Source organism: Bubalus kerabau, chromosome 4 (assembly GCF_029407905.1).
Source record: "Bubalus kerabau isolate K-KA32 ecotype Philippines breed swamp buffalo chromosome 4, PCC_UOA_SB_1v2, whole genome shotgun sequence".
Classification (NCBI taxonomy): domain Eukaryota; kingdom Metazoa; phylum Chordata; class Mammalia; order Artiodactyla; family Bovidae; genus Bubalus; species Bubalus kerabau.
The window spans coordinates 161,012,980-161,085,068 of record NC_073627.1 but is presented as its reverse complement, the minus strand read 5'-3'; the positions used below and the strand labels follow the sequence as shown (position 1 = coordinate 161,085,068).

The window sequence follows — 72,089 nt, the reverse complement described above, 5'->3', positions numbered from 1 at the left end:
CTTTTCATATATAATATTGTGAAGAGATATCAAGGCTAGTCAGAGATTTCTCCTTCACCAATGAAATTCTTTATAAATAAAGTACACATGTTTACATATTACCTACATTTAAATTATATATTTGTGTATTACTTATAGTGTTTTACCTAGATGTTTTCCTTTTCATTAAGCATTAAACACTCAGACCTTTTAAGCTCAAGCCTTTTTGTACTTCAGGAAAAGTACAAAGTCCCTTACATCTATATTTTCTGGAAAACTTGTTTGTGATTTCTTTAGGAAGAGTATTAGGTCCCTGGGGGGAGCTGTTATGAGGACCTCCGCCCATGGCAAAGGTCATGAGGAAGGAGGCTCCACATACGCAAAGGCGGGATCGAGCCTCAGGAGTCCCCCTGGAAATCCTTGAGCATCTACCCCCATAACCAGAGCCTGCCTACTTTACTACTTTGTGCTCTCACCTACACCTCTGACTTTACGGGGGGCTGTCCCCCACCACCTCTTTCGGAGAAGGAGTTAACTTAGAGCTCCAGTTAATAAAAACTCCTGGGCGTGACAAGAGTGTTTTAACCTACAACCTCCTCTGAAGGTTCTCTAGCCTGCCTGACAGGCTTGTCTGGCCACATGTGATTGCTCACAGCCTCCCAACCGTGAGAGGCACGAGATACTTTAAACCTTCTAAAAACAGGTTCCTTAGAAAAGTTAGAAAACCATTAGTATAAGTATAGTGGGCTGATTAGAAATTGTATTGGTGAAGGGTTTTTCATTTGTTGAGCCAATGTTTGTTGCTAGGTGTCCACATCCTCTGCCCTTACACACATTAATGAATATATAGAAGAAATAAGTATTAACCTTTGATATTAATCACGTTAGACCTTAGGCTAAGTAAATTATTTCCTTAATTAAAACCCACTACACCCTCACCCTATAGGAATGTAACTTTATCTGGTACCTTTGGAAGGTGGAGTCTCTTTTAAGGATAATCACCCCTGGAGAAATAAGTGTCCTGATTGACTGACTGCTTGTCACAAGGAGAGGGTCATAAATTGTCAGCAGGCCCCCTGGCCAGAAAATGATGCAACACCTCTAAGACCTCTGTATACATTTGTATGAAGCACCTGACTTTGATAAAAGTCAGGACTGCTGACCCCGAGTGACTTTTGCATAACATCTCAGTGTATAAAAGTAGACCATGGAAAATAAAGAATTGGGATCAGTTCCTCAAAATACTGGTCTCCCCATGTCGTTCTCTCTCTCAAACTCTGGCTGAGTTTCCATCTGGAGCATGGAGCCCGCCATGCTTACTAATTATGCCTGGGCTTCTAAGATCCGACTGGGGAGGCCTCAGTGTCTCCTCTCCTTCGGGAGAATGGAAGGACGCCTGTGGCCTACGTAAGTGGTGCAAACTTCTTGTCTTGAAGTTTTATTGGTCTCCCGTGTAAACCAAGCTACTCAGCCTCTTTTCTCCACTGAATTTTCCTACTGAGCTATTCTCATTCTATTATTTTTTACATCTCTAATTAATATCTAATTGAAGCTATTGTATCCTGATCCTCACCGACGCTGTCCCCGCTTCGAACTCCCTGGATCAGCAGGGGCTGGACCTCAGCAGGTCCCTTTGGCTAAACTGTTATTTTAAGTTACTTTTTTCTTTATGCCCTCCAGTAACTAAAAGAGTACACTTATTTTCCATAATATTGATTTGGCTTTTCAGAATAACCTTAACAACTTTTAATGTAAATTTTGTTTTTTAGTATCATTAGATTTTTTAATCTCATAGTTTCTTTTTATTTGTCTGCTCAGTACAATTTTATTCTAGTATATTTTAAAGTATATTTTCTCTACATTGTAAGTACTTTATTTATATTTTATGTTGCAGAGTCATGCTATACACAATATACTGTTAAGTGATTTTGGTGGTGGGGGAGTTAATTTAACTACTAGAAGTGTCTGACAGCTTAGTGCATAGACATATTTTTTCCTAGTCACTCAGTGTGTCTGACTCTTTGTGACCCCTTGGACTGTAGCCCATGAAGCTCCTCAGTCCATGGGATTCTCCAGGCAAGAATACTGGAGTGGGGCTTAGATATATATATATATATATATATATATATGTATTTATTGGACATCCTCAATATACACTTTCACTGCCCTTAGAGTCTTACTCTCATTTGCAGATGGATGGTTAATAAATTTATACAAATGTGTATGATCATCTCAGATCATTTTGTGGCTGATTGTGAAATTGAGTCATGGATAGTTCAAGCAGGGAAATGACATATTATTCACTAGTCGTCTTCTCAGCTGAGTCAATTTTCTTTACATAATTTCCGTTGTGTTCCAGCATTCAGGTCAGATACAAACTATGGTTGTTTCTAGTCTTCTTAACAATGTTATCCTCATTCTTTCTAAAACATGAAATATACTACATAATATATATACCTATCAATAATATGGATGAGTTAATTGAATATAAAAACACTCCTAAATACCACTATCCTCTGTGATTTCATGTTTTGCACAATAGCTTCCAAACCTTTTATGTATCTTTCACAATTTTACATAGTAAGAAAAAAAGTACATATATGTAGTATTCTCCTAGAAGCAATCACAAATAAGGAAAAATGCAAGCTTGTGTTTTGACCAAGAAAGCTTTTCCAAGAAGCTGGGACCTAGAGAGTGTGTTCCTCCCTCATGATATAATTTTCTTTCTTTCTACCCAGAGGGGAGGGAGGCAGGTTAGTGGACCATGGAAAAATTAATTCCGTATTGTCTAAACAGAGTTCAAAGTATAGAGAAGCTATGCCATTTAGTATGCAAAGCAGCAGAAAACTTGAAACAAAACACTGCCTTGAATTCTTTTGTAAAAATAGAGACATACTAATGTTCTATGTTTACAATAAGACTGACATTATTGTAAACAATATAAGGTGATATAATAAGTATATCACCAGTGAGAGAAGAATAAGTGTGAACCAATTAACATTATATCATTCAGTTCTGAGTCTTGTCTTAGAATAAAGTTGATTTGCCTTGTCTACTTGTGAGAAGTCCACTATACAACACAGATAGGGAGATTACAATATTTTATTGAGGATGCAAAAACAAAGCAGAATGTATGGCGGAATTTCTTCTCAAACCAATTAAATGGAAAGGTCACTTTCATATCGTCTAAATAAAAAAGAAACCTGCTCAAATAAAACCTTGAAACTTTATGATACTGACACAAAGGAAAGGGAGTTGCTAATATTATTTAGGAAAGAAAGACTGAAACAGAAGTGGTCTAAAGGCATTATTCTAGAAACAGGAATGTGGGTGGAGAGGCGGAGGGCTAATTTTCTGTTTAATGTTTACATATAAATATAAATGGAGTTCCTACTCCCCTGCACATCCATTTTTATTATAATATAGAATAAATAAAAATAGTTACAATAAGTTTAATGATGTAATTTAAAGTTTGAGGATGAGGGAATATCCAAGTATGGTTCTAGAAGTCCAGCACTACTGTTCAGTTGAGTTCAGTTCAGTTGTGTCCGACCCTGCGAACCCATGAATCGCAGCACGCCAGGCCTCCCTGTCCATCACAAACTCCCTGAGTTCACTGAGACTCACGTCCATCGAGTCAGTGATGCCATCCAGCCATCTCATCCTCTGTCATCCCCTTCTCCTCCTGCCCCCATTCCTTCCCAGCATCAGAGTCTTTTCCAATGAGTCAACTCTTTGCATGAGGTGGCCAAAGTACTGGAGTTTCAGCTTTAGTATCATTCCTTTCAAAGAAATCCCAGGGCTGATCTCCTTCAGAATGGACTGGTTGGATCTCCTTGCAGTACAAGGGACTCTCAAGAGTCTTCTCCAACACCATACTTCAAAAGCATCAATTCTTCGGTGCACAGCTTTCTTCACAGTCCAACTCTCACATCCACACATGACCACTGGAAAAACCATAGCCTTGACTAGGTGGACCTTTGTTGGCAAAGTAATGTCTCTACTTTTGCATATGCTATCTAGGTTAGTCATAACTTTCCTTCCAAGGAGTAAGCATCTTTTAATTTCATGGCTGCAGTCACCATCTGCAGTGATTTGGAGCCCCCAAAAATAAAGTCTGACACTGTTTCCACATCTATTTCCCATGAAGTGATGGGACCGGATGCCATGATCTTCGTTTTCTGAATGTTGAGCTTTAAGCTAACTTTTTCACTCTCCACTTTCACTTTCATCAAGAGGCTTTTGAGTTCCTCTTCACTTTCTGCCATAAGGGTGGTGTCATCTGCATATCTGAGGTTATTGATATTTCTCCCAGCAATCTTGATTCCAGCTTGTGTTTCTTCCAGTCCAGCGTTTTGCAGAATGACAATATACAGCCTTGACGTACTCCTTTTACTGTTTGGAACCAGTCTGTTGTTTCATGTCCAGTTCTAACTGTTGCTTCCTGACCTGCATACAGGTTTCTCAAGAGGCAGGTCAGGTGGTCTAGTATTCCCATCTCTTGAGGATTTTCCACAGTTTATTGTGATCCACACACTCAAAGGCTTTGGCATAGTCAATAAAGCAGAAATAGATGTTTTTCTGGAACTCTCTTGCTTTTTCCATGATCCAGCGGATGTTGGCAATTTGATCTCTGGTTCCTCTGCCTTTTCTAAAACCAGCGTGAACATCAGGAAGTTCACGGTTCACATATTGCTGAAGCCTGGCTTGGAGAATTTTGAGCATTACTTTACTAGCATGTGAGATGAGTGCAATTGTGTGGTAGTTTGAGCATTCTTTGGTATTGCCTTTCTTTGTGGAATGAAAACTGACCTGTTCCAGTCCTGTGGCCACTGCGGAGTTTTCCAAATTTGCTGGCATATTGAGTGCAGCACTTTCACAGCATCATCTTTCAGGATTTGAAAGAGCTCAACTGGAATTCCATCACCTCCACTAGCTTTGTTCGTAGTGATGCTTTCTAAGGCCCACTTGACTTCACATTCCAGGATGTCTGGCTCTAGGTGAGTGATCACACCATCGTGATTATCTGGGTCGTGAAGATCTTTTTTGTTCAGTTCTGTGTATTCTTGCCACCTCTTATTAATATCTTCTGCTTCTGTTAGGTCCATACCATTTCTGTCCTTTATTGAGCCCATCTTTGCATGAAATGTTCCTTTGGTATCTCTAATTTTCTTGACGAGATCTCTAGTCTTTCCCATTCTATTGTTTTCCTCTATTTCTTTGCATTGATCGCTGAAGTAGGTTTCTTATCTCTTCTTGCTATTCTTTGGAACTCTGCATTCAGATGCTTATATCTTTCCTTTTCTCCTTTGCTTTTCGCTTCTCTTCTTTTCACAGCTATTTGTAAGGCCTCCCCAGACAGCCATTTTGCTTTTTTGCATTTCTTTTCCATGGGGATGGTCTTGATCCCTGTCTCCTGTACAATGTCATGAACCTCATTCCATAATTCATCAGGCACTCTATCGATCAGATCTAGTCCCTTAAATCTATTTCTCACTTCCACTGTATAATCATAAGGGATTTGATTTAGGTCATACCTGAATGGTCTAGTGGTTTTCCCTACTTTCTTCAATATCAGTCTGATTTTGGTAATAAGGAGTTCATGATCTGAGCACTACTGTTAGTGCTTTCTAATTCTGTTTCCTATGCATGTACAATGGAAAAGATACAGGTGGTTTGGGGCATTTTTGCTTTCTTAGAAAATGGCAGATAGCAGAAATTGTTGTTTTTCAGTCACTAAGTCTTTGTGATTCTTTGTGACCGATTCTTTGTGACCCCATGGAATGAAGCATGGCAGGCTTCCCTGTCCTTCATTATCTCCTGGAGTTTGCTCAAACTCATGTCCATCGAGTCAGTGATGCCATCCAACCATCTCATCCTCTCAGCCTCATCTCATCCTCAGTATTTCCCAGCATTAGGGTCTTTTCCAGTGAGTCAGTTTTTCACATCAGGTGGCCAAAATATTGGAGCTTCAGCATCAGTCCTTCCAGTGAATATTCCGGGTTCGTTTCTGTTAGGATTGACTGGTTTGATCTCCTTGCTGTCCAAGGGATTCTCAAGAGTCTTCTTTAGCACCACAGTTCGAAAGCATCAATTCTTCGGGGCTCAACCTTCTTTACGGTCTAACTCTCACATCTGTACATGACTATTTGTGAAACCATAGCTTTAACTAGATGGACCTTTTTCAGCAAAGTGATGTCTCTGCTTTTTAATATGCTGTCTAGGTGTGTCATAGCTTTTCTTCCAAGGAGAAAATGTCTTTTAATTTCATGGCTGTTGTCACTGTCTGCAGTGATTTTAGAGCCAAGAAATATAAAACCTGTCATTGTTTCCACTTTTTACCCACCTATTTACCATGAAGTGATGGGACTGGATGCTATGATCTTAGTTTTTTGAATGTTGAATTTTAAGCCAGTTTTTTCACTGTCCTCTTTCACCTTCATCAAGAGACTCTTTAGTTCCTCTTTACTTCCTGCCTTAAGGGTGATGTCATCTGCATATCTGAGGTTATTGATATTTCTTCTGGCTGTCTTGATTCCAGCTTCTGTTTCATCCAATTCAGCATTTTGCATGATGTACTCTACATGTAGAGCCCACCAGGGCTCCCCTGGTGGTTCAGATGGTAAAGAATCTGCCTGCAATGTGAGAGACCTAGGTTGGGAAGATCCCTGGAGGAGGACATGGTAACCCACTCCAGTATTCCTGCCTGGAGAATCGCCATGGACAGAGGAGCCTGGTGGGCTACAGTCCATAGAGTCCCCATGAGTCAGACACGACTGAGTGACTAAGCACAGCACTCTACATATAATTTAAATAACCAGGGTGACAATATATAGCCTTGTTGTACTCCTTTCCCAATTTGGAACCACTGCATTGTTCCATGTCTGGTTCTGTTTACTTCTTGACCAGCATACAGGTTTCTCAGGAAACAGGGGAGTTGGTCTGGTATTTCCATCTCTTGAGGTATTTTCCAGTTTGTTGTGATCCACACAGTCTTAGGCTTTAGAGTAGTCAATAAAGCAGAAGTAGATTTTTTTTTAAATTCCCTTGTTTTTTCTATGATCCAGTGGATAAACATTATATTCAATAGATAACTTCTCCTGCCATATCTTCTAACAAAAGTGATCTATGAACTGATGCGACATTCTCTCCAAATAATTGCTGCTGATTCATTGTTTTCTGAGTCATATCAACCAAAAAGAAGGTGTGGGTTTTAATAAGGTAATTTTGAAACCTTGTAACATTAAATAATACATACTTGCTATAAGAAAATACCAGGTGAAATTGAGTATTTTCAGGTGTAAACAGGAATTTGTATTAAGAATGATAATTTGGGTGAGAAGCTAAAAACTAGAACTGAAAATCTCTGAGCATGTGTTCTCAGGAAAGAAAATGCTAAAAACATGACTGTTAATGACAATTTTAGTGGAATCTGTCACAACCTGCACCAATCCGTTAATTTGTTATCACCCTGAAAGAATCAGTGCTGAGAAATTCTTCCATTGTGGCAGTTGCTACATTTATAAACTTAATGTGCAACAAGCCTTTTTATCTGGATTATTTGATAATTTTCCCTGTGACATGTTGGAGAGCATCAATGATGTAAGGGATTCTGCAATTACTAATTAGTTGGCATTATTCTCAAAAACTTTTGATGTTCTTTTAGAGAGAGAAAGCATGTATGAGTCAATTGCTTGTTTATTTATACTTAAAAATATTTAAAGGTCCAGATTTCCTTCCCAGACAAGCAGATGCAGATGATGCAAAGCTTGATGAAAGGCTTAGTGTGGGCTGTAGTTCTAGACACTGAGACTGAACCTGGGAGGAAAGTGGGAACATGGCTTTGGGGGAAAAAATAGTATTGGGGGAAAAACTGTCCTGTAGAAATTCTGGCAAAGACCTACCTGCAAAAGCATGCCATTAAACACTAAAAGAAGGCCAAGCAAAAATGGAAGAATTCGGTTTGTCAGCAAGACTTGAGCAGGTAGGGACAGGAGGGAAAAAGTGGAGAGTGCCTGATGCAGGGAGAAAATAAAAAGTGACTTGTTGATTTTGATGCTCTGTTACCCAGACTCTAAGGCCTAAGCACCTAATGTAAGCCAAACCTTATTTCTGTCCCAGGTTACTGAGTTAAGCTTGTCATCATGTCTGTGGTTTAGACAGCAGAAGGGACCAAAAGTTACAGTTTGTGCCTGGAGTTAAAAAGGTAGTGAATCGACAGTTTTCACACCATGAATTTGAGTTTAAATTTATCAAACTATAAACTATTTAGCTATAGATGGTGATTTTGTAATAAAAAGCAAATCAGAAAGCCTAGATGGCATTAGGTGTGGTTCCTTTTCCAACAATTTTGCCTAAAATGCAGGAGCATTTTAATTATATCTCTGGTCATTGCTCTTGTTAGAATTGTGCTAAATTTTCTCATTTCTAAATGGAGCCGCAGCACATTTGAATATTTTTTGTCTATTTTCCTTATATATTTTAGCAGGAAGTTTCAGTTTTATTCTCTTGATATCTGATTAGATTTTCTAGCATCAGTTTTCCCTTCAATCCATTCAAATCAATCTGTTGAGGACAGCTGAAAGTCAGACTTTCCTCATTCCAGTCCTAGACCACCTTTCCAGCTTCAGTTTTTTAAAAATGAGGCAAAGCAGTTTCATCTTATACAACATATAACATCAGTTTCAGTTGTACAACATATTTGTACACATTGTAAAATGACCACCACAGTAAGCCTATTATAACATCATCATACAGTTACACAATTTTCTTATGTAATTTTTAAGATCTCTTATCAAATTTCAAATATATCAATATAATATGGTATTAACTATAATCACCATGCTATATATTACATCCCCATGATTTATTTTGTTAACTGAAAGTTTGCGCTTGTCAACCCTCTCCACCCATTTCACTCATCCCCTACCTCTGGAAACCACCAGTTTGTTCTCTTTGAGTGTAGGTTTTCTGTTTTGTTTTAGATTCTACATATAAGTGAGATCATATGGTATTTGTCTCTCTCTGACTTATTTCACTTGGCGTAAGGTCCTCAAAGTCCATCCGTGTTGTTGCAAATGGCAAGATTTCCTTCTTTTTATGGCTGAATAATATTTCAGTGTATGTGTGTATGATAGTTTATTTATCCATTCATCCATCAACAGACACTTAGGTTGTTTCTGTATCTTGTCTCCACATGCTAATGGGAATATAGTTTAACACTTTTTTTTTCTTCTGTACCTTGTATATTTTAAGAAAGGTTAAGTATGTACCATGTTCTAATTTTTCTATCCTAACAGTTTGGTATTATCAATTTCACATTATGAAAAAGGCATAATAAATAGGTTATATTTGACATTTTTATAGGACTTTGAGAAATTAAAAATTAGACCCCAAATAGCAAAGTTATTCTGGCTCACATTCCTTAGTCCCAAAATACTGGGCAGGAAGGGTGTTCTGAAACTGTTACCATTCAGAGTGGAAAAGCTTTATCCTACATGAAGTACAGTGGAACAGAGGTGTGGATAGTAAGAAATGCTACTGTGACAAGATCCTTGCCTTTGTCAAAGAATAATGATTGTCTGTACAAATTATGCAGGTATATCTTCGATATACTAGACTGCAATCTTTTTCAAATTGCAACTGGAAGATCTCTAGGGATACATTCTCAGGTCTGTAATGCTTTCTTGGTTAAATGTTTGTGCTTTTATTTTGGTAAGTTTAAAAATAAGGACATATTTGGGGCTCATCTCAACAACTTACATCTTAAGCATTGCATGGTGATCTCATTTATATTGGATTGCCCAGAAAGTTCATTTGAATTTTTCCTTAACGGGTTTTCCTGTAACACGTTAGGGAAAAACCTGAACAAACTTTTTGTCCAACCCAATACTTCTATAATTCTCTTTAGCATGAACTGGAGGTATTTTAATAAGATATGAAATTAAAGAAGTATTCTTAATATGGACACCTAGTAGGTGATGAGAAAATGACACTATAGCATGCTCTGCTAGGTTTTATAGTGGTGAAGAGTGAGGCAAGTGGTGAGGAAATGATCCATTACAAGATTTATGTTAACATGCTGCTCTTCAGATAACATCAGAGTCTCACCCTAAGCAGTAACTATTTCACCTTTACCTGCATAATTAGATGTTATTGAGCTAAACTTGGTTTTGTGGTTGTTTGTGCTTATTTTGTATTTTTTGTTATTTTACTGTTTTATGAAAATGGAAGGCAAAAGGGGTTCATATCAAAGTTATGTTCATATTTAAGTCTTGTGTGGAAAGGTTTTTCTTTTAAATAATTTTATATTTTAAAATAATATTTTAGAAACAGTTGTGTAGTTGAAAGATCTTGAACCTTGGAAGTAAAGACATTCTCAAATTCTGATTTTGTGGCACCATAATTGAGGTAAGTTAACTTCTCTCTCTGTGCCTGTTTTTATCATCTGAGAATGATCACAGGAACTTTGTTGTTAAAATAGGTAAGAGATGAAACCATGTGCAGTCAATATATGCTTGTTTTCCTCCTCCCTTTTCTCTCTTTATTCTGAATCTACATTTCACCTTCTAACCTTTTCAACAGCAACCCACCAGGAAAGAGCATGGCCCATCGATTGGCAGCACAGTGCATTTTTGGTCCATTTAGCCCTAGTGGAAATTACTTGAGAGAGGGAGTGGAAGATACAGCTAATGCACTGGAATTATTTATAAATTACTCATGCTGTTTCTAGTCCCCAAAAGCACAGGTAATCAGGATGTACTTAACACCTGCCTCCTTAGGCTGAGCTGGAAGCAATCTAAGGATAAAAGTCTCTTTTAGACTTTTTTCTTCAAATTAACATCTGCCTTGAATTTTTAATACTAAGAAATTAGCAATAAAGCAAACTTCTATACCTGTTACTAACAGATTTGAAATTCTTTTTGATTAAAGTTGGTATGAAATAAAAACCTTTCAACTTTGGAATACAATGGTTTAAACAATTTATATACTTTTCACACCTACAGAAACAGAATAGCAAGTAATAGATAATAAAAGGGCTGACACTATCAATTCTTTTCTTTGGAGGAAAAAGCTCTAGCATGAAATTTTCACATATAAAATTTTGCTGTCAGACTTCATTGTTACATGACAAAATCCTGCATGGTTACATGACAAAATCTAACAGTAACTTTTCAGAGTGAATATGAGTTAATCTATCTCATTGTAGTTAGTTTGATAATCCATACAGTGTGGTAATGATTAATACCATGGTCTGGTCCATTTTATGATTCCTTATACTTATTTATTTGAAAGGAAAGTTATGACCAACCTAGATAGCATATTCAAAAACAGAGACCTTACTTTGCCAACAAAGGTCTGTCTCGTCAAGGCTATGGTTTTTCCAATAGTCATGTATGGATATGAGAGTTGGACTGTGAAGAAAGCTGAGCGCTGAATAACTGGTGCTTTTGAACTGTGGTGTTGGAGAAGACTCTTGAGAGTCCCTTGGACTGCAAGGAGATCCAACCAGTCCATTCTAAAGGAGATCAGTCCTGGGTGTTCTTTGGAAGGAATGATGCTAAAGCTGAAACTCCAGTATTTTCGCCACCTCATGCAAAGAGTTGACTCACTGGAAAAGACTCCGATGCTGGGAGGGATTGGGAGCAGGAGGAGAAGGGGACGACAGAGGATGAGATGGCTGGATGGCATCACCGACTCGATGGATGGGAGTTTGAGTGAACTCCAGGAGTTGGTGATGGACAGGAAGGCCTGGCGTGCTGTGATTCATGGGGTCGCAAAGAATTGGAAATGACTGAGCAACTGAACTGACTGATGATATTCATTTATTTAGCAAATAATCTTTGTGATCAATGCATTAATAGGTTATGAGCTCTAAAGAGATGCACTCAGCTCTTCATAATCTACTAGAACTAAGACTTGTGTTCAATTAGTACACTTTTGGATTTTTTTTTGTTTTTTTTTTTTGGATGCCATTTCAGGGGAATGGGAATAGAGAAGAACCCAGAGGTGGTGACTTTTGAGCAGAATCTTGAGAAATGGGTACACTGTTGGTAGAATGGTGTACTGACTATTCCACATAGACGAGCATGAGCAAAACATGAAGAGGGCTGTGTTCAGGAGTGGCAACTGTTGCAGACTGGGTGGAGTAGAGATCCTTCATAAAGGCAGTTAGCTTAAGATAGGCTGTAACTCCTCTAAGTAGGTGATTAGAGAGCTTAGAATGCCAAAATGTTTACATAGGGTAGCAATGTGCACTAGGACCAATATGCAGAATGGAACAAGAGCGAATCTTGAAGTTTAAAAGAACTTTAGATGCTTAATGACCATCAACAAACAGAGCTCATCCTATAACCTGCATAAGAAAAGTTGTAAAGAATTGTGAGTTTTCTCAGGCCACTGAAGAAAACTCTGATCCTTACTTGATTAACAAGAAAAGGGACAGCTTCTGCCTACCATTCTGTCATAGCTTTAGGGACTAGCAACCATAATATTTCACTAGATCCTTAGACCTAATCGGCAGTTTGTTCTCTACAATGGATTAAATACATCACTCCTTGTTCTGACCCATGCATGACAAGTGTAAGAATCTTGCCAATGCAAAATAATATATATTCTCAGCTCCAGGTACAAAGCAGTAAGTATACCCAACTCATAGTTTGTTATATCATAATGGCTAGGAATATGGCTCTTCAACCACACAGTGTGAGTCTCAATTCTGCCTCCACCCCTTTCTAGTTGTATGACTTTGAATAAATTATTCAAGTATCCTGTCTAGAGTTGAGAATAAACACAGAGTTGGGAACGGGAGGAATATTAAATAATGTGGATATTCTTTCTTGATACAAACAACAAAAAGTGACAGCTTCTTAAGGCAGTTGCAATGTGGAATCTGAAACCAAAAGTTCTATCTTGTAATATTAAGATCACTAGTCTTTCCTGTAATTAGAATGGCTATTTTACCCATCCATGATTTTTTAACATAGACATATTGGTCACTGAAAAATACCATTCATTGAGTTACACAAATCTTCAAAATGCTAATACATTTCCTACTACAATATTTTTAAAAATCCCATGTTAACTTTGCCACAAATGTTATCAGAAAAGTCTTTAGTAATTGAACTGATATCAGGCTCACAATGAGGAATACAAGGTTGCCAATATTCTAATTTTCATTTCAAAGCTACAATTATTTGCAACATATATGTTAGGTTCTTGTGACAGGCTCACTTTGTTCATTTTGAGAAATGTCTAACAAATGCCACAGACTTAATAAATAGCTTCTCTTAAGTTATCTTTTCACGTAAAAATGGAATTCCAACCTATTGGGACACTTTAAAAGCTGTCCTAAGGGGAAAGTTCATAGCAATACAGGCATACCTCAAGAAACAAGAAAAAAGTCAAATAAATAACCTAACCCTACACCTAAAGCAACTAGAAAAGGAAGAAATGAAGAACCCCAGGGTTAGTAGAAGGAAAGAAATCTTAAAAATTAGGGCAGAAATAAATGCAAAAGAAACAAGAGACCATAGCAAAAACCAACAAAACCAAAAGCTGGTTCTTTGAAGGGATAAATAAAATTGACAAACCATTAGCCAGACTCATCAAGAAACAAAGGGAGAAAAATCAAATCAATAAAATTAGAAATGAAAATGGAGAGATCACAACAGACAACACAGAAATACAAAGGATCATAAGAGACTACTATCAACAATTATATGCCAAAAAAATGGACAACGTGGAAGAAATGGACAAATTCTTAGAAAAGTACAACTTTCCAAAACTGGAACAGGAAGAAATAGAAAATCTTAACAGACCCATCACAAGCATGGAAATTGAAACTGTAATCAAAAATCTTCCAGCAAACAAAAGCCCAGGTCCAGACGGCTTCACAGCTGAATTCTACCAAAAATTTAGAGAAGAGCTAACGCCTATCCTGCTCAAACTCTTCCAGAAAATTGCAGAGGAAGGTAAACGTCCAAACTCATTCTATGAGGCCACCATCACCCTAATACCAAAACCTGACAAAGATCCCACAAAAAAAGAAAACTACAGGCCAATATCACTGATGAACATAGATGCAAAAATCCTTAACAAAATTCTAGCAATCCGAATCCAACAACACATTAAAAAGATCGTACACCATGACCAAGTGGGCTTTATCCCAGGGATGCAAGGATTCTTCAATATCCGCAAATCAATCAATGTAATACACCACATTAACAAATTGAAAAATAAAAACCATATGATTATCTCAATAGATGCAGAGAAAGCCTTTGACAAAATTCAACATCCATTTATGATAAAAACTCTCCAGAAAGCAGGAATAGAAGGAACATACCTCAACATAATAAAAGCTATATATGACAAACCCACAGCAAACATTATCCTCAATGGTGAAAAATTGAAAGCATTTCCTCTAAAGTCAGGAACAAGACAAGGGTGCCCACTTTCACCATTACTATTCAACATAGTTTTGGAAGTTTTGGCCACAGCAATCAGAGCAGAAAAAGAAATAAAAGGAATCCAAATTGGAAAAGAAGAAGTAAAGCTCTCACTATTTGCAGATGACATGATCCTCTACATAGAAAACCCTAAAGACTCCACCAGAAAATTACTAGAACTAATCAATGACTATAGTAAAGTCGCAGGATATAAAATCAACACACAGAAATCCCTTGCATTCCTATACACTAATAATGAGAAAACAGAAAAAGAAATTAAGGAAACAGTTCCATTCACCATTGCAACGGAAAGAATAAAATACTTAGGAATATATCTACATAAAGAAACTAAAGACCTATATATAGAAAACTATAAAACACTGGTGAAAGAAATCAAAGAGGACACTAACAGATGGAGAAATATACCATGTTCATGGATTGGAAGAATCAATATAGTGAAAATGAGTATACTACCCAAAGCAATTTATAGATTCAATGCAATCCCTATCAAGCTACCAACGGTATTCTTCACAGAGCTGGAACAAATAATTTCACAATTTGTATGGAAATACAAAAAACCTCGAATAGCCAAAGCTATCTTGAGAAAGAAGAATGGAACTGGAGGAATCAACCTACCTGACTTCAGGCTCTATTACAAAGCCACAGTTATCAAGACAGTATGGTACTGGCACAAAGACAGAAATAGAGATCAATGGAACAAAATAGAAAGCCCAGAGATAAATCCAGGCACCTATGGACACCTTATCTTTGACAAAGGAGACAAGAATATACAATGGATTAAAGACAATCTCTTTAACAAGTGGTGCTGGGAAACCTGGTCAACCACTTGTAAAAGAATGAAACTAGAACACTTTCTAACACCATACACAAAAATAAACTCAAAATGGATTAAAGATCTCAACGTAAGACCAGAAACTATAAAACTCCTAGAGGGGAACATAGGCAAAACACTCTCCGACATACATCACAGCAGGCTCCTCTATGACCCACCTCCCAGAATATTGGAAATAAAAGCAAAAATAAACAAATGGGACCTAATTAAACTTAAAAGCTTCTGCACAACAAAGGAAACTATTAGCAAGGTGAAAAGGCAGCCTTCAGAATGGGAGAAAATAATAGCAAATGAAGCAACTGACAAACAACTAACCTCAAGAATATACAAGCCACTCCTACAGCTCAACTCCAGAAAAATAAATGACCCAATCAAAAAATGGGCCAAAGAACTAAATAGACATTTCTCCAAAGACATACAGATGGCTAACAAACACATGAAAAGATGCTCAACATCACTCATTATCAGAGAAATGCAAATCAAAACCACTATGAGGTACCATTTCACGCCAGTCAGAATGGCTGCGATCCAAAAGTCTACAAGCAATAAATGCTGGAGAGGGTGTGGAGAAAAGGGAACCCTCTTACACTGTTGGTGGGAATGCAAACTAGTACAGCCACTATGGAGAACAGTGTGGAGATTCCTTAAAAAACTGGAAATAGAACTGCCTTATGATCCAGCAATCTCACTGCTGGGCATACACACTGAGGAAACCAGAAGGGAAAGAGACACATGTACCCCAATGTTCATCGCAGCACTGTTTATAATAGCCAGGACATGGAAGCAACCTAGATGTCCATCAGCAGATGAATGGATAAGAAAGCTGTGGTACATATACACAATGGAGTATTACTCAGCCATTAAAAAGAATACATTTGAATCAGTTCTAATGAGGTGGATGAAACTGGAGCCTATTATACAGAGTGAAGTAAGCCAGAAAGAAAAACACCAATACAGCGTACTAACGCATATATATGGAATTTAGAAAGATGGTAATAATAACCCTGTGTACGAGACAGCAAAAGAGACACTGATGTATAGATCAGTCTTATGGACTCTGTGGGAGAGGGAGAGGGCGGGGAGATTTGGGAGAATGGCATTGAAACATGTATAATATCATGTATGAAACGAGTCGCCAGTCCAGGTTCGATGCACGATACTGGATGCTTGGGGCTGGTGTACTGGGACAACCCTGAGGGAGGGTATGGGGAGGGAGGAGGGAGGAGGGTTCAGGATGGGGAACACAGGTATACCTGTGGCGGATTTATTTCGATATTTGGAAAAACTAATACAATATAGTAAAGTTTAAAAATAAAATAAAATTTAAAAAAAAATGGAATTCCATGAAAAAAGTTTATTCACCCAACTGAAATAATTGAATTTCTGCAAAATAACCATGTTTTGATATGCAACATAAGTGCTTTATACATAATTCACATTTAATTACTGAGATTATTAGACATGTACTCAGGAAGTTGATATATAAAATAACTCTTACAGCTTCATTAAATACACTCAAAATGCCATTTTAAAAAATTCAAATGCATGGTAGTGAATGCAGTTGGTACTACTTATACCACGTGGCCTTGATTTAAACTATAGTGACAGCAGTTTCACCTACCATTTTGCACCATTCATGCAAATACTGAACATGTGAATAACAAGTTCTTTCTTCATTTTGCATGTGATTCTGTTAACTGTACATTGCAAGGGCTTCCCTGGTAGCTCAGCTGGTAAAGAATCTGCCTGCAATGCAGGAAACACAGGTTTGATCCTTGGGTTGAAAAGATCCCTTGGAGGAGGGCACAGCAACCCATTCCAGTATTCTTGCCTGGAGAATCCGCACGGACAGAGGAGCCTGGCGGGCTACAGTCCACGGGGTTGCAGAGTCGAACACAGTGAGCGACTGAACACAGTACACTGCAAATGATTTCTCTGAATCTGTGGTTTTTGTTTTCCTGTCTTTTGAAGAGATTTTCAATTTAATGTTTCTTTTTTTTAATGGCGTGTTTTTGGTCCTAGGAAATCTTTGCCTAAACTGTGACCACTAAAAGTGTCTTCTAGAAGTGTTGTGACTATTACTTTTAGGTCCATGACTCATTTTTAGTTATTTTTCATGTATGTTGTAAAGGGTGAGTGCTTGTTTTCCATATATTTCAGCTCCATCTGTTGAAAAAATCTGAAAATGACTTATTTTTTATAGATGTTATTGTTTGCTAATATTTTCAGCATTTTTGTTCATGAGGACCATTGTCCTGTAATTCTCGTTTTGTAATGTCTTGGTCGGTCTAGTTCTAATATCAGAACAAGGCTGACCTCATGAAACAAGTTGGAAATATTTCTTCCCCCTCCATTTTCTGAAAAATTTTGTGTAATGATGATGTGTTATTTCTTCCTTGAATAGAAACATTTATAAGAGAAACTACATGGGATTGGAGTTTTCTTTGTGGGAAGATAAATAACTTCAACTGTATTCATAGTATTTGGGGTTATTCAGATTTTGTCTCTTCTTGTGGCAGTTCCAGTGATTTTTATTTTCCTAATTTTCCCATTTTGTCCTAAGTTGTCAAATTTATTGACATAAAAATGGTCATAATTTGTATCCTTAAGATCCATAGTGGCAACTCTTCTTTCATTCCTGGTATCAGTGATTGGTAGTTTCTCTGGTTTATTTGATTGGTCTAATTAGAGATCTACTGATTCTGTTGCTCTTTTGAGAAACAAATGTTGATTTCATCGATTTTTCTCTTATTTTTCTCTTATAAATTGTTGATTTTGTACCCTCTATTTTCTAATTCTGAGAAAAAGGCAAATATGCCAGCTCGCATCACTCTTACATACAATGTGGAGCTGAAAGTTCAAGCCAGTGAGATAAGGCAGGAGAATAAAAAAGGTAACAGATTAAAAAAGAAGCAACTTCCTTAATTTGCAAATGACATGACTGTGGGAGGCTGGCCTGTTAAATTACTCCACCATATATTGTAGAAGAGGGATTCTCTCATCTTTGCTTTGGAATTTGCTGTTAACATACCTGAAAACTCCAATAACAAAAATGCAAGGAATCCTTTCTTCGAATGTTTGAGGTTTTTCTCTAAGTTTCAACATGGTATATATTAGTCATCCAAACATCTTGTAAATTTACTATGTATAACAAATGCAGATGTTCAAGCTATCAGAGAGGTAGTGTATAAATAGGTTCTGGAGACTAACAGTAAGATCTGTATTTTGGCTCTGCTAGTCACTAACTGTATTAACACAGTGGGCAAGTTTCTTAACCTCGTGGCTCAATTGAGTTTCCTCAGTTATATAGTGCTAATGATAACAGTATTTACCTCACTGGACTATTATGAGAATTAAGTGTGAAAACATGAATGAATACAGTGTCTGATGTATAGAAAAAGCTCAAATACTAGTTACTCATATTACTGTGAAACAAATGTTCCCATTCCCCTTAATGTGTTCCCTCTAATTAAAGAATAATGACAACATTACTCACAAAAGTTTAATACATTAGAGGATTTCCATCAAAAAGCAAGATTATATACATAGACAAAAACTGGAAAAGCAAACAAATAGAAAATTTGTTGGCAGAGGAAAGAAAATTAGCACATATGGTAAAATAGTCAATCCTACTAATTACTTACAAAATTATAATTAATATAGAAATTAAATATCATTTTATAACTAGTAAATTAAATTATAATTAACAGCCACTGCTGACCAGTTTGGAGTCAACAGGTATACTATATTAACAGTGTGAATTAATTCTTTTTGGCAAACAATTTGCAATACATTTGGAAAGAAATCTCATGAAATTGATGGGCTACAGTTTGTGGGGTCACAACAGTTGGACACGACTTAGTGACTAAACCATCACCACCACCACACTTATGTCTACTGTATACAATACTGGACCTTCCTGTAACTCAGCATTTATAGCTTTGTCTCCTCCTCCAACAGAGGACAGAACTAATTCCATATTCAATCTTTCCAATGTGCCCCACAGTATCAGTTACCTGGGTGTTACCTGACATCCTCAGCTATGTATGAGGATGAAGGATGAGAAATATTAAACCCAAGGCCAGGAAGTATGAGCATCTACTAGGAAAAGGATACCAAAAAGGAACAAAAACTCAAGTAGTAAGAAGAAATGTGGGGCCAAAATAACATACCTGAGGTCAGGTTAAATCACGTCAGAACTTTCAAGATTTGGAGTTTGGAATACATGGTTCTAGGGATAAACTAAGAGATACTAAGAATCTTATCAATAGTATTCTTATGCTGTTTGTTAGCGCCATCTTTTGAAATCTTAAAAGGAAATTCATGGTTTTGAATTGGAAAACAGAGGACACTAAGAAATAGTCATCAAATTTTAAGTCCTTTTGGTAGAACAGATGACTCTATTTACATATGTATCGGACTAAAAGAAAAAAAGATTAATTTGGTTTAGTCTGCTGGCTCCTATATTCTCACTCACCAACAGACTATTATTGACTGGATTATGAAAAGGCTAACAAAATCTCTGACCGTATTAGGAGACTTCAGATAAACCTGCAGCAGAGAGCAGCATGCAGAGGATACCTTTCTCCCAAGCTCTTATTAAAATACTCATAAAGATTAAAAAAAAAAGACTGCACAGACCAATTACTAAGTATAATATGGTATTCAAACATCATTAAAATAACAGGAATCTTTTTAAGATCTGCTTTCTATTTGAGTCTAAATCAGAGACCTGGCACTGTCCTCAAGGAACTAAACACAAATAGCTCAAGGCATGCCTAACAGCTTTCTTTGTGTTCCCTCTGTTGGTCCAGCTACTTGCTACTTGATTCTTCCTTACCTGAACGACATTATTAGCAACAGAAAACACTAATATTACCTTAGGAATTAGCTATTAAAAGCTGATTATCAGCTATATTTATTCTGTAATTTAATTTCATCTGCTTCTTGGTAATTTTGCTCTTACATACAAAATTTACCACCAACTATGTATCTCAGGCTCCCTAATATAGAAAAGACTTGTGTAATAAAAAACACTTGGTGACATACATGAAATCACACTTACAGTAATTGGACCATAGTTAACACTGATTCAGAAAAGAGGAATTTATACTCAGTTATAAGTGATTATATAAGGAAGAGAAAATGGGTTAGGTAACAATATTAAATTTTTATATATACAACATGAATCCCAAGTTCTTATAAAGTGTATATTTAAAAAAGAGGTCAAGGTGAAGGAGTGAATCTTTATTTCTAACTTCATGTGTGATCATTTGGGTCTTTTTGACTTGGATTCGTTTTCCTTTGGAACTTTTCCGTTTTGACACTGAGTAAATCTGGCTACTGTGGAAACACCATCCACAAACTTGGTTTTGAAAAGGACGTTTGCGTTGTTGAACATACCTTCTTTTAGGGATACCACAATGAACTTAAGGGAAAAAGGAAAACAGAAAAATTTGTAGCATCCTTGAAGTTCGCTCTTTTTATACTGCAGTTAAGAATCATCTGGAAAAAATTTGATCTTGCTATCTCTTTAACTGCTGGGCTCCAAGCAAATGCACATAACAAATAGTTACAATTAGGCACCTAAATGAATTCTTTCCATATGCAGTTTTAGGAGTCTCTTAATTTTACTGTGAGTACTTCATTACCCAAGTTACTATTTCCTGCTGGTTTACTGTTTGTTGCTATCTTCTCCAGTTAGTATCAACTGTCTTATTGGCTATCAACTGGCTAGTTCTAAATGCCACTGTTATCTGCTAAAAACCTGCCATAATAAATACAGAATCTATGATAACTGTAAGAGAAGCCCCCCAGAGTTGTTCAATGCTGTATCTATTTGGTAGCCCTAGTTACTACAGCAACAGTTCAATAAAAAACTGTTTTTAGCTTCAAGGGTTTTTCTCTGCATTTTAGGAGGAATGAAGAGTATCCATCAAGAGACACATGACTTTCTGATATATTTTCCCAGCACATCTTTGAAACAGTCTTGTTTTGACTGTGCATCTTCTCGCAGCTAGCTAGAGAAAATAATTAACCTAAATAATTCCAAGTGACAAAAAAAAAAATAGATTCCTCTTCATGCTATAAACTGCAATTATAATTCCAGGCTCTTTCTTTAATAAGAGATGAAAGCCTCTTTCCTTCTGGAACCATTTGAATAGAATTATATATTTAAAGAGATATACAACACCTTGGTATTCCTCAATCCTAAATTCCTTATATATATTGACCACTACTAAAGAATAGTTTTAGAAAAACAAATCCTAGAACTATTCTGAGGCTCTTTTTGGTTCTTACCTGAGAATGTGTGAAATGAGTACGTAGCATATGTCCAATATTCTGAGTATGAGAAAGATCCAGGGCTGCATCGACCTCATCCAGGATGTAGATTGGGGCAGGTTTGAAAAGGAGCATGGACAGGATTAATGACAGAGCCACTAAAGACCTGAGAAAAGAAGGCCGAAAGAAATACCATCAAAACTTGATTTTACCACTTTTTACCAAAGCGCTGAAGCAAATCTGCTATCCTATTATTATGAATAGTGCTGATTTAGCTGAAGATAGTTATAGAAAAAAGAATCAAGTTTCAAACTTGAAAACTTTTGTTGTATTAAAGTATTTCTTTTAGTTTAGCTTTCCATTCTTCCCTCTCTTCAATGAGCGTTATTTTGAATAGAACAGTTATATGTTCTTCTTGTCAGATAATTAGAATGTTAAATTTAGCATCTAATCTTAAGAAACATCATATTAGTGTTAATAGTTTTTCCTTTCCTTCCCCAAAACTCTTTTTCAGTTCTTTTATATCCCTTTTAATTGTAACGGATTTTGTTCTAATCTGGTATGAAGAAATATAATACATCTCATAATATTTTTTCTTAAGCATTTCATTAAAAATCTTTATTTACTGTAAAACTTATAATTATTTAAAAATAGAATTAAAATTACAGTAACAGCTGTAACACACTTAACTCTGTAACTTCAAATATCTTCTAGCATGCGGCACTAAACAGTCTAATGCTTACTGTATTCCAATAGGGTATTTATTAAGAAACATGTAAGTGGGGGAAAAATGTGTGTAGAAGAAGAGGGGGTCTAGGAAGGTGAAACCAAATTTTCTAGCAAAGGAAAGGAAACAGTAAAATAAAAAGCAAGCTGAACAGGGTAGCTGAGGTCATTAAAGCGACCTAAAACTACTTTTCAATGGCTTTCTCTGGGCCGAATATTTAAGGCATTGAGCTTTCAACTTACTCATTCAGGAAGGAAAAAAAAAAAAAAAAAAAAAAAAGGCTCACCAAGAGTTAAACTACTATGCTAGACTGTGGTATATCTGAAAATAAGTTTATATTGTCTTAATTATGGAAATAACTTTTAGGTTCCAGTAAGAAAATAAGCAAATATTCTCTATTTTCCTCAAAAAGTTTTTCGAGGACTTTGGCAAAAACAATTAAAGATGTTGGGATCTGTACTGTGGAATTCAATTATGATTGACCAGGAAGCAGAAGCTGTCTTTTTTGACTCTTAGAACATTTAGGAATTTTATCAATAGTGAAAAATAAAGAGTGGACTGCTATTCTATTCATAAAAATGACAAAAGATCTCATAAGAGAAATGAACAGATCTTAGTATTTTCTACATCCAAAGGAGAAGAGTTCCATGACAGCAAAGAGCACATGAGAACAATCAAGTAGTATGGACTGTACATCCTGCAGGGGGAAAATACAAAATTAATACACATCTTCAACTATATGAATATTCACAATTTTCTCTCAGGGGTTTTTAATCATTTGGCTCTCTGCCGTGAAGGAGTGAGGCAAAATGATCTTTTAAAGTTTCTCTCAGTATGCTGTCTGAATCACTGTGTAAGGCTGGAGAAACTTTCCTGAAGTCCAGAACATACTATTTCCAGTACTCTTCATTGTCATGTAGACCCAAGTTTCTATTTGGTACTATTTTCCTTTCACAAGAGAACTTCCTTTAACTTATACAGCTCTACTGGAATTAAATGCCCACCTTTTGTTTTTCTGCAAAAATATATTGCCTTCAATATGAAGAATGTTTCTACATAGAGAATTCTAGGTTATCACGTTTTTCTTTTAGCACTTTATAGATATTGTTCCAGATTTCTGGCTTGCATAGTTTTTGACAAGAAGTCTAAAGTCATTCTTATCTTTGTTTCTTGGCATTTAATGTGCCTTTTTACCTCTGGCTGCTTTTAGGATTTTTTTTTCTCCTAATGCTGGTTTTCAGCAACTATGTATGACATGCTTTGCTGTGTTACTGTATGTGTAGGAAGCGAGTGCATACATTTATCCTATGTGTGAAAGCAAAGTGTTAAGTGTTAGTTGCCCAGTGGTATCTGATTCTTTGCCATCCCCATGGACTGCAACCCGCCAGGCTCCTCTGTCCATGGAATTCTCCAAGCAAGAATACTGGAGTGGGTAGCCATTCCTTTTCCAAGGGATTTTCCTGACCCAGTGATCAACCCAGCTCTCCTGCATTACAGGCAGATTCTTTAACATCTGGCCACCCCTTATCCTACCTGGGGTTCACAGAAATCAAGTATGTGGATTTACAGAACTCATCAAATCTGGAAAATCTGGGCTGTTATTTCTTCAAGTATCTTGTTTTACCTCTTCCTCTCTTTGAAATTCCAATAATATGTATGTCAGAGTACTCAATATCACCCCACAGGTCACTGAAGCTCTTTCTAAGTTTAACTTTAATAGTTTATTGCTATGTTTTCAAATTCACCCATGTTCCTTTTAATGCTGAATTTGTTATCAATCTCAGGCAGAGAACTTTTCCTTTCAGGTTTGTTTTTTAAAAAAATCTCTAGAAATTTCACTGGCATCTTCTTTAATAGTTTCCATTTCTCTCACCTTGTAATCTTTGGAAATACTTAATGTAACTCTCTTTAACTTCCTGTCTGCTAGTTTTATCATCTGTCACTTCCGGGTCTGTTTCTCATCTAAGTTATAAATCACATTTTCTTGATTTCTGCCTAGTAGTGTTTATTAGATGCTGAACACTGTGATTATGTTGTTTACAGTCTCAACTTTGTGGTCTGTCTGTAAATAGTGTTGGGCCTGCAATTAACCTTTGCTAAGGTGTGTCTAGAATAGTCTTCACTTTAGGGATGGTGCAAACGCAATGCCATGATGTATTTCCCTGGGACTTCCCCAAATTCTAATGTTTTCTTCATTTAGTAAGACTACTGGGCTTTGTGTGGGTTTCCCTCCCTGCATCTGCAGTCAAGAATTACTCCTAGGGAGAAAGCTAGGGTAAACACTGGACTCAGCATTTTGTTTCTTTTCTCTCAGGATTGTACTCCTGGATCATTCATTTTCCAGAATCTGAAAATAATTGTTTCTCATGGATTTGGTCTAGTTTCCTAGATGCTAATCCTTATTTCTACTTTGTTGCCTATCATTTTAGTCAAGTGTTCTAATCAGAATTCATAGTCTCACAGATTAGGCTCCTTAAATTCCACATGCAAATATAGAAAAGCAAATCTGAAATAAAATTGGGAGGCAAAGAGATGATGGATTATAATAAAATAAGAGGAATTATTTCAAAGGGAACACTCACTCACCTCTGACCACCACTAAGTTCAGTTAGGTTTTCTTTCCAAGTATTTCCTAAGGCAACCTTAAACTCCAGACCATCCAACACAGTCTGCCCTTCTGGTGGTGCAAGCATAGCATTAGCACCAGGCAAAAGAGTAGAAAAAATAGATCCAAAGTCCTTGTTCACCTGGATGAAAAAATGACTTGTATTATAGAAGGTTTTCCAAGAAAAATCAAATGATATGTATATCTGGAAACCAGCAGGTGAATTTTATTATCTGTTACTCTTGTTTTGAGGTTGGCAAATTATGGTCCATATGACAAATCTGGTCATGCCCATTCATTCATTCATGTATTGTCTATAGTTGCTAGAAATAAAACATATTAGAGTCCAGTGGTTGCGACAAGAGTATAAGGCTGTGATATATTTATGTGTCTCTTCACAGATATCATTTACTGAGCTTCCTCAAACTTTGAGGGGAAACTACAGGCTGTACCTCTAACACTAAGATGAAGTTTGATACAACAGGCACCCATGGTTGCAGGAATCCTCAGAGACACACAACTGAATAATATAGGAGATTGAATTTTCAGCTGGAGGAGAAAAAACAAAAACTTTTTTTTTGGTATAATTTGTTTTCTGTTGACTGATATGGTAAGACAGGCCTGTCATTACAGCTAACTTTAAAAAGCTTAAGATCAGAGTGAAGTCTAGGAGAAAAAGAGGCATGAAATCAAAATAGATCTGTTAAAGGTGTTCAACGGTTCTTTTCTATACTTTTCACAGATTGTCAAGGGACAGGAACAAGACTAAGCCCCAAAAGAAAAAAGCTTAAGAAGCTATTTGGCCTATCCGCATAAAGTTGCAGCAGGAGATTACACAGAGATTTAGGACCAATATTCTAGGCTGTAACTGAGTAATTTCTGTGCATACACATTTGAGAATTCAGTCATCTGTCTTCAGACATGACTAATAATCTTAGAGGTTCACCAGACAAACTTGAGTGTATACATGCATGTACACCCCCCCAACAAAGATATATGACAGCCAAGTTCTCTATTCAAGTATAAAATTCAAATGCAAGTACATATTTTATGAATATATTTAGTAATAAGGAAATCTCCTAGACTTACACAGTCTCCTAAATATAAATTTGCTAAGGAACACATATTTTAAGAACAACACACACATGCTAATAGCCTACACAGAGAAAGTAGATTCTAGTTTTATCTAGGATAGACTTCCAGAGCTACACAAGGTTCATTACAGTGGGGAGAGGTCCACTTTTTTTATGGGGGAAAGATGGAAGATAACATAGTGTCTATAAACACTTGAAATTTTTTGACCAGACAGGAGAAAGACAGCTCAAAATTAAAGACAGTGGAATGCTAATAAATCCAAAAGATGACCATGGGATCCCATGTGGATTATTCAAAAGGGAAAAAAGAATCTTATCAGTTAATAGGTAGAGAAGAATACAGCCCTATCATAGACTGGAAATAAGTTGAATATTGAAAATCCAATGAGGTTAAAAAAGAAACAAAAATACAACCAGTTTATAAAATACTCTGATGTTGTGAAGGAAGTACACTTAAAGCCATAAGGAAGTATGGAATGCTTAAATAATACCTATCTCATTAGGTTACTGTTGAGAATTAAATAGGAAAATTAATATAAGAATAGTGTCTGACATATATAATAAGCACTCAGTAAATTTACTTGGTTTGGGAGAACTTTGGAGACTGAAGAAAAATCAATTTAAAATATAAATTTGTACTCGAATTAAATACAGGAATCATGGGGAAACCAAGAGACAGAATCTCAGATCTAGTGTTAAATCCAAATGTTGTATAAGCAGTTTTTAAACGACAGAAATACTACAGGGAAATGGAACACTGAAAGTAAGTTGTAGAGCAGGAAAAATAATCCAAATGAAAAAGATAACTATTCTGCCATTATCAAAAATAAAGTTCCCTCAAAATTAAAAAGAGAAAAAGTGGTAAGGTGTCCAGTTAAATCCTAAAGGCCCAGGCTTGCTAAAGTGCCAAATACCACAGTATCTATGAAAGCTTCTGACTAGTAGTCTTTTGTTATGGCAGGAAAACTTTACAGAAGAAGCTAAGGATTATGCTAATGGAGACAAATCTATGCAGCCAGAGAAGTAGAAATAATAGTAAGGAACCTTGAAATCTGTTGAAGTTGTCATAAAACAAAACCAAAATGGTTAATTGGGATTTTGTTGGATATGAATCCTGGAAATACTGACTTCCCAATTAACCAGTTCTAATTCCTAAAGAGCAACAAAAGGTAATTTTAATTTAAGTTCTAATTTAGGAAAAGAGAATTCCAGTTTTCCTACCTTTTGACTATTACGATCTTAGGCTAATTTCAACTTTCTAAGCTTTAGTTTCTTCATTTATAAAACAGAGATAATAATTATCAAAATTATGGAATTATTTTAAGATAATTCATGTAAAATAAGAGCAAATGGTCTGTTAATAAATTATTATACTTACATAAAAATAACATTTTATAATTATAAATCTACTATAAAAATGATGTGCTAAAAACCTAAGAATGTATAATACTTATGAATTCTGAAACACAATTAATAATTTGTAAGTGGAATACAATCTTACTATAGAAATATTCTTAGCACAAATATTTGACCTCTGCAGGTCATGTCAAGAGAAACTGAAGAGGTTACAACTGAAGGGGTCCTTTGGAGAGGTATTCCAACAATTAGCACTTCTGCAATGTGAAACAAATAATGCTTCCAGTTTTAAGCAGAGGATGAGTAAGGGTATGGCAGATATTTGGAAGAAACCTTAGAATACTGTCCAATATTAGAACCTATGATCTCATGAGAAAGAGGGCAAATACTGTCCCCTTTAAAGGTAACCCAGAATTAGCAAGTGATGGAGAGAAATCTACAAAGTTAACTTCATGTAGCTGAAGAACCAGACAAGCAGACGATGAGACCATAATGGCAGCAGCAGCAGTTAAGTCCAAGAGGACAAAATGCTTTAAAAAGTCTACAAGGTTTTAAGGTATGAGCATGTGCCTCATTCAAACACAAAGCTGTTGCTTCAAATTTATCTTAGAGTACAACGCTATTAACATGATGTCATCTTCCATCTTTGCCTCATACAGAATAGATAATATTTGGGGGTTCAAATACCTTTTGCCAGGCAATATTTATGGCTTGGTTTTTCTTCTGGTCAAGGTCTTCTATAGTTGCCAGGATTTTGGATTTGTCATTTTCTACAATTCTCTTCTTCTTCATCAAGTCATTATACTAGTAAGATAAAAAGCAGACTTAATTGAGAAAACCAAAAAATTTGTATTTTAGGATTCAGTCAAGAATAAAAGAGATTTTACTATTTTTATATGCAATACATACAACTCCTTCTTACCAAAAAGATACACTACATTGAGTTACAAGGCAAGTAAACACACCTATATGTAAAATTCAATTACTATAGCTGAGAATTTATAGCACAAACTCTTAAAACATTTTGACTCCACTTATAGTCACTTATCTACCCAGTAGCCAAGGCAAAAAAAGGAGTATTTGTCATGTAAACTCAAAAGTAGCCTTGCATGCAAGGTTAGTCTTAGCAGTGACATAAAGGTTTAACTTTTTTAACTCTTCACCATGATGTATAAAGTCCTACATAATTTGGCTCCTGTTTATCTCTGAACTTTTGGCAACACACTCCTCCCCAGGCTCCAGCCATATGGTCTCATTTTCAGCTTCCTGAACATAAGCTCACCGTAGCCCTGTGGCCCCTGCACTGTTCTTCCTCTACTTCAGACATTAACTGGTGCCTCAAGTTTCCACTCCAACATCTCATTTTCAGAGTAGCCTTCTCTGGTTAATGAAGAAATTTACTGAAAAAAAAAATTTGAGGGAAACTACAGAGGGATAATCAAATCATGAGGAGCAGCAGCACTTTCTAAAAACCCTTTTAACTTATTTCTCCTCACAGCCTCACATTTCAAGGCGGCTTCATATTCTCCCTGAAAAACTCCAGCCAGTCTTGCTAGTTTCCTTGCTGCCCCTCTCCTTTGTGCAGAAAAGGTTTTAGGAGCTTGGCCACACTTTTATCCTGTTCCTTGCATAATTCCATATATTTTCTTACATGGGGTGACCCAAAATACAATAACAAAAAGACAAAAGGTGAACCACTGATCAACCATATAGGCCCTTCCTCTCTGATATGGACATGGGAGTTGGTAAAATTAAAAAAAAAAAAAACAAAAAACCCAAAAAACAAAAACCTAGCTCAAGTTATTATTATATAATAAAAGCAAACAAGTATAAGGAAACAAATTTCATGATGTTAAGCAGCTCAAATTCAGACAAAATATTTCCCTTCCACGAAGGTGCCATATATTGCAAAGATTTAATGGAGAAATGAAAACCAGCAGGAATATTTAACAGAAAGATTATAGTATGTGCATTATTAATGTTTAGTATCTAACATAATATAGATTCTTTGTAGATACTAATGTTAGTAACAGCTTTAAGAAACCCATTACTAAAAAATTTGTTAAACAAGTGATAGAGCTCATAGGTACTCACTTTTACATCACTCTCATTAACCGTTATGCAAATTCAGTTTTACAGAATTAAAGAAGATACAGGGCAAAATATAAAATTACTCAGATTGCTATTTCCTATGGGGCCATAAAGAATAGGAACTGCTTTCCCCTTTGGGTTTTTCTAGTGACATGCAGACTGTAAAAGGTAAGGGAGATGGATAACACCATCAAGTAACTGAGAGCATTAAAACAGAGAAGATGCTGCTGGATTTACAGATTAGTAAAACAGTGTTAATGTATATAACAATTTTAGTCGTTTACTTATGTAATGGTTCTTGCAATACACTGGAATCAAAGGAAGACACTGGTTAGAACAGACAGGTATTCCCTGTTTTCCAAAGTTCACTTTATATCACTACTTTTACAAGAAAAGATAAAAAGCACAAATAATGTTCAGCATGTGTTCTGCAGTGAGCCATTTCTTACAGAAGCAGCACACATCCTAAGCAGTGAGAGTGGCACCATCAAGTTCCTCATGGGAACTACACTGAGCATCTCAGCATCAAGCCTCCTCCCAGAGCTTTGAACTGTGTCTGTGAGCATCTGTGCTTTATCTCAGTTTGCTCTGTGCATCTGTTAGCAAGATGGGCCCTATGGTAATTGCTTCTTTGCTTTATACCATTTCGGCACAGGAAGGGTTTCAAAGGAATGCCCCACTTTTTGGATAGTGGGGAAAACCTGTAGTCTTCTTCAAAGCCTTTCAAAAAGACAAGTTAAAGAAATGATAAAAATGTGAGGAGTTAACAAGATCGAGTGTTTTTATTTAAACCAAAAATAAGAAAGGGGTTGAACACGTTCACAGCAAAAGGAAAAGCCAGTGGAAAAGTCATTTAAGCACAACAGAACATGTAACTGATGAAACAAAAAGAATGAAATAAGAAAAGAAATAACTGAAAAAGAAGAAAAGGAAAACACAAAACAAATTTTCAAAAGCATAAAGCAAAGATTTTAAATCTAAAATTTAAGTCTAAATTATTAGACTGACTCTAATAATTGTCTCAGGGGTCATATCTGCTGGAGACAGAAATGGCAACCCACTCCAGTATTCTTGCCTGGAGAATCCCAAGGACAGAGGAGCCTAGCAGGCTACAGTCCATGGGCCACAGACTGAGCACACACACACCAGGGGTCATAAAAACCATCGAGGCTACTCATGTTTTAAAGTGGCCATAGTCATAGCAAAGTGACTTACACGCTCTTCAGCTTCAGTCAGTACATTCATGGCTCTCATGTTGACATTTCTTCCTAGTTTCTCCTTCATTTCTTGCAACTTCTGAAGTCTCTCACCAGCTTCTTTTGGATTGTTAGCTTTGAAATCATAGGTGCTATTGGGTTGCCCAAAGAGGTGTTTTTCTACAGTAATCCAGTCATAGTCTTTCAACATTTTGGATACCTAGCCACAAGATGATAATAGAATGATATTGCTCACAAACCTATATTTAAAAATTAGTTTCTTAAATATTTACTAATTTTTATAAACATTTTTGAGAAAAATCCCATGACTCATTTGAAAAAAAAAAGAGACTCATTGTTGATTGTGAACCTATAAGCATGAATATTTTTAGCTAGAGGATAGGCTAGAAACAGAGAAAGATATTACTTAAGCATCAAAATAAATGTGAACTCAGAGAAATAGTTAAGAAGTGTATGTGGGGGGGTGTGTGTGTGTGTAAACATTGCCATTATAATGGGATGAGGCTCCAGATTTTACCAAATTCAATGTATTACTTCAAAAAAACAACTTGTGAAAGTTTAGTCTTATACGAATATTTAAGTCATGGATACTGTAAAATCATAAAAAGCCTAATCGTGATTGGTAGCTAATAATTCTTGAAATTATAATCTAAGTAAAACATTATCTTAAATATTGACTCCATCCCCTTGCTACCCTCTTTGACAAGGCACAAATACTCATATAACCATTAAGGATTTTTAATTATAGTGCTTAAGGAAGACTTTCTTCTACTGTAACTGTTTAAGATTGGTATTGACTGTTGAAAGCTAATCCTTGTCAATCATCCTTATTAATTCCATGAGTACAATCACACCACCAGACTCCAAAGTAATATGGTCATTTCTAGTCTATCTTTTTTTTCCTGCCCATCTGTGAGCTCCATGAACACATTCTGTGGCATGTTGCTCATTCTTGCATCTTTAGTGCCTGGTATAAGTATATGATAAATATTTGATAAACTATGTATTTTAAAGAATACTTGACTTTTTAGCAGTTCTGCCTGCAAGTCGCTCTTTCTACCCTCTTCACTTAACTGTAAATAGAATCCCCTAGCAACCACCGATACTAGTATTTTCAATTGTCTTTAAAAAAAAACACCTATTAACAGTGATATTAGCATTGGTAATAGTTCAGTGAATCCACTAATACTAGGCTACTAGGCAAATGGGAAATCAATACAAATAAAATATTAGGATATTATCATGTGGTCATTAAAAAAAGGCTTTTTAAACAAAGTAATGAACCTGAACAGGCTCTCATGGCTCTTGCAGAAAAGGGTGTTAGACTGTTTTGTATGTTCTCATCTTTTTGAAATTAAATCTCTTGTACTTTTATGATGCTAAAAGATTTAAAAGGCTCCAAACTGTTACAGACCAGTAAGAAAACATGATGAGTGAATTATTAAAACCACATAAATGAAGCCTCCTAACTAAGCAACAAATTCCTGCAAAACTATGTATTTTCTTTAAACTACTTAGGTTTACTGTGATACATGAAAGAAATTTTAATTAAGAGTGACCAAAAAACTGTGGGATAACTTCAAAGACACTGCTTGGCAAAACGTCAGATTTCAAATGAGACTTCGAACACTGACTATACTAATCCTCATAAGGATATCCTAAACCAACTAAGTCCTTACTTCAGAAGTTCCTTGTGTGTATTTCTCTGTGAGTTCCCTAAATTCAATTTGCAATTAGGTAAAGAATATATATTACTACTATTAATACATTAGTAATTAGTTCTATGAACAACTGGGGATTAAAAACAGTCATTTCCATGGGAGGCCACTCAATATTTGGTTAAAAACATCTTGGAGATGGGAATAAAGCCCCTGAAATTAAATTTAAAAATAAAACATTTTTGCCATTTGGTGACTGCTGAGAAGCAGTCATAGATGTATGCCTCAAAATTGTTACACAGTAGTTCTGCCATTTACAGTAAGTTCTTCACTGAGCATTTTACCAGAACATTTCAAAAACCCAGAGGCAAAAATGTGATTAAGAATAAAAATGAACAATACAAACATGCCTTTGCAGCAGCATCTTCAGCTTCCCGTTTATGTTTGCTGATGTTATGGTCCAGTTCCTTAATTTTAAGCTGAGATTCATTGTTTTGCTCCTTGTGTTGTGCTACTTCTGCATATTTAGCTTTAATTATGTTATCTTGGGCTGTTATCACTTCTTTTTGCTTGCTTACCTCTTCTTGAGCTTTATTTACTAACTCCTGAAATGAATAATTACAAGACAACACACAGCAAGGTAAGACGGAGACATTTTTTGGTTTACTGAAAGATCATCCAACAGACTTCTAGACAAGATGGCAATGTGTCATCTAACCTTCTACACTTTATATCTCCATGAACACGACTAACACATTTACAAATAAAACTTGTATTACCACTAGGACAAAAGGGATGAGATGCATTGTTCATGCTGGAAGCAACAAAGTCCCTGTGACACAGTATAATTGGGATCACCTAGGTGGAGGAGGGGTTACTGGGATTTGCCCTCTAAGGTCTCTCAAAAGAGTGGGATTCTGGTGGTGGTTACAAAATAGTATGACAGGCCCCCAAATGCCATTTATTATGAAGGCAAAGAATGGGGGTGGAAGTAAGGTAAGCTGGCATTGGTTCCTTTCCCTTCTATAGAAGTAAGCCATAAGGCCTCTGACAGTGGCAACAAAAGGTCAGGGTGTTTGGTTCTAGCACAGGGGTTAAAACAGAGATATGGAAGAGGAAGAGAAACCTTTTTGAAGAAACAGATCTGTGGCACAAAGAAAAACTTCTCACTCTTACTACCATCGGTTTCCCTCTCAAGTGAAAATTACAGCTGGGATTTAGTCTACCAACTCTCACCTCCTCCCCCGCAAAGTTCTTTGCTAGATCTTAAAGGTCGTTCTGGTAAAGATATGGTCACAAACTCACATAAACATCTGAAAAAAAGAACCTAGCTCAACTCAGATTTAGGTAGGGGAAAACAAAGAGTAGAACAACTTGCTCAAAGACTCTGAGGAAGAATAGGTATCTTGAAGTGATGACCAGCATCAGTAAAAATTTAGGAATTCTTTAAGGCATGCTCATTAGAAAACAAGATAACTCTGAGCAATAAACAATACCTGACATTATGGTTAAGTTATTGAACATGACATAAGTAATTTCTTTATGTTTGTGTCATAAAAGGTCCTTTGCAGGAGGAAGTTAAATCACAGCATTCATCTAAAAAATCCAAAACAAAAACGCATGACAAAAACATGTTTATGAAGAAGATTCTCTCACACCTAAACATTGAAGATGCTGTGTCACAGGTATAATTGTTTCAATCTACAAGGTTAAGAGAAAAACAAGGATATCTATCACTTCAGATTGAGCCAAAGTTTTTAGTTTTGTTTGAACATAATTAATTTGAAGGCAATTTCTCTTCTTAGCTCCCTAAGAGGGCAAACAGAAACAATTTAAAACATAGAGACTAAAAGAACAACGTTTACAAACTTAGAGATACATCTTATAGTTTTCCATAAAGAAAGAGAGATTCTCTTTATCGAAATATGTATATGCTTTGATTTTATCATTATTTAGATCAAGGAAGAAGGGGCTTATTTTACTTCCACATTTCTCTTTAAAAATATGACATCTATTTTTTTTTTTTAATTCCACAAGATGATGTCCATGAAAGATGGTAAAAGATATGGAGGGATGATAAGGCAAGTAAGAAGGCAAAAAAGAAACTGTAGAAAAGGTAATCAGCAACACAAAACACAAAGCTGAAAAGCACTTTGAACCCTGATCTTCAAAAATATAGTTAAAAAATTGTTCTGCTATTTATTTGATAATGTGTTAAAAATTAAAAAAAAACTCTTGAGTTTAACCACAAATAGAATGAAGAGAAAAGAACTACTTTCTAAAACAATGCACACTACAACAATTAAAACAATCATCTCAAGGAAAAAATGTAACAGGAAATGTAAAAGTAGAGGACAAAAGGCAAAAACACACTTTACTATATTGTAGGTAAATGGATGGAACTCCCCTCCCTGTTAGAAGCTGCTACATTTTAGTTAACATGACCTACAAAAAGTACATACAGAACAGAAAACTTACAAAAAAAAAAAAAGTTGTATCAAAAACCAAAGGTGGGTTACACTTTGTAGGGCATGGTGACAGTAGTTAATAATAAATACTACTGTATATTTCAAAGTTGCTAAGACAGCACATCTTAAAAAGTTCTCTTCACACAAAAAAAATCTATAATCATATATGGTTACCAGACTTATTGGGGTGATCATTTCACAATATATTAAAATGTGAACCATTATATTGTACACCTGAAACTAATATAAATGTTATGCCAATTATATCTGAATTTTAAAAAGCAGGAGTAGAAATAATCAAACAGAATTCAAGGTCAAAATCAAAAAATGGGTCAAGAGGGTATCCAATATTCATGAGGGAGCATTTTTAATATTTGTAGGAAATAGAAATATCTTCACAACATGAAACCCTTGCACTCCAAATCCACCCTTTACTGCCTGCTTCTGAGATGGGAACAACTCTCCCTTGCCGAGTTTAACAGTATGAAGCCTCATCAGTCAAGGATGCTGTAGGGACACTGGAGAAGGAAGGGGCTTTACTTCTTGCTTCTGATGTGCTTTTCTCAAAGGCAAGGTTGTCACTTACATGACATACCCAGCAGCAGTCTTTGCAGCCTGTCCAGAGGCTGGGCACCTCCCTGTGGCCAGTCCCCCTGGCATCCCCGAAAGCTGTTTTCCCAGCAGATGTCCTGTGCAGCACTTTCCTCAGCATGGTTTCCCTACTACACCAAACCCCACCACCAGAGGGCCACAATCATGTGTTCTCCAACTACATGTAGTTCTCAGCCTTGCAGGTAGAATGGGGCTCTTTTCCAGATTTATTCCTTCTGGGGGTGCACTGCTTCAGCTTATAGGTAATGACTACTCCTGTATCTGCTGTTCATATATTCTTTAGAGTTTTCTCTAGGCCTTAGCAATCAATTGTACATCATCCCAAATTCCTGTTATAGTTAATAATTTTTATTTAAACTCTGCCTGGTCAAATTACTGGGTATTTTCATTTTCTAGTAGACCTAGTGGACTAAAACAATTAGTGATATTATTTCAGGACTCTTTCTGATCGGTAATCATCATTTTCCCTCTCATCATGACAAGGGTGAAGAGACTGAGACCTTTGAAGTCAAACATCTTTAAGCTACCATTTCAGAAGCAGACTGACATTTGTGTTTCTCTAATGTGGTTAAATCACTCTTACCTCATTTTTAGCCACCTCAGAGGCCATCACTGCAATCTGACCCTCGTAGGATATGATAGCTTCCTTTACAGCTTCAAGCTGTTGTTCATAGGATGCATGCTCTCTTCTGAGCTCCTCCAGCTCCAGGGTGATAGCTTCAACTTCCTATAAAAAACACAGCATCTGGGCATTCAACATACCAACTACTGTGGCTCAGACAGTAAAGCGTCTGCCTACAATACAGGAGACCCGGGTTCAATCCCTGGGTCGGGAAGTTCCCCTGAAGAAGGAAATGGCAATCCACTCCAGTATTCTTGCCTGGAAAATCCCATGGATGGAGGAGCCTGGTAGGCTACAGTCCATGGAGTCGCAAAGAGTCGGACACAACTGAGCAACTTCACTTCAGCAAGTAAGGACCATAGCTTACTCAACTACTGAAAACATGTAAGCTGCTTCCAAAGAAGAAAGGGGAGAAGAAATTTATTTTTCTATATTAAAAAATGTACATACAATTTTTATGGGTTCAAAGAACTTTGCATAAACTATTTCATCCTTTTATTCCTATAGGGAAAAACAATACAGAATTCTATATAGCAGATAAATTAGGAGGTAAAAACCTTTTTTTAAACAATTATTTAATGACAAAAAAAATTAGTTTCTCTGCTTTCCCATTATAGCCTTTAGTTCTTTACAAAATGCTTTGTGTAAAGCTAAATATTTAATAGTAGAATCATAAGGTGGGTTTAAAAAGAACTGTGAAGGAAAGCTAGATTTAAGTGAAATTGTATTCAATAGTGAAATTGTATGGAATAGAGACTGGGCATGTAGCCTTCTTTGTAAACAGTAAAACAGGTTCAAATTCCAGCCTTGAAACTATCCATGATAGTCTACAATTGAATAACACTGCAAATTTAACATGCTTTGTCATCATTATTCTTTCACAGTGTCTGTTCAAACAGATGATCACCAAACAGAAACGTCAACAGTGAGTCTCTGATATGACACAGCTTGGCTTACATGATACAAGCTTTGGTCCACTCCTGAATGAAACATTATCAAAATCATGCCTTTATCAAGCAACCTTGTCTCTCACTTTTCGACTTACGACAAATATCGATGAAGAAGGACAAATCAACCAATGGTGCTCTACCACCCTTCAGTTCTATGCTGATGTTAAAAGATTAATTCTATTAAAAAAAATTACCTGTTGTTTTTCTTTCATTTTTTTGCTAGAAGCATCTGCTTTAGTTTTGGCACAATCTAGTTTTTTCTGTGCATCCTTCAGTTCTCTCTCTCTTTCAGCTTCAGCATTTTTCATTTTATTCTCCAACACCTCATATTTTTCTTCGGCTTTTTTCTGAATTTCTTTGGTGTTTTTTAAGGTCTCCTCACTTTCCTCTGCATCATAAAGCAGGCAAATACAACTAAATGAGATCTTCCAACTAGTAACAGTTATAGATAAGGGCTTACAAATTCAACTTTTAAGAGAAGAAAAGGTATAGAAAGTTGGAGGCAAGAGTTAAAAAAAAAAAATTAACTGTTCTAACCTTATTCTATAAATAGTATGTTGAAAACACAGGTCATACCTTAGAGCCATACTTGAATTATCTAAATTCTGTAAAGAAATTATTTCCAATCACATGAAATTGATTAACATAAACTTTACCTACAATTTAACTTATAAAAAGATCACAGACCATGTTATATACCATATGCTTCCAAAACCAGAACTGAGCACAGAACTATGGTACTTTTATTTTAGTTATAAGAATACTTTTAATTAACCCCATAAAAAAGCTTGACTTAGTGTTCCTTGCTCACTTATTTTTATTCAAGGAAACTCTTATTAGAGAAATATTGTGAGAATATACATAGAACAAAGCATAGGAAACATATTACCTCTGAATTTATAAATTAAAAAATAAAGTAAGATAGAATGAGCATGTTATGGTCACAATCAACATACACTGTTAAGTGTTAGGACTAGGTACAAACATAACCTTGAAAGCCATGATTATGCAATTTCCTATACTAGTTTTCATTGTAGAATATCATTCTAGAAATCAAAAGAGAAATTTTAAAAAAAATACCCAACACAAAGATAAACAGAAATACAACAAACCAAATGTACATTAGATGTAGCAAAATCAGTTCTAGGAGTGAAGTTCATAGCAACAAATGCCTACCTAAAGAAACAAGAAAAATCTCAAACAACTTTACACCAAAAATCTGTTGTGTTTCTACATACTAACAGTCCCATTTAGAACTGCATCAAAAAGAAGGAAAAACAAAACCCAAAGTTAGTAGAAGGAAGAAAATAATAAAGATCAGTGTGGAAATAAATGAAATTGAGGCCAAAAAGAAATAGAAAAAAAAAAAAAATCCATGAAATTAAAAGCGGTTCTTTAAAACCAACAACCTTCCAGCTAGACCTAAGGGGAAAAAAAGACTCAAAATCAGAAATAAAAGATACTACAACTGATACCACAGAAATATAAGGAATCATAAAAGATAACTATGAAAAATTTCACACCAACAAATCAGACAACCCATAAGAAATAAATCCCTAGAAAAAGACAACCTATCAAGATTAAATCATGATTAGTAATTAGTAATATGGAAACTTGATAAGGAATCAAAAACCTCCCAACAAACAAAATCCAGTTGAATTAAATCAAACATTTAAAGAATTAATACCAATCTTTCCTTTTCAAATTCTTCCAAAAAGCAGACAAAAAGAAAATTCTTCCAAATACATTTTGTGAAGCCATCATCATCCTGATATTAAAATCAGACAAGGACACCACAAGCAAAAAACATCACAGGCTATCATCCCTGATGAACATAAATGCAAAAATCCTCAACAAAACATCAGCAAACCGAATTCAACAATACACCATGACTAGGTGGGATTTACTCCAGGGATACAATGATGGTTTAACATCTGCCAATTAGTGAATATGATACACTGTATTAACAAATTCAGGATAAAAGTCATGGTCATCTAAACAGCAGAAAAAGCACTTGAGAAAATCCAACATTTATGATAAGAACACAGTAAAGTGAGTATAGAAAGATTAAGGCTATACACATGACAAGCTCACAGCTAACATCATGCTGCTGCTGCGGCTGCTAAGTTGCTTCAGTCGTGTCTGACTCTGCAACCCCACAGATGGCAGCCCACCAGGTTCCCCCGTCCCTGGGATTCTCCAGGCAAGAACACTGGAGTGGGTTGCCATTTCCTTCTCCAATGCATGAAAGTGAAAAAGTAAAAGTGAAGTTGCTCAGTCGGGTCCAACTCTTCGCAACCCCATGGACTGCAGCCTACCAGGCTCCTCTGTCCATGGGATTTTCCAGGCAAGAGTACTGGAGTGGGTTGCCATTGCCTCCTCCAGCTAACATCATACTCAACGGTAAAAAGCTGAAAGCATTTCCTCTAAGACCAAAAAAAGATAAGGATGCCCGCGCCACTTTTATTCAACACAGTGTTGGAAGTGCTACAGCAACAGGGCAAGGAAAAGAAGGGCATCCAAACAGGAAAGAAAGAAGTAAAACTCTCACTATATGTAGATGGCATAAACAGAAAACCCTATCATAAACAGAAAACTGTAAAGACTCTATCAAAAAACTGTTAGAAATAATAAGCAAAGTCAACAAAGCTGCAGAATACAAAATCAATTACAAAAATCGGTTGTTTCTATACAGAAAACAATCCCATTTACAATTGTTATCAAAAAGAAAATACCTAAGAATAAATTTAACCAAGGAGGTGAAAGATATGTACACTGAAAACTATGAAACACTGATGAAATAAACTGAAGACAGAAACAAATGGAAAAATATTCTCTGTTCACAGATTGGAAAGATAGTTAAAATGTCCATATTACCCAATGCAAGCTACCGATTCAAGTCAGATCCTATCAAAATTTCAATGTCATATTTCATAGGAATAGAATGAACAATCTGAAAATTTGTATGGAACCATGAAAGACCCTGAACAGCCAAGGTAATCTTGAAAAAGAACAACAAAACTGGAGGCACCATACTCCCTGATTTCAAACTACATTACAAAGCTAGAGTAATTCAAGCAGTAGAGTAGTGGCATAAAAACAGACACAAGGATCAATGGAACTACTGAATAAAAGAACCCCAAAACAAAGCCCACGCATACATGATCAATTAATTTATGACAAAGGAGTCAAGAATGTATTATGGGGAAAAGACAGTCTCTTCAGTAAATGTTGCAAGGAAGCTGGACAGTCACTTACAAAAGAATGAAACCGGACCACTTTCTAACACCATATACAAAAATTAAGTCAAAATGGATTAAAGACTTGAAGGTAAAACCTGAAATCATGAAACTCCTAGAAAAAAACAGGTGGTAAGCTCCATAACATAGGTTTTGATTTTTTGAATTTGACACCAAAAGCAAAGGTAACAAAAGCAAAAATGAACAAGGGGGACTGCATTAAACCAAAAAGCTTCTGCACAGCAAAACAAATCATCAACAAACTAAAAGGCAACCTAGTGAATAGGAGAAAACATTTGTAAATCATCTATCTGATAAGGGGTTAATATCTAAACCATATTAAGAACTCATATGATTCCACAGGAAAGAAAACCAATCAAATCAAAAAATAGAGGACCTGAATACACATTTTCCACAAAAGATGTACAAACGGCCGAGAGGTAAATGAAAAGATACTCAACATTAATCATAAGGGAAATTCAAATCAAAACCACAAACAGCGATCACCTCAACTGTTATACTGGCTATCAAAAGACAGGTGGTGTTCACTGCTTCATTATTTACAACACCCAAGACATGGAAACAACCTGAGTCCACTAAGGGATGAATAGGTAAAGAAACTGTGGCATAAACACACCACGGCATACTATTCAACCATAAAAAAAGAAGGAAATCCGACCATTTGCAATAACATGGATGGACCTTGAGGGTATTACATGAAGTGAAATAAGTCAAAAAATACCATATGATCTCACTTATAAGTGGAATCTTAAATATCTTAGGTCACAGATACAAAGAAAAGATTGGTGGTTGCTAGAGGCAGGGGGTGGGGAAAGTGAATGAAATGAATACATTTCAAATTTTATAAAAGAAGAGAAAAAAAGAATAAAAATATTAGTGGGGGAAAAACAGGTCTGTGAATAGTCCTAAGGAATAAGAGAAATTTAAAACTACCACATACAATTAAATTCTGATTAAAGGTGTTAAGATAGGTTCTTAAAATTAGGGACAGAGATAGTTATACACATATAACAAAAATACTATAAACATAAAACCAAAAGACAAGCATGTAACAAAAAAGGTATTTATAATGTGGTACATGAGAACAATAAGCAACCCAATAAAGCATAAATTAACAGAAAATTATTATATATAATTAAAATATACAATAAACATGAGAGCTTCAAATACCTAAAGTATGGTTATCAGTTGAAACAGATTAGAACAAAATCTTACCAATGATTTTTTTAAGAGCATCTAATTCTTCCTGTTGCTTGTGATACGAGCTTTGCTGAAGCTTGGTTTGTAATAAATCTACCTCCTCAGCTTTCATCTCCCACTGCTGTTTCAGGTGGCGATACCTTAAGGAAGAGAAGTTTATAATAAATGACAATTTTTCTGATGTTTGAGACATGCATTTAAACAAGCTCTTACCTAAAACAAACTCATACAACATAATGTAAGATGCCACTGGTTACAAGACTCATTTTGATGACTTTCACACTTATGAAGCATCAATGTAAACTCAAGTTTGACTTGGATACTGAAGGTAAATACTCTAAATGACCAAGACCAATAGTAACTATCCACAGAAATATTCTTAATTTTAGAAAATATTAATAATCTTCAAATAAATAAGTGATCTTAAAAATAACCCTTCTCACTGATCCTTATCTAAAAGAAAAACTCCACAATAGCCTCCATCATAAAAATAGAATATATAACAATTATATAAAATTTCAAAAATTTGGTTAGCTCAATCCCCAGTTTCAAATGTTTTAATTAATAACATCATTTCCTCCATTTTGTAAGGAGACTGGTGGTTTAAAATGACACAGTACTAAACTTAAACATTCACCAAGCACTTTTTTTTGCAGATCCTGTAATTGTCCCCCAGTTCTGGCAGCTTCAAATTACGGCTTTGGAAGGTATTTTGCTAATTCAGCTGCAGTGAAATTTTAAATTATAGTAAATTCAAAGGTTGCTTGTAACTAGAAAATCACAAGGTTTGAGGGCAAAAAACAAGCAACTTATAAATACTCCCTTGAGTATTCTTGTCTGAGACTGCTTGACAGCAATAAAAAGCCATAATTTTAACTCAGAGTCATTTTTCAACTCATTTAAAAATGTATAGAAATTTTTTAAAAAAGGCAACATATTTTCCTGATATGGTCTATGAAAGAATGGCTTTAGGTGACCCTTCCACTTTCATTTTTCAAAATCTACTTTTCTTCCTGGACCTCAGGGCCACAATTAGTCTACAAAACAACTCTGCAGAATAAACGACCTAGTACTGCTCAACAAACTTAACAGTTCCAAACCTAATGTGACTACAACTGAGTCTGTAATTCATTCCCTTGACAGAGCTTCCACATTTCAGAAACATCTTTTTGTCTCTTTCTCAGAGAAAGTTCTTTCATTTTATGATTAATGTCATATGTCAATGAAGGTAAAAGGTAGGCTTTACATGTATATAATGTTTGAAAGTGGGCATTTTGATACAATTTACATCTTGGAATGGCCACTGTGACTTAGTGTAAATAATCTTTTCCACATATATACTGTGTCCCCAAAAAGTCTTAGTACTATTCTAAGCTTTGATAATTTCAGAAGATAAATGCCAAAAGTTTACCCCTCAAAAAAAATTTAAGTTTTTATCTTTTATTTTCTCTTACCTTTATTCAGTATTTTGAATTCTAAATAAATTGTTTAATTTTATCTCATCTGCCACTTGCCATCTTCAGAGGGATTAGAAAAAAATTACAATTAAACTCTCAAATACTGTACTTTGTTAAGTTTGTGGCATTTATACTCCTGAAGTTTTTAAAGCACACAAGGACTCTTCTAGACAACCACATAGTGAGTTCACTCAACATCATTCAGGTGTTTATTCAAGTCATCTTCTCAGTAAGGCTTTCCCTGCCCACCCCATATAAACTTTCAACACTTCTTTCCTATTTTACATTTTTATTCTTAGAACTTAGCATTATCTAACATACCTTTTACCAATTTAACTTTTTACATTGTCTGTTGCCCCAACTCCACATATGCAAGTAAGATAAAGGAAGAGATTTATCTATTTGATTCACTGCTATATTCCCAGTTCTTTGAAGAGTACTTAGCACATGAGGCACACAATAGTAAATAATGTTAAGAGACAAAAAGGGTTACATTGAATAGCATGAACCCAATTATGAAAAAAAAATGTGGCATACATATATTTCATCATACATAAATATGTATCATACACAAACAGAAGTAATGTTGAACAGTTCACACACACACCTATATCCACACCCACAAAGAAAAAACACTGGAAGTAAACACTTTAATTTTAGCAGTGACTTTTGACATAAACTTGTTTAACTTCTCCACAGGGAACCTAGCTATCTTCAACATGTATAGGACAGCCATAAGGCTGCAAAACTTAGTGCAGACACCCAATCAGTGCTACAGCATATTACATCATTTCAAATCAAGGACTCAAGTGTCCTCTGGCATCAACCTTCAGAGCATCTGTGTGTTTCCCCACTAATCCCCACAGAATGTTAACAGAGTATATATCTCAGTAGAAAAATAGGAATATTTGGCTGATTTTTCTTTCTTTCTTTTAATTAACTTTCCATAATTTCGTAAAACAAAGACATCCCTTATATTTAAAAAAAAATAACTGTTATCAATTCACAACTTATTCAATACTAAGGTTATTATTTAAGTCGTTAAGTATTTCTTTAAATATTAATTTTTTTAATCTTCTACCATGCAAATGCAGATCTTTGACCAAAAAAAAAATTTAATAACAGCTTAATCCAACCAAAGTCTTACTTTTCAGCAGTGTTTTTAAGATTGGCTAATTCCTCTTCTAGAGCCCGTAGCTCATTCTCCTTGGTTCTGAGCTTATCTTGAACATCTTTGAGTTCTTGAAACTTCATTAAAATGGAAGCTGCCTGGGATCGAGCACCTGACATAGGCAAATTGAAACAGGCCTTCAACACTGAGTTGCCACATATTTAGGAAACAATACAGTTTTCTAAGAGATTTACACTTGAAATAATTCAACAGCCAATCTTTAGTGGTTTATGAAGGTACAAAATCCATTTTATCATTTGAATCTTAGGGCATACATATGTGATAACAAATACTCTGTACGTGATGGATTATTTATTCAAAATAATCATTGCCTTTGCTCACTGGTGAGCTTCCCTGGTGGCTCAGATGGTAAAGCGTCTGCCTGCAATGTGGGAGACCTGGATTCGATTTCTGGGTCAGGAAGATCCCCTGGAGAAGGAAATGGCAATCCACTCCAGCACTCTTGCCTGGAAAATCCCATGGATGGAGGAGCCTGATAGGCTACAGTCCATGGGGTCGCAAAGAGTTGGACACGACTGAGCGACTTCACTTTCTTTACTCACTGGGTGGATCCCTCTCAGGACCATTTTCTGATCTACTAAAATCAGGCTTAGCCATGTGCTTTGCTCTAGCAGATGAAGTGGGAAATCTGCCTCTTCTGAAAGTAAGCTTTAAGAGGCAGCATGTAATTTACCATTTGTTTTCCCTTTCCCATGTGTAAAGTATGTTCAAAAAAAAAGATTTATTTTTCAGTCATCCTAAGTTCCATAATGAGAATAACATGGAGCAGAGACAAGTAACATGATATAGCATAATTACAGAATAAATCTGTAAGCCACTGAGATTTGGGAGCTGTTTATTACCATATCGTAACGTGGTCTAAACTCGACATAGCATAGTAAACTGGTTTTACCTTACATGCATTATAACTGTCTGGCAGTAACAGGCTGAGGTGTTAAGCTGTCAAGAAAACTCTAGGTTTGATGGAAGAAAGTGAAGTCAATCAACAATGCTATTATGAACACTTTGCTTATATGACATGGGGTTACATATCTGCCATCACTTAAGGAGGAATTTCAAGAACATATAATTCAGTGAAATCTAAAATGTTCCTTCTAATCTAGATATTTTAAAATATTTGGTCTCTATCTTCCAACTGTAGATATTAGTCATTGTGTACACTGGGGAACTTGTTCATGAAGCTCATTACATTGGCTACTGTTTTCTTGGACTAGAAAGAAATTAAGATACTTCCTAACTCAAGAGGCATCCAAGTCTCTTGGTTTGGTTAAAAGCACAAACTGTGAAATCAGGCTAACGTGTTTAAACTCTGACCCCTGGCTCTGCCACTTATCAGCAAATTCTTAACTGTTTTATACTTTAGTTTCTACAAACATATAGAAAAGATAGTAATGTCTACCTCAAGGTTGCTATAAAGATTAAATGAACTAATTAAAGTCCTTAGGAGAGGGCTTTATAGAATGATAGAAATGTTCCATATCTGCACTATCCAATTACCCACTAACCACTGTGGTTACTGAGCCCTTGAAATATGCCTAGTGCAATTAAATAAATTATTCTATTTAATTTTAATTACCTTATTTAAATGGAAAGTCACATGTGGCTAGTAGCTACTGTATTGGACAGTACAGGCTTACAACACTGCCTAGTACACAGTAAGTACTGTTCAGTATTTGTTATTTATTACATGGTCACTCGACATGGATATGGAAACAGTGTCACAAATATTAGGACAGGAAATACATGGTCACTACTTAAGAATTCCTTTCTTAAGGCACCATCTCAAGGGCAGATTTAAAGTTTTGCTTTACTTTTGACAGGAGCAGTAGCATATATACATATTAGAAGTTAACATGTTTCCTAAAGGAAAACTGGTGGTCAAGCTACAATTGCACTGAATAAAACTACTTTGTTTCCCAGTGACTAGAATATCTTAACAAGGCAAAAAAGAGAAAACAAGAATAGACTTAAGATGAGCAAGAAAAGCTATAGTACTGATTACTAGACTAGAGTTCCATCTGGATGATGACAGTGTATAATTTCTCAATTAATAATAAGCAACTGTCACAAATGAAAAGTCAATCCTTTGATTAGGAATAAAACACTGAATTATTCCAACCCCAATATTTCCTATTAAAAAAAAAAAAGTCCCCATTCTATTTACAACAAAGGAGTAGGAGGACAAAATGATATAAATCCTACCTCCACTCAATGTCCCATGAGGATCAAACACATCGCCTCCTAGAGTTACAGTTCTAGTCATTATCCTTTTATCAAAAGCTACTTTTTTTGCATTATCCATATTGTCACAAACAAATGTCATTCCAAAGACAAATTCCATTGCTTTCTGAAGTTCTGGTTTGTATTCAACCAGGGAAAGAGCCACATGAACATTATTAGGGCCAACCTGTGGGAAAACATATGTCATAATACATATTACTCCTTTCCTTTCAAATACTATTTTATAAAATACTAATAATGCCCACAACTGTTAGAATACTAACAGTAACTTAATATATATACCCAGCAATACAACGCCTTTTGAATTTTCTAAAATGCTATAGAAAACTCACTTTTAGAAAAAAAAATTCAAGTTTAAACACTGAAAAATCTAAGTAAAACATTTAGCTAAAAATACCAGTCATGAGTTTCAATCAAGTAGAAGCCACTATCAAGTTTCGAAATTCAAAGTGGATTATTTGTGAACACACTTTCTTAAAGTACAATTTCTAGATCAACACAGTGACACAATTACATGTTTTCCTTCAACTATCAACTTGGTTGTCCCAAAGTGAATACTTTTCCATTCAAATAAAACATGCTAGAGCAACTACCTTCCAGTTACAGAAACGAAAACAGTAATTGAGAGTAAACAAGTAATTTAAAAAATCTCTCAATCTTTTATTTTGATCCAACTGTCTTTTCTCACCCTTTGTTTATAACATCTACCTCAGCCTACATTTTTAAAACAACCTAATATGGCATCACTGACTCAATGGACTTGAGTTTGCGTGAACTCCGGGAGTTGGTGATGGACAGGGAGGCCTGGCGTGCTGCAATTCATGGGGTCGCAAAGAGTCGGACACGACTGAGCGACTGAACTGAACTGAATATACTTTATGGAGTGTAGTAGTAGCAGAAATCATAATGAAAGCAGCTGTCTGCAACATATGTTCAGCAATGTCCTCTGACACAGCAGTTACCATTCAGTGCGTGTGACTAAGGGATCTGAGTAAAAGTACTTTTGTTGTTACTTAAAACCCCAACTTACTTCTAACACTGGAACTTGACCTAAGACGAGAATAACTTCCTTCTAGACTCTAAGGTGATTGTTCAAAGTAAAAGAAGTACTAACCAAAATTACCACCTATTTACTCTATACTCATCTTTCTTCTCCTGACAGTAAACAATTTTCATTGAAGGCTTCTCAATTTCAGAAATTTACTGAATATCCATTTATTATCTTAATTATACATGCAGTTTCAGGTTTCACAGAATTGTTTTTTCAACTCATGAACTTAGAATACCTGCTCAAATACTGATATCACTACTGAAAGTTAAAACTGGTTTCATGTTCTTACCAAATATTATACAACCACAGTAGCCTTTTAAATATATTTCCTTACACTCATCTATTCACTAGAAACCATACTACTTTAGATCTAGCCCAGCAGCTGACTACATATCCTGGCTACCTGCTTTGTATGTTCACAGGTTGATGGGTAATCTAGAAGAACTCCAGTAGAGAAGCATCTCTGCAAGACTGACAGATTATGTTCTATAACGGTTAACACTACAGCTGGTTTAAGTGTGCGTGGCATGAAAAAAACCTGCAGAATTCCTATATTCCTCTATAAGTTCTATAATTCTCATTAATCAGAAACCAAAAGTTTAATATTTAATGTGAAAGTGAGTTGCTCAGTCATGTCCAACTCTTTGCAACTCCATGGACTATACAGTCCATGGAATTCTCCAGGCCAGAAAACTGGAGTGGGTAGCTATTCCCTTCTCCAGGGGATCTTCCCAACCCAGGGATGGAACCCAGGTCTCCCACGTTGCAGGTGATTCTTTACCAGTTGAGCCACAAGCCCTGGTGATGAAAGAGAAAAACCTACAACCAAGAGATTACTCTACACAGAAGGATCTCATTCAAATTCAATAGAGAAAGCAAAAGCTTTACAAAGCAAATGCTAAGAGAATTCAGTTGATATAAATGTACTTATTTATAAAACAGACTCACAGATTTCAAAAATCATATTTATGGTTACCAAAGGGGAAATGTAGGGGAAGTAATAAATTAGGAGATTGGGGTAAACACTTACACCCTACTATAAATAAAACAGATAACCAACAAGGACCTACTACTGCATAGCACAGGGAACTCTACTGCCCAGGTGGCCCTAGTGGCAAAGAATCAACCTGCCAATACAGAAGGCATAAGAGACAAGCTTCCATCCCTGGGTCAGGAAGATCCTGGAGGAGGCCATGGCAACCCACTCCAGTATTCTTACCTGGAGAATCCCAGGGACAGAGAAGCCTAGAAGGCTACAGTCCATAGGGTCACAAAGAGTCAGGCATGATTAAAGTGACTTAACACACACAACACACAAAAATAAAACAGATAACTAAGAAGGACCTACCGTATAGCACAAGGAACTCTACTCAATATTCTGTAATAATCTATATGGGAAAAAAATCTGAATAATAATGGATATACACATGTATGTATAATTGAATCATTCAGCAGTATACCTAAAACGCATTTAAACCAACTATAGTCCAATAAAAATCTTTTAAAGAAGACATTCTAATACAACTTTAAAATATCAAAGGGAATTTTAGTCTTCCAACATTTCTATTCTCTTTCCATATAATTTCACAAAAGCTGATTTTATTCTCTTGGGTATCTTAACTTTTTAAAGCATGGTAACACAATAAAATTTTGTGGTTTGATATATGATTGAAATCCCAATTTACTTCAGAGGACAGTTAATGTCCTATAATTTAAAAAAAAACAACAAAAAAACCAGTAAGATGCAGACAAAGCATATAAAAAAGACTTACAAGATTCTGAGCAATCCTCAGAGTTTCTGGAGCAATACATCTGGATGAAATTTTATTGAGTGGAATTATAGTGTATCGACGCTTCAATTCCCCCTTTTCTAGTAGCTTTTTTCCAGTAACCTAAAACATTGTGCATTAGAAATGAAAAATATATTAATGACAACAAAAAACATTTAAATGGAAACAGTACAAGTTTAGGAATTTATAAATACGCTCAGTGCCTACTATCCCGAACAATCAAAATTCTAAGATAGATATGTGCATTCTGGACTCTGGAGTTAGCATACGACTTCCTCTGGAATAATGTTAATAAAATATTATATAAAAAATCATTAACTCTATCATTTTACCCTGTAAAGATAAACATTTAGCCTTAAGTGAAGTCGCTCAGTCATGTCCAACTCTTTGCGACCCCATGGACTATATACAGTCCATGGAATTCTCCAGGCCAGGATACTGGAGTGAGTAGCCGTTCCCTTCTCCAGAGAATCTTCCCAACCCAGGGATCAAACCCAGGTCTCCCACATTGTAGGCAGATTCTTTACCAGCTGAGCCATCAGGGAAGCCCAACATTTAGCCTTAGAAGTTTAAAACGTCAATAAAGTATCCAATTCTTCTAAGAGCACATGATTTTTCAAGCTAGCAGCTATTATAGTTTTAACAGCAATTATATGCTTTCTTTAATTAAAATCAGTTTACCTCTGTGTCTACTACAACATTGTAGAGTCGGTCTCCGGCCACTAATTCTAAAGCAGTGGTTGCAGAACTATCTTTTACACTGATCAGTGAAGCTACAAGTCCTTTCACACAATTTCTATTCCAGTTCTTCTCTGGATCCCTAAAACAGAAAAGTGGACAAAAATTAATCTTAGACAAGAAAATAGAAAAAGTTGTATTTTACTAGTCAAGAGCTCTTTCTGACAATACATTAAATTGAAAGCACAATAATCAGTAGTTTTAACAAAATTAAAAGATTTCAAATGTCTCATGACTGTCCAGCTACAGACACATCTTTTATTGTGTTTCACAAATATTGATGTTTTCCGTTGTCATTTTGTTTTTTACAAATTGAAGTTCTGTGGCAAACTTGCATTGTCAGCTAATAGTCTTTAGTAATAAAGCTTTTATAAATTAACATACCCTGGTTTTTTAAAGTATGTATACAGTATGCTATTGTACCCTTAAAAGACTATTGTTTTAAAATCAAAAGATCTTTCAGTATACATAATGTTTTCAAGGTAACAAAAATAACTTTAATGTGCTAAGCTTTGTAATACATATATTAAGTATTCCAAGAAAAAAACCATATAGCATTAATAAAACAAATTATAAAATGTTAACACAGCTATTTAACATTAATGATAAAATAACCTTAAAGAAACTTTTTGGACTAAGATTAAATTCCCCTCATTTTGGTTTTGACATTAGTGGCATTAGTAACCTTAAATTGCACAAGATTTCCCTTGTCTTCAAATCTGAAACATTCAATAAAGATTTAAGGAAAAAAGAAAAAACAATTAAGGAAAAGCAGCTTACGGTAACTTTTATACAAAAATATATCCTAGTTACTACCATGTTCAATTTCAAGATTTAACTCTTACCTATAGGCAAATCGAAGATTGGGAAATCTGGCCAAGAGAGCTTCTTCTGTTTCTTTCAGTCTACTGATATCACGAGATAGCTGCCTGCGCCTTTCCAGAAGGCTTTCCTCCTTGTTTTCTGAACAGTAAGCCGTAAGTAAATTGAAACCAGGTTTTAAAAACTCAAATATTCTACTGTTTTAAGGAAAATATTAGTAATCTCTATTTCCAAAGCATTTCTAAAAGCAAAATGCAAACTCCTGATAAATATTAAAGAAAAGCATACTTAACATTTGAATTTATATTAGGTGTCAAGTAGACATATTTTCAACACATAAAACCATTTTCATCCTTTCAATTCAAAGGACTGTTTTATACTTTGATATTTTTTTATTATATTTATAAATAATTTTTATACTAATTCCCATTAACATTAATGAGGTGAAAAAAATTTCCTACTTGCTATTTCCTTTAAGTTTCTATTAATAATCACTACTTCCTAATGATTTAACACCATGTCTTTAAAGGCAAACCTTCATAATTTAGCCTTTTCATTTCAGTTTCAAGTTTTTCTTTAAGTTTTTTCACAGCTTCTAATGCTTCTTGATCTTTCCTATAGCCACTATCCATCTTCTTAATTTCTGTTTGTTTAGTCTTTAATTCTTGTTGGGCATGTTTCAACTTCATCTGAGCCTGTAACAGAAAAACATATAACAGGCTATACGAGGTAGATATCGCTAGTGATAAAACAGCCACATATTTAGACTGTTTTAAGAGACATCAGCCTTGAAAATTTGACTGACTACTTGGATCAGTATATCAACAAGGAATCATTTCTCAATGTATTCTCCTCAAAATACTACTCAGAATATAAATGTATATATGCTCAAATATTAAATATCTTATAATTTAAGTCTATATTTTTAATATTTATAAAACTAACATCAATGAGCTCAAAGATTAATATCAAAGAACTGTCATTAGCTGATGACACCACCCTTATGGCAGAAAGTGAAGAGGAACTAAAAAGCCTACTGATGAAAGTGAAAGAGGAGAGTGAAAAAGTTGGCTTAAAGCTCAACATTCAGAAAACTAAAATCATGGCATCTGGTTCCATCACTTTATGGGAAATAGATGGGGAAACAGTGGAAACAGTGTCAGACTTTATTTTGGGGGGCTCCAAAATCACTGCAGATGGTGATTGCAGCCATGAAATTAAAAGACGCTTACTCCTTGGAAGGAAAGTTATGACCAACCTAGACAGCATATTCAAAAGCAGAGACATTACTTTGCCAACAAAGGTTCATCTAGTCAAGGCTATGGTTTTTCCAGTGGTCATGTATGGATGTGAGAGTTGTACTATAAAGAAAGCTGAGTGCCAAAGAATTGATGCTTTTGAACTGTGGTGTTGGAGAAGACTGAGAGTCCCTTGGACTGCAAGAAGATCCAACCAGTCCATTCTAAAGGAGATCAGTCCTGGGTGTTCTTTGGAGGGAGTGATGCTGAAGCTGAAACTCCAGTACTTTGGCCACTTCATGCGAAGAGGTGACTCACTGGAAAAGACTCTGATGCTGGAAGGGATTGGGGGCAGGAGGAGAAGGGGATAACAGAGGATGACATGGCTGGATGGCATCACTAACTTGATGGACGTGAGTTTGAGTGAACTCCGGGAGTTGGTGATGGACAGGGGGGCCTGGAGTGCTGCAGTTCATGGGGTCGCAAAGAGGCGGACATGAACGAGCGACTGAACTGAACTGATCAAATTAAAAGCAAAATAGAAAGCTAGAAATCACTTCCTTCTTTTTCACTTAGGTATGCATATTTGCACTTATATAATATTTATGCTGTCCAACTGTGCACTTAACTGTATTGATGAGGAATAAAAGTATACAGAAAAAGGATGCTAAACTGACAGAAAAATGTATATGCTGTAAGTATGACACTAAAATGCTATAGTTTTAACTGTGGCAGGCATATAAATGAAGATGTTTTTGTTTTCCTATTAAAACTTAAAACTTCAACTTTATAATGTCAATAAAATACCAAAAAGATGAAAACAAATACGCTAAGCTCAAGTATTCCATACAATGCTGAAAACAGAACAGAGCATTTATTGCACTTAAAATTTCAATTAATCTATAAAGGTATTTTATGTTTTATGGCATCTTATACTGACATTGTCAATAGGTAGAGATCAGTATATTGAATTTCACTGTTTTAGGTGCTAAGCAGCAGCAGAATGTAATAGTTGATAGTTATCTGAATATTTTCAACATTTTGTTTAACAACTGCCAAAGCATAGTGTGAAGGAGCTTCACAAAAAATCAAATAATAATAAAGAAATAAAAACTGCAATCACATAGTTCTTACTGTCTGTACTTACCTGTTTGGCTTCTGTCTGAGTTTTACTTATTTCATTTTTACAGGCCATCATCTGACCAGCAAGAGTTGCTTCTGCTCCATCTTCATTACTGGACAGACCAGCGGAAACAGCATTAAAGTGCTGCTGTGCAATGGCCAAAGCTTCAGCATCTTTATTACTTGCTTCTTGAAGGGCACTTAGTCCATCTGTTATTTTTTTAACCTCTTTTTCCTTTGCTGCTAAAGTTTTAGAATCCTTTAGGAAGAGTTTGAAATTGGAAAGAATTATATTTTAGAAAACCACTGAAACATGCATACCTTTAATGTCATCAAATTTCATACCAATTTGAAGTGAACATGGTAATTTAACCATAATTTTAAATATTTTATTCCCAGTTTTAAATTTCTCAGTTTTTAGGATAAATGTACCTCTTATCCTAATAGAAATATCTTCATTCCATGTTATAGTCAAATCTGAGCGAGAATGAGTTAAAATATTATTGCAAATTTAAACAAACCACTTGAAACAACTAAAAATCACATTCTAAAACTATAATATTGAAATAATATCCACTCTACCCCAAGCATAAAAGAAATTTTAGGATTAAGAGCATGTATATGAAAATGCTTTTATAAACTATTAAAGGCCATAAAATTTAAGTATTAAATTATTATGGGAACAGCTTTCCTGGTGGTTCATACAGTAAGTAAAGAATCTGCCTGCAATGCAGGAGACCCCGGTTTGATCCCTGGGTCAGGAAGATCCTCTGGAGAAGAAAATGGTAACCCACTCCAGTCTTCTTGCCTGTAGAATTCTACGGACAGAAGAGCCTTAGCAGGCTACAGTCCCTTGGATCACAAAGAGATGGAACAACTGAAAGACTAACACTCTCACTTAAATTCTAATAACCAAATATCTAATGCTATATAAGATACCAGCACTAAAAGAAAAAAAAAAAAAATCTAGTCATATTTACATGAAAGTGATCAGAAATTTGGCTCACTTAAATCATGATGCACTGGGTATTTCTTAGATATTTACCATGTTCCAGGCATTATTCTAGACATTAAAGACACAGGGTCCTCAGGGAGCCTACATTTTTAAGGTGGAAAACATAGTAAACAAATAAAGCAAAAAATGATGGAACTAATATTTTAAGAATAATGAGAAAAGGCCTTTTTGTGATGACATTTTGAGCAGAAACCTAAATGAAACAAAAGGTGTGACCGTGCAAATACTAGGGGGATCGTACACTTGCCAAGCTCTGAGGAATATGCTTGGGTATTGGAGGAACTGTGGCTGGAACACAGTGAGTAAGTAAAAAAAAGGCAGCTAATGAGGATACTACTGAGTACCTTCCTGGGAGGTGATGGCATGAACCACGTGAGGAATGAAAGGTGGCTATATTCTGGATATACACATATATCTGGATATTCTGGATATACTTTTAAAATCAACAAAATCTGTCGAAGAATTAGATACCACAGGGTTGGGAGAAAGAAGAAAATTCAGGACTACAGGTTCTGGAGTGAACAGCATCATTACTTACATGAAGAAAATTCAGTAGCTCAGTTAGGTTTGGGTAGGTGAGGAAAATTTAAGGAGTTCTATTTTGGATATGTTAAGTTTTAGATATTTTTAAAGTCATCCATATAAAAATGTCAATTAAATAGCTGGACAAATGAGTCTTTCAAAGAAGGAGTCAAGGTTAATTATAGGTTTGAAAGGCATCAACATGTAGATGGTACTGAGGGGTACAGGGCTGGATGGGATCACTGAAGAAATGAGTATATATAAAGAAGTCTGACCATTAGCCCTGGTGCATGCTAAAATATGTATTTTGGTTTGCATTTCTAACCTGGATTCAAAGTTCATATTTTCAACTATCAAATCAATATCTCTACTTAGATGTCTAACTAGCTCTTCAAGCCTATTATTCACCATTCAACAAATGGCAACCATATTTCAAACTGTCAACAACAGAACTCTGGAGTTATCCTTCAGTCCTCTTTCATATTCAAACACCAATCTGCTGGGCACTATTTATAGTAGCAAAAACATGGAAGCAACCTAAATGTCCATCAACAGATGAACTGATAAAGATGTTATACACACAGACTGGAATATTACTCAGACATTAAAAAGAGTGAAAAATTGCCACTGGACCAATGGATACCAAGGAATGGACCTAGAGGTTATCATACTGAGTGAAGTCAGTCAGAAAGAGAAAGACAAACATCATGATATCACTTATATGTGGAATCTAAAATATGATACAAATGAACTTATCTACAAAATAGAAAGACTCACAGACACAGAGAACAGACTTGTTTTCAAGGGGAAGGGTGGGAAGGGGAGGGAAGGACTGGGAGTTTGGGATTAGCAGGTGCAAATTATTATGTATAGGATGGATAAACAATAAGGTCTTACTGTATGACAAAGGGAACTACATTCAATATCCTGTGATAAACCATAATGGAAAAGAAAATTAAAAAAAAAAATACATGCATAACTGAGTCACTTTGCTGTACAGCAGAAAACAACATTTTAAACCAATGAACTATAATTAAAAAAAAAAATCTGCTGGGTATATCTGTTGGCCTACCCTTAAAGTACACATAAAATCCCACAACTTCTCTAATATTCTACCTTCTATTGCATCTATCCAAGGACTATCACTGGCACTACCAATTACTACCTGGTTTCTCTACTTCTTCCCTTTAATTTATCCTCAAAACAGCAAGAATAGTACTACTAAAATATTAAAATGTCACCCTTGGGCTCAACCAACTCCAGCAGCTTCCCATGCCACTCAAAATAAAGAGCAAAGTCCTTCACATATTTTGCAAAACCACACGTGATCCTATATCCCATCTCTACTACTCAGTAGCAACCAGCTTTACTTCTCTCTGCTTTTCCAATACCTTAGGCACTTGGGGGCAGCTGCTGCTCTTTTGTCTGGAACATCTCCCCCCACAGCCTCCCAATCTATCTACACCCTTCTCTGACCACCTTCAGGTCTCTAATGAAATAGAAGCCTCCCAATGAGACCTTTAATGTTTACCCAATTGAAAATTCCAAATTGTACCTCCCTGCCCAATACTAACCCTATCCACTGCTTTTTTTCTCCTCATCAGTTACCACTATATAACACACTTCATATTTCACTTATTTTATCATCGTTTTCCTCACTGGAATGAAGACACACAAGGCATTTTGTTCATTATTGTCATTTTGTCAGTTGGACATCCTAGCCTAAACAATTACCCTGGGTCCACAGCAGGCACGTAATAAATATTAACAGAATGGAGGAATGTATATTACTAGAATTAAATTACACTTCTCATTTGCTTACCTCTACCATATTTTTCTCCAGTTCTTTGCGTTTGTTCTCTTCACTTGCCAGATTTTTCTGCTTGAAATCAAAGGCACTTTGAGATTTAGTATTAACTCGCTGAGCTTCTGTAAGAGCATCTTCTAAAGATCGAAGTATACCTCCAACTTCCTATAATAAAATGCACCCAATTCAATCATGTACTTAAAAATTTGTTAGCATATAATTTATATGCATTTATTTTTAATAAACTATGGACTCTACACATGGACATCACCAGACAGTTAATACCGAAGAAGACTGATCATATTCTTTGCAGCCAAAGATGGAGAAGCTCTATACAGACAGCAAAAACAAGACCAGGAGCTCACTGTGGCTCAGATCATGAACTCCTGATTGTCAAACTCAGACCTAAATTGAAGAAAGTAGGGAAAACCACTAGACCATTCAGGTGTGACCTAAATCAACTCCCTTATGATTATATAGTGGAAGTGAGAAAGAGAGTCAAAGGATTAAATCTGATGGACAGAGTGCCTGAAGAACTATGGATAGAGGTTTGTGACATTGTACAGGAGGCAGGGATCAAGACCATCCTCATGGAAAAGAAAAGCAAAAAGGCACAAAAGTTGTCTCAGGAGGCCTTACAAATAGCTGTGAAAAGACGAGAAGCGAAAAGCAAAGGCGAAATGAAAGATATCTCATTTGAATACAGAGTTCCAAATAGCAAGAAGAGATAAGAAAGTCTTCCTCAGTGATCAATGCAAAGAAATAGAGGAAAACAAAAGAATGGGAAAGACTAGAGATCTCTTCAAGAAAACTAGATATACCAAGGGAACTTTTCATACAAAGATGGGCACAATAAAGGACAGAAATGGTATGGACCTAATAGAAGCAGAAGATATTAAGGAGAGGTGGCAAGAATACACAGAAGAACTATACAAAAAAGATATTCAAGATCCAGATAATCACGATGGTGTGATCACTCACCTCGAGTCAGACATCCTGGAATGCGAAGTCAACTGGGCCTTAGGAAGCATCACTACTAACAAAGCTAGCGGAAGTGATGGAATTCCAGTTGAGCTATTTCAAATCCTAAAAGATGATGCTGTGACAGTGCTTCACTCAATATGCCAACAAATTTGGAAAACTCAGCAATGGCCACAGGACTGGAAAGGTCAATTTTCATTCCAATCCCAAAGAAAGGCAATGCCAAAGAATGCTCAAACTACCGCACAATTGCACTTATCTCACACGCTAGTTGGAGAAGGCGATGGCACCCCACTCCAGTACTCTTGCCTGGAAAATCCCATGGACGGAGGAGCCTGGTAGGCTGCAGTCCATGGGGTCGCGAAGAGTCTGACACAACTGAACAACTTCATTTTCACTTTTCACTTTCATGCATTGGAGAAGGAAATGGCAACCCACTCCAGTGTTCTTGCCTGAAGACTCCCAGGGACGGGGGAGCCTGGTGGGCTGCCGTCTATGGGATCGCACAGAGTCGGACACAACTGAAGCAACTTGGCAGCAGCAGCAGCAGCACACGCTAGTAAAGGAATGCTCAAAATTCTCCAAGCCAGCCTTCAACAGTACGTGAACTGTGAACTTCCCAATGTTCAAGTTGGATTTAGAAAAGGCAAAGGAACCAAAAATCAAATTGCCAACATCCACTGGATCATCAAAAAAGCAAGAGAGTTCCAGAAAAACATCTATTTCTGCTTTTATGACTATGCCATAGTTCTTGACTATGTGGATCACAACAAACTGTGGAAAATTCTGAGAGTTTGGAATACCAGACAACCTGACCTGCCTCTTGAGAAATCTGTATGCAGGTCAAGAAGCAACAGTTGGAACAGGTCATGGAACAATAGACTGGTTCCAAATAGGAAAAGGAATACGTCAAGCGTGTTTATTGTCACCCTGCTTATTTAACTTCTATGCAGAGTACATCATGAGAAATGCTGGGCTAGATGAAGCACAAGCTGGAATCAAGATTGCCAGGAGAAATATCAATAACCTCAGATATGCAGATGACACAATCCTTTATGGCAGAAAGTGAAGAAGAACTAAAGAGTCTCTTGATGAAAGTGAAAGAGGAGAGTGAAAAATAAAACTCAGCATTCAGAAAACTAAGATCATGGCATCTGGTCCCATCACTTCATGGCAAACAGATGGGGAAACAATGGAAACAGTGACAGACTTTATTCTTTTGGGCTCCAAAATCACTGCAGATGGTGATTGCGGCCATGAAACTAAAAGATGCTTGCTCCTTGGAAGAAAAGTTATGACCAACCTAGATAGCATATTAAAAAGCAGAGACATTACTTTGCCAACAAAGGTTCATCTAGTCAAAGCAATGGTTTTTCCAGGAGTCATTTATGGATATGTGTTGGACTATCAAGAAAGCTGAGCACCAAAGAATTGATGCTTTTGAATAAACTCTTGAGAGTCCCTTGGACTGCAAGGAAATCCAAGTAGTCCACCCTAAAGTAATTCAGTCCTGAATATTCACTGGAAGGACTGATGCTGAAACTCCAATACTTTGGCCAACTGATTTGAAGAACGGACTCATTTGAAAAGACCCTGATGCTGGGAAAGACTGAAGGCAGGAGGAGAAGGGGATGACAGAGTATGAGATGATTAGATGGCATCACCAACTCGATGGACATGAATCTGAGTAAACTCCAGGTGTTGGTGATGGATAGGGAGGCCTGGTGTGCTGCAGTCCATGGGGTCACAAAGAGTCGGACACAACTGAACTGAATTGAAACTATATCATTATCATACAGTAAGATAATTTTTTTTCAATTCAGAACACAATGCCCAGTATACCCAAAATAGTTACTATACATTATTTAATATTTTTCAGTTTATTATTATTCTTATACATGTCTGACCTTATCTTTTCTTTCTTCCAACTCTTCTATTTCATGACTAAGTGCTTTTATTTTTTTATCATTCTCAGACACTTCTTCTTGAAGCTTCTTAATTTTATCCTGCATTTCTTTTAATGCCTCAGCTGAGCGTTCTTTAGTATCTTCAGCCAGCAAAAACTGATAAGCTATATATAAACGACTCAGATGTTCTATTTCTCTCAATAGCTTTTGGTACTCCAAGTAGGAAGATCTTTCCTAAAAGAGAAATCACCAATAAAGTATAACTCTACATTAATATTTTTAAACAAATTTGGAAAGAATTTAAATACAGCAACACATAAAAAATTTCCCATTACACAATAAACATAATGGATTTTGTCTTAAATTTGAGTAATTATGGACTATTAATTTTAGGAAACTTCAAACAACATTAGAACTGTGGCTTTTTAGATAGTAATGTCATCTTAGTGAATTCTGTGTGGCTATTTCTTCTCAAATATAACCACACGGTTGGGATTAACAAAGAAATATGGACACAAGATTCATAGACTTGTGGGAATAAGTCTATAAAATTATAAAGCCATGAATGATACACTATTAAATGTAGTTTGTAGTACTATTACCAAGATGCCCACCCTACATTCATTCATATAACTATTTATAAATATTTGCTCACATATTACTAAACTTGATTCCCACTGGGACCTACTAGGACAAAGTTAACAATGAAAATTCCTAATCTGCAGATGAAGAAACAAACTCAGGGTGATTAAATGAGCTCTTCATATTATCAGATACAGAATTTGGCAAAATCAAATATGACACCTAGGTTTAAACTCATGATCTAGTGTTTTTCTATTAAATCATACATACAAAAGCAGAACCTTCAAGTTCACAATTTTTCAGTTTTTCCAATTACATCTATGCTACTCTATAGATTCAGAAGAGAGTTTGAGAAGTATCAAATTTTAATGAACATTTAAGAAATTTCTAAATACATGATTTAAAATACTTTCACTGAAACAGTGATATGATGTCAGAAGTACAAAGATTATAGAGAAAACAGTCATCTGTTTCAATACCTATTGTCTACTAACTGCCTTGACAGCAGTAATTTTAGTGATAGCCCCTCTTACCCTAGAAGTTACTCATTCTACCAAGAGTTTCTAAGAATGCCATACCTTTAAGAAATATTTATTCCAGTCAATTCTAACTATCCAGGAAAATTTAGATTTACACTTGTCTTCAACAAAGAATGAAAATCTGGCATGTTGTTTTCTGAGATTATGACAGTCAATCTCTAAAACCATTATGACTTAACAGGTATGAAGTGCATTGTCCTCTATAAGCAGAAGGTTGAGCATGGACTATCAACTCTAACTCCTTATCTCATCTCCAATAAACATTTCTAAGGAGTGGTACAGCCGTCGCCCCCATGTGTATCATCATGGATGCATCGCCAATTTTGAGAGACATCCTAGCTGGCTGTCCTCACATATACAGTACACACCTCTTTTAATTTTTGAATGGTTGGAGTAATTTCTTCTTCAAGTATCTGGAAAATAAAAGAAAAACTATTTTTGAGTATGTGAAGTACCATTAAAGAAATTTAAAAGGGAGAAGACTAAGAAAAACTGAACAAAGGCTGGGGAGAAGATAGGTGTGATAAAATTTCCCTCTTTTACAACAGAGAAACTCTAATAAAAGAAAAGTACTCTCCTAAAAATATTTTATATAAATTTAATTACCGTCTTAATTTCTCTCAGCTTAGCCTCCTTTTTTTCTATAGTCCTCTGAGCATTTTGTTTCTTGTATTCATACATCCTGGTTCCAGCTGCTTCTTCTATCATGGACAAAATCTGGAAAGATGATTGCATTAATGTTTTAAGAATCAAAGCCAGTGAGTCTCATTGGAATTTACATTAGGATATTACTTAAGGCCTTAACGTCACGAAGCAACTTAACAAAATAGTTAAGGACCATAACATTTAAGTACATTTAAAAAATGTACATATTACCTATAACCCTAAGATTTAACAAATATTTCTGGCCTTCACTCCAATTCTAAAATCAAACTTTATGCTACACTGAGTTTCCAGAGTACATATCTTTGAAAACTAAAGCCAGTAATTCCTGAGAGGGTAACAGGCAGGAAGGCCAGGGGTCTCCAAAGGGAGGAAAATAGCCTGCAAGTGTCATCTCTCTTAATTGGCAAGAGGAAACAAACTATCAATATTTTTTTCCTTCTCTATACAAATTTAAAAGGAGGTTTCTCTTAAAATACTGTGTTGTCATAATGACACCTGGTTTCACCTGAAGTTAATTAGTCTCAAACCTTTAGATAACCAATGCATTTTTCTTATGGAAATGTTTGTCTTAAGCTATGCTAATGTACTATGCACTTACCCCAAACTCTGTCTTTAAGTCGGTTCCGCCTCTTGGGTCAGAACCTACTTGACAAACCAGTATGTTATACTCAGATATTGTTTCCCTAACCTATGTAAATGTAACTATTTGTATGGTAATCTGTCCTTCTGCAAGATTCAAGTTAATCATTTTATGGCCCAGGATGAACCATTTGGTGCCAAGATTATCCCAAAATGCATCTTATGGGTGAGGGGCTTGGTGCCATTCTGAGTTTTAAGACATTCCTTTCTTTCATTAACAGACTGCTAGTGACTATATAACATCCAGCTGAAGACTAGAAATGGGGTACTCTTTCTGCCCCCTTCTGATGCCTATGTCAGAAGCTTTCTCTATCTACTTTACACTTTAATAAAACTTTATCACACAAAGCTCTGAGCGATCAAGCCTCGTCTCTGGCCCCGGATTGAATTCTTCTCCTCCGGAGGCCAAGAATCCCAGCTGCCCTTTTTCATTCAGCAACAACATTTCATTCCTTCTTTCTCTTTTCCTTCAAATGTAAGAAAGTAAAAGCAAACTAATATTTCAATTTATAAATTTCTACTTAAACCTGTTCCAAGTGAGACTTTAGCTGTTTTGTTCCTACAAGGATGAAGCATGGCCTAACATTTCCATTCCAACTGTGGCAGATACTTTGAGAACTTGGGCAAGTAATTTAGTTTTCCCTGTTCCTCTCTTTGTTCATCTGCTGAGGACTGAAAGTATCTCAGTGTCATTGAGAAGTAATTCAAGTGAGTACACTGAAAAAGGCAAACACTAATTACAATTTTATAAGGATAATTTTTTAGCATTCCTTTATCAGAAGCTTCTAATCACTATCAATCCCTACCTCAAGAGGATTATTTCTCTGAAAACCAGTTTGATTTCCATATATTGGGCAGATTTTGAATGGGAAGTTTCCCTTAAGATGTTATCTGAAGAAAATAAGTGTAACCTGTGGTTAAACCAGACTAATATCATCAATTATCAGTCGTCTTTTTAGTTCTTCTCCATAGATAAAAATACCAAAAGAGCCTTTGTTCTGATACAAAACATTTATTCCTTCATAGCAACTCTTCTCAAGGGGGCTCCAAAACAAAGTCTTAATGTCTTAAGCAATCCATTATATCTAATGAATTAATTTCACTCACATCTCTTCCTATAGGGTTTAACTCTGACATGGAACACCAGCTGAGAAAAGCTACTTTAGAACCAAAATTTCTTTTAATACTGTATGGGCACGTAAAACTCCTAGAAAAAAAGTAAGTGGTAAACTCCCGACATCTGTGTTAGTGATGATTTTTTTTTTGGATTTGATACCAAAAGCAAAGGCACTAAAACCAAAAATAAACAAGCAGGACTACATCAAACTAAAAAGCTTCTGCATACGAAAGGAAACCATCCACAAATACAAATCAGGCAAATACAAATCAAAACCACAATGAGACATCACCTGTTGGAATGGCTTTTATCGAAAAGATAAAAAATAACAAAGACTGGTGAATATGTGGAGAAAAGGGAAAACTTGTATGCTGTCTGTGGGACTGTAAACTGATGTATCCATTATGGGAAATAGCATGGAGGTTCCTCAAAAAATTAAAAATAGAACTACCATATGATCCAATAATTCCACTTCAGGACATTTAACTGACGGAACCAAAGACACTAATTTGAAAAGCTTTCTGCACGTCCATGTTAACTGCAACATCATTTGTTACAGTAAAAACATGGAAACAACCTAAGTGTCCACTGATGGATGAATGGATAAAGAATATAATATTTATATATATAAATTAAATCGAATGTTATTTACGCATACAAAAAGGAAATCCTGCCATTTGCAACAGCATGGATAGAACACACGGGCATTATGCTAAGTGAAATAAGTCTGACAGAAAGATAATACAGTGTAATTTCACTTACAAGTAGGATCTTTAAAAAAAAAACAAACCCAAAACTGAACTCATAGATACAGAAAACAGATTAGTTTTCTAATCTGACAGAGGTGGGGGATAGGTGGTGAGCAAAAGTTAAAAGTGCCAGTTATAAAATAAAAGGTCCTGGGGATGTGGTGTATGGCATGGTGACTACAGTTGATAATACTTAACTGCATATTTGAAAATTGTAGAGAGTATAATTTAAAAGTTCTCATCTTCAAAAAAAATTCTGACAGATGATCACATCAATGTATCACACTGATACAGTGATCAATGTTGACTAAACTGTGGTGATCATTTTGTGATATACACATATACTGAATATTGTATATATATCAAATCTTCTTGGTGTACACCTGAAACTACTTTATCAATTATATCTCAATTTAAAAAAAAAAAACAAACAACTGCTTAACAAGGTCCTAGGACTTTCCTTTTGCTTCTTTTAAAGATTCTGATTTAATCCTCAGAACAGATCTTGAGGTAAAGGTTATGGACTCCAGATTATGGATGAGGAAACTAAGGCTCTGCAAGTTTACATTATATCACTTAAAAAAACTAGGGCATGGTGTCAAATATTAAAAAACAAAATTATTTTCTCCACTAATCATTCTTAAATAAATGTTCCCAAAAATTTTAATAATGGAAAAATTATGTTTAAAAATTGATTACCTAAAACATTAAGACAATATCTACAATTACTATTTTTACTGTGCTTAAAGAGTGCTCTTACCTCTGGAGGTTTCATATTCATCACTTTTGTAATTCGGCCCTGAAAATAAAATGACAAACTTACTGTAATAACAATAAATTCAGAAAGAATAACCTAAAGGCATACATGTTTATCTGTACTAAAGCTGTTATATCCTAATACACCAATCCTTGGGCAGTTATTTCTCCCATCTACATCAAAAGATGTTTCTTTTTTAAGATTTGAGAACAAGGGTAGCTTATAATTCTAGAGTTTTGCTACTTTCTTACTAGTGATATAAGTTACATAAATAATACAAAGACAACTCAAGACTGTATTTCTGAGACAGGGAATGATGTATAAGTCTCCAACTCTAAAATGGGTAAGCATGTAAATAAATGTTGGCATAATTACTGAACATCTCTTGACTTTTTAGAACAATAGCCCTCCAAGATAAGTCAAAGAAAATTAATTCCAGATATTCTTCAAAATTCAAATGTATGCAATATACCAGAACACATAAGTACAAATAACTAACCCACAATTATTAACAGGTGCCCAAACATCAGCCTAACAGCAAATTAAAAAATGAAAAATCCAAAGAGATGTATTTCTCTTGTAAGTTAAAAAAAGATGCCAAAACTATTATGAAAGATATAAAGTCCACAAACAAAATACCTGCATGATGAGAAAGTGAGGGTTGTTAACATTAAGGCCAACAGAACAGAAGAGATCGTATACTCTGGTATTGTTTGCATTTACTCCATTGATTAAATATTTATTTCTGCCACCAATAACTACCTGCAAAGGAAATAATTTTAAAAGACATAAATGAACACACATCTTGAGCTAAGATGATAAATTCCCAAATACATTATCTTTTGTTTTTTCCAACTAATGATAAATAAAACGAATCTAGGGTAAATAGTGAAGAAAGTATAACATGGTCCAAAACAATGTGAGACTGGCTTCTAACCTAGGGCCTCCTAACTTCCCACGCAGTGGACTAGGTCTTTAAGGTGCCTTCCACCTTTATGTTTCCAAGGATATATAGAATGTAGCTTCTATCCCTGATCACCCTCTTCTACAACTTTCCATACTCAGAGGCTGACCCATCTTCCTCCACTTTTTGATTTCCAAAGGAGTCAAATACCAAAAACAAAAGACACACAGTTTTAGTAACAATTCTTGTCAAGACTCTAAAACGATTAATAAAAGATAAGCCTTATGAATATTTGAAAGAAAAATAATCATGGAATGCAGCATGGGTTTAATAAGAACAACTTATACTAGATATCAGCTTGTTCAGTCTACTACAGCATGTACATCGTCATTTTGGAGGTATGACTGCCTCATCCATTTGCTGAGGTCCTTAAAGACAAGATTTGTTTCTCATTCTTTCTATCTGTATTTCCCAATGCATTTGAGAATGCCCAGCACACATCAAGCACTTAATAAATATTAAATAAATATGAATTCACTTCTTTTCCTGACAGTGTTAGGATAGTAGATTATTTCTTAATATTTGAACAACAATCCTAATATATCCTAAAGAAATTCGAGGAAGTTTTTATAACAAAATTCTGGTGAAGAAACAGTCACATGGACCACAAGAGGACAGGAATTTTGGGTAGACTAGTATCAGATTTTCTTAAAATCCTGAAAGGTAATTATTCGATAGATGTTTAAAGACAGAGAACAGGATTTTGTCCCAATCTAGTCAATCTTTTTTTTTTTTTTCAACCAGAGTTTTCATTAACATAGAGATGGAAATCTATAAGCTACATAATGCTAAGATGAAGAATAAATGAGAATTAACAGAATTTTTAAAGATAAAACTCTGACAAACTGAAAACACGGTCTGATTATAATAAGATAAAAAGATTTTAAGGGACAAATGTTAAGGTCCTCCACTGATTTCAAGAACCTGCTTAGATGCAGAAATGGCAGTATATGGCTAAGTAATAACATGAACAACTTAAGAGTGATTTTAAGTAAATCGGATATGAGTTCATAATATATCATGAACTCTTCAACATCATATAGAGAAAAATAGAAGTAGAGTACTTAAAATGAAAGAAGTGACAATTCTGCTTAATCCTGTCCCAGCCAGGCCAATTCTGGTACATGCAATTTGAAGTGCCAACCATTAAAATATGTATGTGTGTATGTGTGCATGTATAAATAAAACTGGAGCAAATTTGCATTCCATGTGATGAGACAAGTGGAAGACCTAGAAACAACTAAATATCAATTGAAAGACCTAGAGAATTTAGCTTAGAAAACAGATTTACAGAAGAATACTGATATACTGAAATAAAGAATAAATTACATGTTCTCTTGGTGCTCTCAAGATAACTAGGATTTATGTGTAAAACTTGAAAAAAACACTATGGTATGGCTCAATTTATAAGACTAACTTTCAAATTTCCAAAAATAAAATGGGTTACCTCAGAAAACAGTGAGATCCCAAGAACTACAGGTGTTCCAGCACAGAGAGAAACTCAAGTGCATGGTTTATGGTTTAAATAAGCGTGGCTGAGTGTTTGTACAGATGGATTTCACATCCCTTTCAATCCACTTGGTAAATGGTGGAATTTGCTTAAGCAAAACAAGATATTCTTAAGGAATCTAGTCAGTATTTGATCCCTCAGTTTTGCTCATCAACTTTCCAGTAATCGTATTGCCAAAATGCACGAGACAAGTTTTCAGGTAACCAAATATTTAGTAGTCACTCACCTGCCTTGTTACTGTAATTTCATCATGAACCTCAAATCCTAAAGGACTCTGCTTTTTGTCAGAATTATCAAAGGTGATTGACACCAAGGCTTTTGTAATACCAGCTTGCCCATTTTTGTAAACTAAATCTTGTAAGTTAGAAGCCCGAACCTAAAATAAAGGAAAAGTTTATCAGTTACAAAACTTAGTACTGCACAAAATAGCACTAAAAATAGCTTTCTTGCTGTTGGAAAACCAACCCATGTAGTATCCATTAAGAAGTCAAGAACAGGTAGTGGTATTCATAGACAAGGAAAGCAAAGAAAATGGACATCGACCTGAAATGGGCCTCTCTCTCCATAGGACTTTTTAAATCCTGAGCTAAACTGTTTTCTACTCATTTCTTAACAAGAGCTCATTTGAAAAATTTATGGAAAGACAGTGTCTAAAAATTTCACTATTCATTCAATTCCAATAGTAGATCCTGAAAAGACATTATAATGAGGGTGGGTGCAGGTGGAAAGCATACAAACTCTGGAATGAGAATGTGTGAGTTTCAGTGTTGCTTCAAACATCTTTAGAGGATTAACCTTAAGCAACTCTAAGTTTCTACGTTCTCACCTAAAATATGGAGTAATAATACCTACCTTTAAAGGACTTCAGTGAGGTAGAAGATAATTCACATAAAAATGCAAATGAAGAGAATATTGGTAATACTGGTACTCTCCAAGTGCAAAGATTCCCTTGAGGTTCCTCAAACTTAAATTCACATAAATCAGAAAGTTTACACTTTACCTGGGACAGGTTGGAGATGCCCAGCAAAAAGCAGATGGAGTCCAATATGTTGGATTTTCCACTACCATTTAAACCAGTGATAGCATTGAACAGAGGGTCAAAGCCATTGACTTCAGTCCTCTGAGCATAGGACTTGAATCCCTCAAGAATGACTGACTTAATGTGCATTTTCACTACTGACTTGGACAGGTAAATCTCTGCTAGAAATCAAGCCACAAAGCAGTTCTGTACAAAACAGAAAAACAAAACATAAGTGGAATGTAAAACTGGAATCATAATATATAGACTAGACCATAAGAATGACAGCGCAATAGAAATAAAACAGCCACTTGCTATTTCCTCTGATGTAAAGGTATCTTTCTTTAACTTATAAATATACAAAAATTAGCCTCTATTTATAAGTTAACTGGGCTTCCCGGTGGCTCAGCGATAAAGGAAATCTCTTGCAATGCAGGAGCCACGGGAGATGTGGGTTCCATCCCTAGGTCGGGAAGATCCCCTGGAGGAGGGCAGGGCAACCCACTCCAGGATTCTTTCCTGGAGAATCCCCATGGACAGAGGAGCCTAGTGAGCTACAGTCCATGGGGTCGCCAAGAGTCAGACACGACTGAAGTGACTCAGCACGCACATACGCAGAAGTTAATTGAACCTGGAAGCCAATCACCTAATTCTCCAGGCTTATAATCTTCCACCGTTATCATACTCCAGCTAACACAGATTACTGATCATTTACCATCGCATCCCCTTTGCCGAGAATGCACTTATCCCGGACACTGATATGGCTCACTCTCCTTTATATCACTCACGTCTTTACTCAAACGTCACCTACTCTCGTATATAAAAAAGTACCCTCTACCCATTCCCTCCCTCTGCTTTTTCCTTCACGGACTTACAGCTGACACTAATCAGTACTTATTTATTGCTCTACCCAACCTATCATAGTGTAATCTTCCGTAGCTCTTCTATGTTCACCGTTGTATGCCGGAATACTGCCTGACTCGAAGGCGCGGGATGGGCGGGTGGTCTGTAAGTGTTTAAGCATCAGTAGATATACCCCCAGATAAACAGCTGAAGGTTTTTGCTTTTACTCAGGCTCTTCCCTCGCCCCACCAGGCCTTTCTGTCAACCCTTGCTCGCCCTACTCCAAGGCTGGACAGGAACTAGTCATTCTGCTACGAATCCCTTTAGGACTAAATTTACTCTGAAGTGCCTTGCTACTCTGCTCCCCAGCCCCCGACGCCCATCTCCCGCCAAGAATGCCCGGCTAGGCCCAACCGGCCGCGCGCACGCACCTGCCTCGCCGCTGCGTCAGGTCGCCTGGGCTTGAGGCGCAGCCTAAGCTCTTCCTAGTCACTAGGGCAGAGAGCGCGCCAGTCTTGCCCAGCTTCGGGCGCTAAGAGGCGAAAGCCACCAAAGCTACTCCTACATTTGCCCCGCGCGCGGCACCGAAGCGGAACTATTTTTGCCTTTGAATTTCGGCGCGAGCACAGGACCCCACCTCCACTACCTATTCCATTGGCTGGTGCCTCAGAGATGCCTGACTTAAAAGTTCCATTTTTCTCTTCCATCAAGCAGTTAAAGGGACAAAGAGATAGAAAAGAAGGTCGAAAAGAGGGCGGCTCAGGAAAAGCGACGGGTCGGACCTGAGGACTAAAGAAGCTGGCGGCAATTGTTGAGCTCGTTATCCGGCACACCTCGGGCAGCCCCGCACCTCAGCCTGGGGGCCTCGCGCTCGCCGGCCCCGCCCTGCAGCAGGCCGGGTCTGGCCGCCATCACGCCCGGGAAGCCCCGCCTCCTCTCAGGCCCGGCGGGACTCAGTGGGGCAGGTTTCTGTGGTCTCCAAGTACCGGAGGCAGGTTGGCTTCGTGTCGGTCTCCTCGTTCTGCCTCAGAATCCCCCTGGGCTGGGCCAGGGTCCTCTAAATGGAAGCTGCACCTTGTTGGGGCTGGGGCGGCGCCGAACGAACTTCTGAGGACTGTGGATCGCGTTCTGGCTCCGCCCCTCGCCGGCGAAGGACCCTGGCGGGCTCGGGTTTCCTGTCCCAAAGGGCCGATAAGGCTGTCACCAGAGTTGTGCAGCGCCCGCGGGAGAAGTTGAGTGGGGCTGATAGTAGAGGCTGGACGGATAGGAGTTCCCCTCGTTTCTCTGAAAAGCTGTAGAATGATAAGCAATAGCAGAACTAACAATTTCAGAGAATTTTAGGGGAAACACCTTATAACAGCTGATATTTATTGATTTCGGGTGCCAGGTTGCGTTTCAGGCGCTCGTTAAAATCTTAGCAACCCTATGAAATCCGTGTTATTGTTCTCATTTTACAAATGAGCAAACTGAGTCACAGGTTAAGCAACTTATTCCAAGTAGTAAGCCCGGAAGCTGAGGTTTGTTTCCACGCGGTCTAGTCTGAGCTAGTATGTTTACTTCTCTTCGTGTACAGACTCCAGTGCCAGTAATAACAGAAGCTGTTATCAGTGTGTATTTTTCTTAAAAAAAAAAACAAAAAAACAGGCAGTTTACTCACAGTTAAGCATGTTGATACTAATGAGTTAGGAAGGACATAGCTTCATAGTGCTCTATAGTGCTTTCCCTAGGTGATGTGTAAAAGAGATGATGCAGCCAGCATGCTATTTTAGGTTATATATTTAAAGTTGCTTTCTTGGCCTCTATTGACTTTGCAGTATTGGACACCAGTCAGGCTACCAAGAATGAACCATTGATTTGAAAATCTTTTCTACTTGGGAGAATTAAAAGTTTTGTGGGGATTTTCTGTTTGTATAAGAAAAATTACTTTATTTACTCTTATCTCACCCACTTAGGTAAGTCAGTCGTTATAGGCCTAACATCATTTAGTCACGCAGTTATTTTTGCCTTGTTGCTATTTCATAGTGGTTGAGATAGTAAAGAATGTCCCTGCAAGGCAGGAGAACAGGGTTTGATCCCTGGATTGGAAAGATTTCCTAGAGAAGGGAATGGCTACCCACTTCAGTATTCTTGCCTGGGAAATCACATGGACAGAGGAGCGTAGCAGGCTACAGTCCATGGGTTTGCAAAGAGTGGGACACTACTGAATGACTAACACTTAGCTTTGTCTATGGTGATTCCTTCATCCCCTATATGCCACAGCTCTTCACTTATATTGATTCTCTTCAGTCTTAAATACATTTCTTTTCAACTGTGTCCTCCTCATTTCATCTCTTTGAGAATGAAGAATTTTAATTTGCCAACAGACCCTAATGTGGATTTTATAAAGTTGTGAAATAAATAGTTCTTTGGGGTGAAAATGTAAGTGTTAGGACAGACATTGTTACCCTTTGCACTATTTTAATAAATTAATAACCAGCTGATATTTTTTAAGTCAAGTGGATGAAAAAATACATGCAAATGCACTTATGCTGTGTAAGGACTTCTGGGTAGTTATACAAATAGACACGTCTAACTACTTCCACTAAAAGTAATTATTATAGTGAAAATTGCCTATAGAAGGAGAGGTCTACAGCAGTTTTAGTCTTAGAGCATATCCAAAGCACTAACGAATTGCAGTTAGTACAGATGAACTTGCTGTTAAAACTGGCCCTTGAGATCGCCATAGAGAAGTGAACACCAAGGCATGAAGCCACTAAAACCCCTCTAATGTGGAGAGATTAGGAATGGAAGTAAAGATAGACTATAGGGTTGTTCAGTTGCTGCTGCTGCTAAGTCGCTTTAGCCGTGTCCGACTCTGCGACCCCATAGACGGCAGCCCACCAGGCCCCGCCGTCCCTGGGATTCTCCAGGCAAGAGCACTGGAGTGGGTTGCCATTTCCTCCTCCAATGCATGAAAGTGAAAAGTGAAAGTGAAGTCGCTCAGTCATGTCTGACTCTTAGCAACCCCATGGACTGCAGCCTACCAGGATCCTCCGTCCATGGGATTTTCCAGGCAAGAGTACTGGAGTGGGGTGCCATTGCCTTCTCCCTATTCAGTTGCTAAATAGTGTCAAACTCTTTGCAGTCCCGTGGACTGCAGCACACCAGGCTTCCTTGTCTTTCCAAACCCAGAGTTTGTTCAAACTCAAGTCCATGGAGTATAGGGTAGATACAGTATAAATAGGGCACTGTTCTTGTTTCATCACTGTGAATCAAAAGCATTTGAATACTTCCCTATGGTCCAGTGGTTAAGAATCTGCCTGTCAATGCAGGGGACACAGGTTTGGTCCCTGGTCCTGGAAGATTCCTCATGCCATAGGGCGACTAATCCCACGCCTCACAACTACTGAGCCCATGTGCCG

At 36.3% G+C, this 72,089-nt stretch overlaps 1 protein-coding gene across 1 annotated transcript; it reads right to left on the bottom strand.

Moving 5' to 3' along the window:
* Positions 1-18,767: 18,767 nt before the first annotated feature.
* SMC2 (structural maintenance of chromosomes 2) lies at positions 18,768-69,374 on the bottom strand. Its single transcript, XM_055579187.1, has 25 exons — positions 69,120-69,374; positions 67,828-68,052; positions 67,054-67,203; positions 64,993-65,115; positions 64,357-64,395; positions 61,032-61,142; positions 60,794-60,838; positions 59,305-59,538; positions 56,432-56,581; positions 53,098-53,331; positions 51,248-51,407; positions 50,736-50,853; positions 49,834-49,972; positions 49,135-49,254; positions 46,273-46,477; positions 44,026-44,161; positions 41,437-41,561; positions 37,156-37,349; positions 35,973-36,116; positions 32,720-32,914; positions 30,650-30,850; positions 28,031-28,147; positions 24,875-25,035; positions 21,580-21,727; positions 18,768-20,707 (listed from the first exon to the last, which is right to left on the bottom strand). The coding sequence occupies exons 2-25, from the start codon at positions 67,993-67,995 to the stop codon at positions 20,549-20,551; spliced, it is 3,576 nt and encodes a 1,191-aa protein (XP_055435162.1). The 5' UTR covers positions 67,996-68,052; positions 69,120-69,374; the 3' UTR covers positions 18,768-20,548.
* Between the last annotated feature and the right edge of the window lie 2,715 nt (positions 69,375-72,089).

Excerpts from the sequence above, each read along its gene's own strand:
- SMC2 (XM_055579187.1), bottom strand. The coding sequence starts at position 67,995 with ATGCACATTAAGTCAGTCATTCTTGAGGGATTCAAGTCCTATGCTCAG. Across the intron at positions 50,854-51,247 it reads GAAAAGGCTAAATTATGAAG|AAAACAAGGAGGAAAGCCTT; the intron begins GTTTGCCTTTAA and ends CTTACTGTTCAG. Across the intron at positions 36,117-37,155 it reads AAATGAAAGAAAAACAACAG|GAAGTTGAAGCTATCACCCT; the intron begins GTAATTTTTTTT and ends TGTTTTTTATAG.